Here is a 72,089-nt window from a genome sequence, read left to right as displayed (position 1 = left end):
GGTCTAAAGTGTTAAAGAAATAATGATGTCACACTTTCCCTTACTGATCTATTTTGTGCACTTCTAAGTAAAATGCAGAAATTCTCTACCATTATTGTTTTGTTGTATATGTCTCTGCTTGGTTATCCCATTGGTTCTTTCCCATACTTTAGAATTCTGAGATTTGGTGAATAGATACTCACAGCTCTTTTATTTTCCTGGTTACCAACTTTATGTTTGGAGTAGTTAAATCTTGCTGAGTCAAGTCTTCTAAAAGACATTGATTTCTTCTGCATTCTCATTCTCCTTTCTCTTTAACAGGGTCTCGTTATCCCAATTGAGCTACAATTGGTACTTCTCCAAAGGCCTCCCTCTTGCTCCTTCCAGGGCCTGTGGTATTTTATAATCTTCCAACTGGAGTGTTCTTTGGATACCTGCCCCAAGAGATTGGTTCTCCTTCAAATGGGCATCATGTCGTTTGTAATAAGCCTTGTTGGTGGTCTAGCTGCTTTGTTGTCTCAACCATTGTCATGATGTTTGCTGTTCTCTCACTGTGTTTCAGGTCATGATTTCTGCTGCTTCCTGGAATTCTGAATGAATTATTCCTGAGTTTCCTGTAGGTCTTGCCAACATCTTGTGTTTGAACAGGAAATGATTTTACTTCTGAGGGACACTGCAGTTTTCTCTCTGTTGCAGGATGTAAAGTCAACAAAAGGAATTCCCACTCCCCATCCACAGTGAAACCAGGGTCCTAGCCACAGAGCATTTCCCTCTCCCTTCAGTTTTTAAAATGTTTAAAATGCCTATATTTCTTCCATGTGATACCTGAATCTTAGTCACAAATGCCTATGGTGTTAAAAATATCAATATTGTAGGTGAGGAACTAAATATTTAATTTTAACTTCTATTTTTCTACTAGAATACTCTTAGAACTTACCATATTATAGCATTTTACATAATGATTATCCTTATCACTATGCCAAACAAGGTGTTAAATATGAGGCTGGGACCTGTCTCACAGCCACTACACCAAGCTAAGGAATGAACTGTATCTGTTATAGACACAGCAGCTACATCATTGGAAACTGTGCTTCCAGGATTTTTCACTGAAGATATGTGTATATTATAATATACATATATATGTAATATATATGTATATATATATATATATGATTGAAAGAATAGTAATAACAAAATGTCATCAAATTGACATGTCTGCATTCTAGATGTTGAAAAAGGTATGAACATAAATTCCTGAAAGAAGCTTTGTCTCCAAACACAGACTGACTGATTAGAATGACAGTGATGTGGAGAGGCTAGAATGTTGTTAGGACAATACTTAGTCACCAGGAACAGGCTTCCAATAAACGACTTCCTCATACTGGACTATGTTTTCCCCCATTCCACATCCTCCCAATGTTTTCTGTTTTTTTATTTTTTTTATTTTAAATCCCTCAATGTATGTGTTATATCAGAGCCTCCCACACCCATTATTAATAAAACTCTAGTCCTCCAAGCCCCACATAGAGATTCACTGTAGTAATTCCCTGTGAATTTCTCAATCCTATCAATGTAGGCTTTCATAGATCTGTACAGATCTTGTCTGCTGCACCTGGGATCTGAGGACCTCAAAGAATTGGGCAGACTACAGTCCAATGCTGTAGACACCCTTGCTTCAGGTTCAGTGTACTCTTGTAGAAGAATGAAACAAAGAAAGCAATGATCCAAGGAAGATTATTTAAGTTCAGAAAAAAACATGATCAAAAAATTTTAGTGGGTAGCCATTCCAGCTTTGGTCTAGAAGTTCCAACACCCATTGAAGCTTTGGTAACTATCACACACACAAGGCAGGGCCAAGGGAGGGCCTGAAGACCCAAGATCGGTACGTGCTGCACTCTCTTGCTGCTGGGAGCCCGGATGCTAGAGGTGGATGGAGGAGAGTTCTCCAGAGAACATCGTCGGACTACTGTTGCATCTTCCCCAGAACCCTCAACCTACCTATTCCTTTATTTGTAAGTTACGCCATTAAATAAATCTCCTTTTAACTATGTGGAGTGGCCATAATAATTTAACCAATATCTTGCGCCCAACGTGGGACAAATTCCAAAGTTCTGGGTGGCTCCCACCTTCAGCTCCTTCCCCAGCTGGTGGGTACCTAAACCCACCTGCAAAGTTCCATATAACCAGGGAACGCCTCCATTCCCAAAAAAGGGAGCAACTAGTCCTATCTCAGCTCCGAGACCAGCGAAAAAACCTCAGTGAGTGAGGCATTCCTCTGCTCCACGTCCCGGCTCCAGCTCCCTGCCCTCTGGATTCCTGCTTTCATCTGCGGTCGGCCAAGGTCACCAGAAGGCCCAGCTTTGGAGCTGTTACCAACACGACCTTCTGACTGAAAAGTCCTACACCCCCAGAACCGCGGAAAGGTAAGCTAGTGTCTTATTTCAAATAAAAGTGCTTGATAATTTTATATTTTAAAATTGACTAACAAATTTTGAGTAATTCTTATAATATGGCTGACAACATTGCCTCACAAGAATTTAAAAACCTTTTGCCTATATGATAAATGACATTCTCCTGGAAATATACACCCTTCCTCGGGCATATTTGGCCTGTACCATTTTGGCATTCATCGTAATAATTCACACAGTGTTCAAACACTGGTTTAATAATAACAAAGATGAGTCATTATTGGGACTGATACAGGCTTTCAAAGATAGCAATGAAGGCTTACAGAAAAAGAATCTCTTTCTGGAATCTGCTTTAAAAGATATTCTATTATAAGCATCATAGTTATTATGATGGCTACCACAAATCTTTCAAAATAGCTAAAGAATTAAAACAATGACTATGAACTAAGATGGAAACATTGGAAGAAGGAAAGGCTCATTCTGTGAGCCTTTGGTTGTTATGGTTTGGGACCACAGAGAGTGCACACAGTAAACAGAGGTGAAGTGATGTCAGCACTAAACCTCTGACACCATAAAGAAATTTTGATAATTTATTGAAAATGTCTTATAACAAAGATTTTTAAAGGATGTGTAAGGTGAGACAGGGATGTAGAGGAAAAGAACAAAGTTATTGCTATTTTAATGTTTCTTACTTCTCTTCCTCCTCCTAGCCTCTGCCTTTTCCTCCATGTCTTCATCTCCCATGATGCATTATAATCTAGTCAAATGTATTTCACAAGACAAAAGTAATTTTAACAAAGTATTGATATAGTCATCCTTCTGACAATTAAGAAGAAAAACTATACAATTATCTCTATAGTGTCTGCAAAATCATTTCTATTGGAGTCAATATTTATGATAAACTTCTAAGAAAACAAGGCATACTCACAAAAAATACCTTACTGTCATGTATTGTCTATAAAGGTCAGGCAAATATCTTAGTTATAATGAGGGAAAGAATATTGAGCATTTTTATCTCAGATAACAGAAATGATCAAAATGTCACTCTCACCACTTGTATATAAAATAATAGCACAGATACATCAATCCTATTGGTAAATGAGCAATGAAGGACATGAGATAAAATATTTGCTGATAAGATTAGTATACAATTTATAAATAAGGAGTCTCAAAATAAATATTTAGAAGTAAGTACAATAAAATCTATACATACACAAAGGGTAGTGGAATAGCTCCTGTATGTTAACAGGCATACAAGTTAATACAGACTTTATCTGTGTCATAACATGAACCACTTTTAAAAAAATATTTTTACATGCCTGAATGTTTTTCTTGCATGTTTATAAGAACATTGTTTGCCTGTCTGGTGCTCCTAGAGGCCAGAAGAGGGTGTTCTATCCCCTGGAACTGGAGTCAAAGATAGCTGTGGGTCACCATATGAGTGCTGAGAATCAAACCCAGGTCCTTTTCAAGAGCATCAGGTACTCTTAATCACTGGCCATTCTCTCCAGCTCCATTAAACCACTTTTAAATGTGTCTATTCTCCAATTTGCATATAAACTCAATGTAATGAAACTAATAATGATGAAGGAGTTTCTAAAGTTGATTAACTCAGTCCACAATTTATGTAGAAAATACAAAGACAATAAAACAGAAAATATGAAGTCCAGAAATGTGGGATTATATCTTGTGACTTGTTCTATTTTGTTCAAAATCATAGTAATTAAGTCTGTGGGTACGCTACATGCACAAATAGACACATATATGAATGAGACATCATTAAAGGACAGGAAATAGATCTTACCCACACACAATTTTAAAAAAATCAGAATTGAAGATAGATCACCATTATTGGGCTGGTGTTTTGTTTTGTTTCTAAAACTGTCCTATGGGATATAAATTCTTCAATAATACCACTTTTGGAGGCGTGTTCAAAACAGCCCTTTACTCTCTATAATTTCATGTCAACTAATCTACATTGCATTACACACAGTGTGATTGAAAGTCAGAGGAGGGAGGTTCTATTTTATTTCATACAGGAAGTGAATGGGCATATGAGCCAGAAGAATCCTATGTGAATTGCCACAGATAGCTGAGAGTATCAACACTTAGGGCTGAAATTTTAAGTCACAACAGAAGATCATGGTTAGGTAACTTCTCCTTTCTTTGACACAAGTGCTCTAGCTTTTGTGAGTAAAACAGGAATTCTTTTTTACTTTAGTTTCTCTCAATAATATTTTCCTGCCACTTAAATGCTGGTGCTTAGAAGCAAATTCATTGAATCTAAATGAGGAGTGGCTGAAATGTCCACAGAAGCTTTTACTCTTCTGTAGGAGTTCCAGATGGTGATACAACTCAGAATCCTCAAAGGAAATGACTGTGTCCTCTGCTAAAGCAGAAAAGGCATCGGTGCTCTGTGTGGCTGGAAATGAAGGGAGAGGAAGATAAAATACAGAAAGGACTGTTTAGCCTCCTCTGGAAAATCAAATGTCTCTCAGTGAGATTTTGTAAAAACCCTGTGACATCTCAGAAACAGTTTCAGTGAGTGAGTCATGAGGAGCAGCTGAGGCAGCCCAGCCTCTCACTTCTGCTTCCATGGAGGTTTATGTTATGACTTGTATCACTGTGGGAGGGGTATTATAAATTGTTGACAGTAATAAGTTGCAATGTCTTCAGACTCCAGGCTGTCAATGGTGAGGGAAAAATCTGTTCCAGATCCACTACCACTGAACCTCGATGGGATCCCTTCTTCCCTGTTGGATGCACCATAGATTAGGAGCTTAGGAGATTTTCCTGGTTTGTGCTGGTACCAGTTTAAATAATCGCTAATGCCCTGACTGGCCCGGCAAGTGAGAGTGACTCTGTCTCCCAGAGATGCAGACAAAGAGGATGGGGACTGGGTCATCTGGATGTCACATCGGGCACCTAGGAATGGAGACATAATAAATAGCCACATAGTTAAGCTGATAAGAGAGGACCTTCCCCAAATGCCAGTCAATAATAATTACAGTGTAACAGTGAAATTCTCACTATAGTCATTTTTTTTTACCTGGTAACCAGAGCAGCAGGAGCCCGAGGAGCTGAGCAGGGGCCCTCATGTCCATGCTGAGTCCTGACTGCAGTGACAACTGTACAGGGTGTCACTGGTATATGAAGAAGTCCTCAAGGCTGTGCAGTGAGTGCGTGCAAATCACTGGGAACCAGTTAGGGTGGGCACAGCTGCAAGGCTTGCTCATCTCAGCAACTGAACACAAGTCCTGTGTCCCCAGATGCCCGAGGTCAGACCACACATATGCCCACAGAGACTCCAATGTCAAAGACCACTTAAAATATTGAAAAACAAGTGATGTCGTTGAATGATTTACGTAGTGGCGAAAGCACTCTACTAGAGAATTTATGTGTGCTACAAGAAATCAGAAATAGAAACTGTAGAATATCCAGTATTGTGAACTAGTGAAATCTGCAGTCTTTCCTTTGTATTCAAAGTCTTGTTAATAAAATAATTTTAAAACATATTAGAAAGAAGTCTTGTTAGAATTGGAGACTCCATCAACAGTAAGTAAATTGTGTATCTCAATAGCTGACAAGAGAGAAATGGGAAAAAGGTGGAGAGGAAGCCAAGCCCTTCAAGTTCCCAGGGAGATCAGCTAGCAGCTATGTGGCAAAAGGAAGAAAGGAACTTCAGACAATAATGAGAAAAGCCAACGAGTAAATGGAGGCTAAGGAAAGAGATAGAAAGAGAAAAGGGCAATTTGTACTTTTCTTCTCCTCTAAGAGGAGATGGCAGGGACTCCATGGAGACCTCTGCAGAAGATTTTACAGTGGGCAGTCCGGGAAGGGTAAAAATACAATGACCCATTAAGGAGGAGTCCCTCCTTCTGTATTCTCCTTGGTCCTGTTTGCTGATTCTATCAACCATCTGAATATCAGCAGTCTCAGAAACAAGGCTGAATGCCTCAATCTTAATATTGAAACTGAGGAGCCATAGACGGTTAAGTCAAGTCTAAAGCTGAGCTTTGCTCTTAGCCTTGCATAGATGGGTCTCCCTAGGGGAAAATATAAGATGTTCAGAACTACATAGCTCCTTGAGAGAAGGTAGTGTGACATTTGTTAACAGGGACAAAACAAAATTTAAAGATAACTTGATAAAATTTCATTCATGCACATATTATCATTGAGGTTATTTCGTACTATGTCTCCTCCATATAACCTTTTCTCCCCATTCCCATTAGTCTCTTTTCTACAAACATGTGATGTTTGAATCCAGTGGCAGCTTTAGAGCAGCGCTCTAAACACTCATGGATATTGACAGGTGTTCTATAGGGATGTTGAAGATGGGAGCTCTCACCAGGGAAATGGGATAAAATAAAATGATGCTGGTCTTAAGGTATTGGCACCAGGCACATGCTGGTAGGCACTGTCCTCTCTACCTGTGAATCAGAGGTTGGCTGCAGGCTTTTGCTATAAACCTCCCCCAGTCTTTAGAAACAAGTCCCACTTCTCTCAGGTGGGCTCTGACTCCCTGCAGAGACCCTGCCATGCTGTTTGTCTCTGGTGCTGGGAACTAAATTCCCCCTGCAGCACCCCGCCACGCTATTTCGCTATTTCCCTTGGTTTGTCTGTCTGCAGCATGAATAACTAGCATAATAAATAACTTAGACCTTAGTTCTTCATCTCAGTTTACTCTGAAACCATAATGCCACACCCAAAACCTAAAAACTTGTTCATATAGAAAGTTTGATGTCTAATTTGTGTCATATGCACACGTGATGATATGTATCTATATAAAAATGGTAAACTCAAAGTAGAGCAACAATGTGAAGGTTTCCATTCTAGTATTCACTTAATTCAAGTAATTTGATTATCTTCATTTGCATTCAGTTTCCTGCAATCACGATAACTTCATTTTCTTTATTGTTAAAAATCAATTTCTTTATTTAGATACAAAGGAATGGAAAATTATAAAATTTCTAGGAAAATAGATACACCTGGAAAGATCATATTGTGTAAGGTAATCTTTAGAGTTGTGTGATTAATTTGAAGTACTGGAGAATCTGAGAAACCATTGTAGTGGGGAAGGGAAAGGAAGATGCTAAGTCGGGGAGAGAGTGCACAGGTGACATGAAAGGGGAAAAGAAATAATAGACAGGCAGTGTGAAGTGTGGAGATGCATGGGAGGATGAGGCTATTGAGGGAGTTAGGGAAGGGAAACTTATCATTAATCAAAATTATTTAAAAAGCCGTAAAATGCCTTGGCAGTGATGGCAAACTTCTCTAATACCAGCACTTGGGAGGCAGAACCAGGGGGATCTCTGTGAGTTCGAGGACAACCTGGTCTACAGAGTGAGGTCCAGGACAGGCACCAAAATTACACAGAGAAACCCTGTCTCGAAAAAACAAAAAACAAAAGCCATAAAATAATCTAATCTATTATTTGATAATTTACATATGTATCCTTACTAATATAAAAGGGTTTCAGTATATTTAGCCTACACTGGACATTATGCTCATCCCAGAAGCTGTAGATTGAAGAAAAAAAAACCCTGAGCCAAGTTTGGGATACTTCTCTTCAAGACATTGGCCAGAGATATACTGAAGAGCCCCAAAAGAGTGAGGGTAGTTTTTATTGTTCTTAGGTACTGCAGTAGTTTGAATGAGAATTTACTCCAGAAGTTCAAGTGTTTGAATACTTGGTCCCCACTTGCTCTCACTGTACACATTTGTCACTGTATTTACACAGGTAGCGAGGGTTCAAACAGACATAAAGTCAGCTTTTCTCTCTTCATGCTCAGCTGATCTGAAGGCCCTTGATCCCTCATCATGTTGCTGCTTCTTACATAATGAAAGAATGTGGGTATTGGCAGGTGGTTCCTAAGGAATAGTCACGTCTGTTCTGTCTACCAGTCTCAAGTTTAACCTACTCCCTGGATGTTTCAGTCTGATCCTCCTATACATACTTGGAAATCCTGCTGTACTGTTACCCAAACTAAAAACACATTAGGTACCTGAGCCATCTAAGGCAAGATTTTTGTTGAAGTTCGTATCACAGTGGTAGAAACAGACATAGTATGCATCTGACTATACACTTCCAAGTAACTCAGGCTCACTCAGCTGATTTGAAGTATGAAACTGGTCATTAACTTGCTGTCATGGAAGTGGTCTGTGATGCCAAGAAACTGGTTGGAAACTCTATACAGCTAGGGAGATTGGAATGGATTCAGCATGTACCAGTCTAAACTGTGTTTCCATTAATCTGTATAAGATCATGACTGACTTGATACACAGATATAGAAACAGCTTCTCCAGGGCAGAGTGAGCACAATCTGGGTTATCAAGATATTAGCCCTGGATATTAAAAGTATAATAAGAGAAAAATGTTATTTAATATGCAGACATAGAAAATATTTAGAAATTATTTGCTCTTATTCTTTATTTCCTACTGATTATGCTCAAAGCTTTAGTTCATATTCTAAAAAGTAGTTCATTCAAAAAGAAGAAAATACAGAGATTTACAAATTATAAAGCATGCTCCTGAATTAACATGTACCATAGTCTTCTATCCGTGGCAGATTTATGACCAGAACACAAATTCTGGTTCATTCTGTCTTCTCTCTCAGTCACATATGTAAACCCACAGAACCACACTGGAACACTAGCTGCCATTTCACACACTGACAGATCATGGATGAGCAGTGGTGGTGTCTCACAGCCAATTTTATGCCAAGCACCTATCTTAGTGTTTCTATTGCTGCAAAAAAAAAATGACCAAAAAAAAGTTTAGGGAGTAAGGTTTCATTTGGCTTATACTTCAACATTGTTACTCATCACTGAAGGAAGTCAGGACACAAACTCAAACAGCACAGGATCCTGGAGGCAGGAGCTGATGCAGAGATCATGGAAGGAAGCTGCTTACTGGCTTGCTTTTCCTGGATTGCTCATCCTGCTTTCTAATAGAACCCAGGACCATCAACCCAAAGATGGCAGCACCCACTATGGCCTGGGCCCTCTCCCATTGGTCACTAATTGAGAAAATGCTTTGTAGCTGGATCTCATATAGGCATTCCCACAACTAAGGCTCCTTTATCTCTGATGACTCTATCTTGTGTCAAGTTGACACACAAAACCAGTCAGTACTGCATCAATCTTGGCACCCATTAGTCATCTGTCCATGACCCCAGTTCCCGAAAGATAAGTTTCCAGTAACTTGAACACTTTTGCCAAGTTTGAAGATCTGAGTTTGATACCTGGAACTAAGTAAAAGGAGAGAACGGGCTCAGCTAGAAAGAGGAGTCCTCTGATACCCACATATGTGCTAGGGCATGTGCACCCTTCAATCACACAATAAGTTAATATAACTCATAAGTGAATGCATATGAGATGGAGAGATGGCTCAGTGGTTAAAAGTGCTTGTTTCCCTACATGAGTTCCTGCCTCCACTTCCCTCAATGATGAGCTGTAAACCCATCTGGACAAGCAACCTCAATAAACTCTTTCTTCTCCAAAATGGTTTTGGACAGTCAGTTTTTTATCATATGAACAGAAACATAACTGGAACAAGGCATTTTTCTCCTTTGGTTAAATATATGTCTAAGCCTCCCTCATCTACTCTTCTCCTCACCCCTTTGCCTCAATCTTATAGTTTGTTTATTATTATTTTTTATTTCTTTTCACTCCATCATTGCTGTCATGTAGCAATGCTCTGCGTATTTTTGGATGTTGAGTTATATTCTGAAATGTAGCCAAATTCTTTGCTTGTTGGTGAGTGCCTTTACATACAAACCAAATGCTCAGATGCTAGGTTGATGGGTTCTGTTGTCTTTAAGGTGTTAGATGTCCACTAATTAGTGGGATACGGGTGAGAGAATTATACCTTTCCCTTGCCCTGGTACGTCTGATATGTGATTGCACCAAAAAGGAAGTTTCTATTTTCATTCCTTAATGAGTCAACAATGCATTTTGGTTGCCCTCTGAGTTTTCTTTAATGTGTTAATGGACACATTTTGGTGCCTCCTGTGAGGAATATTTAATAAAATACTGACACAAATGATAAGGAATCACTTTGCAAACAATCATATCCTTAATGATGCAAATGAACAAAAACAGCCATGTTTTTGAGATTCATTCTATGGGCAAATGGATAGAAAGGAGCATAAGTGGAATACATATTAATATGCCCTCCAGATGTGCAAAAACATGACCAAAAGCACTTTAAAAATTTCAATCTACAATGGATTTGTAAATTTGGACATTCTGAGGCAGAACATTATGATGGTGTAAGCACCTGGTAGAGGCAATGAACTCCATGACACAAAAGAGGCTTTGAGCTCTCATCCTATCAAGACCAAGGATAAAACCCTAAGATAGGGAAATGATGTTCCAACCAGGTCCAGTTTTGTACTTTTCACCAGCTCTCCACAAGGCCTTCATATGATAAAATAACTAAGGGATTACTCCATTAATTACACTGGATGTCTCATGATCTGTTCATCTCTGGAAATGACCTCAGAATATTTCTGGAAGGGTGTTGTCTGCTAGTCTTTACTTTCTCTGATTTCCTGTAGAGTTGCTCAATAAAGATCGTTGCTGAAATATGAAATCAAAGGAAAGGATTTTCCCATCCATAGACACCTGTGGTAAACCACATGAGGCAAGGGTTGAGCCTCTCCTGTGTTATGTTACATGCAGACTAAAATATCTGCAGTGTCTCCTTGAACTTCTCAGACCTATCCAGGGACCACATGGTTAGGCAGGGGTTTTTTGCCTCTATTGTGTTAGGTGTACACTGGATGCTGGCAGAGGACCACAGAGAGAAGGATTACTATGTAGATATCTGGGCTCTTTCAAGCAAAACAATTTCTTGACATGTAAGCAGTCTGAGCACATAAAAAAACAAGGAGCAGCAGCTGGGGCAGCACAACTTCTACTTCCCTCCTTGGTTTATGTCATGGCTTATATCACTGTGGGAGGAGCACTGTAATGCTGCAGGCAATAATAAGTTCCAACATCTTCAGGCTCCACGCTACTGATGGTTAGTGTGAAACTTTTCCCAGAATATTGGCCACTGAACCTTGATGAGACACCAGATTGCAAATTAGTTGCATAATAAATCAAAAGTTTAGGAGCTTGTCCTGATTTCTGCTGGAACCAGTTTAGCTCATTGCTAATGCCCTGACTTGCCAGGCAATTGATTGTCACTCTTTCTCCTAGAGATGCTGACAGAAAGTTTGGAGATTGTGTCACTTGGATGTCACATCTGGCACCTGACAATAGAAAAACAAACAAACAAAAAATAACATAATTAATAATGTTATAGTAGGAATTACCTGATTAGAAGTATAGTGATGACTACTCTGGGCTGAATAAATTTTCTATGCTGTGTAACTTACCTGAGAGCCAGAGTAGCCAAATTACCAGGGCCTGAGCAGGAGCCTTCATTGCCATGCTGTGTCCTGACTGTCACTGACTACTGCAGGGACACTCAGCAGCCAGCTAAGAATCTGTCAGTTAAGGGAGATATGCTCTGGGCACATGCAAATCAGCAAATTTTGTCAGGCCTAGGGACAGCTGTAGGGTTTGCTCAGCTCAGTAACAGAGGAAGTCTCAGTCTATGGGGACCCTCCATCAGACCTGGGAGACACACACTTGCTGCTTCGAAAGTGTTTCCCATGGGGATTACAGGATATATTTAGTCCAAGGTCCTTTAAGTAGAGTGGTTTTGTTTTGTTTCATTTTGTTTTGCTTTGTTTTGCTTTGTTTTGCTTTGCTTTGCCTTGCCTTGCCTTGCCTTGCCTTGCCTTGCCTTGCCTTGCCTTGCTTTGCTTTGTTTTGTTTTGCACTGCACAGATGAAATATTTTTCTTTCTAATTTTGAATATAAGATGGATGGTTGGAGATTTAATTCCTTGGAAACTGCAAGCAATATAAGTTGAGGCCAAAGTGTTGTCTTTTTTTTCTCTGCAGTTTTATTTAATAAATCATCAGGACAAGTGATGGACAGAGACATAATTTTGACTGAAAGTTAGATGCATAAAGGCAACCAAGGGAGGTCAGTATATATACATGCATTCATAGCTAAATGGTAAAGTAACAAAATGTGAAAATACCCTTTGATAAACACAGTTTAATAATCTGTAGAAAAGGGCCTAGATATTGAGTGTCATAACTAAATTATGACCCTCACATAAGTGTTGTCCTCTATTTCTCAAGGACATTTTTCATTCAGCCAGTTTATGCAGTTCAGTGCAGAACATGTAAAGGCATCATAGAAGAACTAGGAACTGGGCACCAGGAGCATGAAGCCCCCTAACCAGAAGCTAAAGTAGTTATCTCTGCACATCTGGCAGAACTCCTCCATGGTCTGGCAGTAGGAACATTACCCAAGGCATGGTTGTGACTGACCAGCACCAATGCAATATCTTGGTCAACAGCCTTTAGTACTGGCTGCAGGTCCTTAGTCTGTACTTTCTGCCAGCGAGTTCTTGGCATGGTTGGAGGTGGTCACCACAGAGAACAAAGAATTTGGGGTTTTGGTTCAGCTTGCTAGTGGCCTCAAAAGCAGGAGATGGGTCTCCTGCTCCCACTCATCACTGACATTGTCTCAATCCCCAGTGGACCAGGCCTTCATCAACCCAAACTGGGTACCCTCACCTTGGATGAGATAGAATGGGCCTTTCCATTCCCCTCCTTTTCTGAGGAAAATGAATTCAGGGTCCTGCCCCAGGCTCTGTGAAAAACATTCCCCACCTCTATAGAGCAGTTGTGATGGCTAGCGACATTCTAGCCTTGCCTAGGCACATTGTGTGGGAGAACAGAGCTATTCCACAGCACCCTGTAGCACCGCCTGAACAGTGTCCATGAAAGCAATGTTTTTTAATGACTGAGGAGAATATTTTTATTGTATATTAATGAAAAATACATCAAGAGTCATCTGGAATATCCAGAATAAGGAGAGAAAGTAGTTGACTAAACAAGCCAGCAGACTGAACAAGGTCATGGGGTGGGGGTAACAAGAGAGGAATACAAAGAGAGTATATACAAAGGAAACCAAGAGACAGAGACAAGAGAAAGGATCACGGGAGAAGACAAAAGAGAAAGCATGACCAAAATAATAGGCTTATATGGGAATGAGAAATTGGGAGAGGGAGGCACATGAGCTGGAAAAGTTTAGGGTCCTGAAAGCAGTCCTTAAAGGCTGAATATTGAACATGCCATCCAAGAAAGTTCAGAAGCAATTCCAAGTAACTATGTACTTGGGAAGGTAAGCAGCCAGGGTACTGCATGAGCAATGGAGTATGGGGAAGAACATCACACTGTTGGGTACATGAGAAAGTGACAAAAGACTGTGTATGGTAGAATACTGTGAAGAGAATATTTCACTATGGGAGTTCAGGATGAATTACTGGCTACTGAAATACTGTCTTTGTCTTTAGTTGCGTATTCAACAGTGAGTCCACTAATCTCAAACAGATAATTACAAACTAAACTCAAAATCAAAGAGACATCCTAATTAAACTCAGTGGTCACAAAATAAAACAAATAAACAATAGATATGAATATTGAAAGTGGAATTGTGGGGTGAAGAGAAAAGACAAGATATGAGTGAGAACAATAACCATGCAATATATGCATGTATAAAATTGTCAAAGAACAAATTACATCAATAAAAAGTGCTGGGCATGCTATGAATGTGTTACTCTGATTGACGGATAAATAAAATGCTGATTGGCCAGTAGCCAGGTAGGAAGTATAGGCAGGACAACAGAAAAGAGAATTCTGGCAACAGGAAGGCTGAGTCAGGAAGACTCTGCCAGCCGCCACCACCATGAGAAGCAGGGTGTAAAGCACCAGTGAGCCATGAGCCACATGTCAAGGTATAGATTTATAGAAATGGGTTAATTTAAGATATAAGAACAGATAGCAAGCAGCCTGCCACAGTCATAGAGTTTATAAGTAATATAAGTCTCTGTGTGTTTGGGGGACTCCAGTGGGAGAGATTTGTCCTGACCGTGGGCCAGGCAGGACCAGGAAAATTTCAGCTACAAAAAAAAAAGAATAATATTTAAAGCATTGTAACACATGTTGCAGAAAATAAAAGCAATGAAATAGTTCAACTATAAGACCAATCTAAAAAACTTTAAGAGAAACCATTAAAAAGGGACTGGAATGATGGCTCAGCAGTTAAGAGCATGGACAGCCATTTTTATCCTACTGTAATTACACAAATTCTGTGGATAAATACAGACAGAACTCAGGAGAAAAGAGAATATGGCTGAGCTTTGAGGTTTCAGGGTCTTTCTTCACAGAGTTGATTGGAGCTAAGCCACAAGAGTGGGCAGCGTTTCTTCTTGGGACATTTTTATGAAGTCAGCATTAAGAAATCTTACTAAGGGGGTGGACTAGACATGAAGAGTAAAGCCTTCAAAATGCGGAGGTTTCACCACTGGGGTGCAGCAGTTAGTGTTTGAAGTTCCTCTCACTAGTGTTAGTTCTGTTCCCTGTATGCTAGCCCTGCCTTTCAGACATTGTATTGTTAGTCCAGGTCCAACATCTTGAGGTCTCTGTTGCAAACCAGGCTTCATTTTTACATCTTTATGATGGGCTCCTCAGGGCTTCATGACAGGGAATCTAACCCTGCCATAGGGATACCTGGCTTCTGAAGCTTTCTGAAGCTGCAGAGAAGAATCAATGTCCCTCCATTCCTGTATTTTCCTGGTTTCCACACTGTCATATGAATGATGCTGTCAAGTTTTCCTGTCAGCTAGGGATGAAGACTGCTCCTCTTGGATCACAGTTGCATTTCTTAAATAACGTTTGAAGTCCATGGTTGTCTAATCTTAATTAGAGTTGCCTTAAGGCTCAAATTGCTAAATACAAATGTAAGACCTTTCTCCTCCATCAGTAGCATCTAAATTACAAACATTCCACTTTCATGAAAAGTCCTGTGTTAGTGTTTCAATATAGATAGAGGAAAGAGTCCTGGAGGCTTCTCATGATTGCAAAAGTCATATAACATATCTTCTATGTCCTGGTGACAATAATAAAACAAAATGCAGGGCTTAATAGGAAAAAAACATGCTAAAATGTCAGTCTGTACTACAGTAGACATTCAATATGTGTTGCATTACAGAAACACTAGAAGGAGTGAAAATGAAGACATGTACGCAGTCATTCCCTATGAGCTGAATATTTATGCTTTTGTTCCTCTTTCATCAGTTTTAAAGAGAAATGCCTCTTTTTATTAATGGTAAATGTAGAAGTTAGGAGCTGTGTTTCCTGAAGTTTATTGAATTTGTCTCTGTAGGAGCACAAAATTAAATAAATATATGAGTAAGGCATAATTTCTGTTCATTTATCCACAGTTCTCAGTGATAAAAAATGTCAAAGATTCTTTATTCTATATTTTTAGGATCAGTTATATGTAATAACTGACTGTTGTTAACACACTGTTCAGGAGTTATGCAGTGCCTTTCTTCCTGTTAAACTGCAATCGAGTTGCTATTGATAAATCTTCATCCATTCTTCCCACCTCAGGAACCTGCTTTGATGACAAACATTACAAGGTTAACTTCTAGGAGACTACCTGTCTTAGTTTCCACGTCAGTTCCTATGGCATTTGTCTTTTGTTACCTCTTCATTTTCAGCTCTTGTCAAAAGTGGAAACTAAACTCAGAAGGGGAGGTGTACACTAAGAGAAAGTAGACGTGGTAGGAGTGCATTACAACAGCAAGAACTATGTTTTAACGTGTGACCGCACTACATAACCATGACTGATGTTTTCTAGTATCTTCTTACAGTTACTGATAAGTAAAAGGATGTTGGGTCACATGCAGAAAGATGTAAATATCAGACTTCTATTTTCCACAAATATGAGAAATAATTTATTAAGTAAAAATTTCTGTCTTTGACTGTAACATAATCCCCTAGGTGACCAAAGTGACTAAATAACCCTCAGCAAAATCTGTTCACAGCAAAATGGGTATTGACGTTGAGGGTTAACAAAGCAGCACAAGTGTGATCAACATTTGTCTCCATCTGGGCAATAGAAGTGCCAGAAATGGTTTTGACAACTGTGAGAATCCTCAAGTAGGAGGAAGATCTCACAGCTGAGGGACAAGCCAGTTTTCTCTCTGCTGCAGGATGTAAAGTCAGCAAAAAGAACTCTACACTTCCCCTCCATAGTGAAACCAGGGTCCTAGATAGAGAGCTTTTCCCTCTCCCTTCAGATTTTAAAATGTTAAAAATGCCTACACTTCTTCCATGTGTTATCTCAGTCTTAGTCACATATGTCTATGGTGTTAAAAATATAACCAGTGTAGGTGAAGACCTACATATTTATCTTCTATTTTTCTAGTACCATATTCTTAGCATTTACCATATGAAAGCTTTTGACAAAATGATGATCATTATCCTAATCACTATGCCAACCAAGGTGTGAAATATGAGCCTGGAGTCTGTCTCACATCCACTACACCAAACTATGGGGTAAACTATGTTAACTATGTCTGTTATAGACACAGCTGCTACATCCTCTGGAATATTGTGCCTCTGGGATTTTGACTTTGGAGACACATATATATAGGATATTAAAAAATAGTAATAACAAAATGCCATCAAATTGACATGTCTGCATGGTATGGACAAAAAGTCCTGAAAAGAAGCTTTGTCTACAAATACAGACAACTGATTAGAACTCCATTGATGTGGAGAAGTTAGAATGTTGTTAGGACAACATTTAGTCCCCATGAATATGCTTCCAATAAAGTACTTTCTCATAGTGGGATGTGTCTTTCACCATTTCACCACCTCCCATTTTTTTATTTGAACCCCTCAATGTATGTGCTATGTCAAAACCTCCCAACCAACGATTAAAAAAACTCTAATCCCCCCAACGCCCACATAGAAGTGTACTTTCTTGGGAATTCCTCAATCCCATCAATGTAGGCTTTTGTCTACCTGTACAGACGTTGTCTGCTAGACCTGGGATGTGAGGACCTCAAAGAATGAAGCAGACTACAATTCAATGCTATAGACAACCTTACTTCAGTTTCAGTGTGCTCTTATACAAGAATGAAACAAAGAAAGCAATGATCAAAGGAAGGTTGTTTGAGTTTAGGGGAAATATATGATCAGAAAAACACATAAATAAATGTCAGGAAGCACATACTAAATATTATCAAAGTGCTCTTTACCAGAACTTTCTCAAGACAGACCAATTTAAACACAATTGCCTGAAACATACAATAGGTTATATCTGGGAAAGCATAATAGAGAGGAAGAAGGCCATATCCAGATTAAGGGTACACTGACCAGATTGAGTTCTAAAGCTATGTTCTGACAGCCAACAAGAATAAACACATATTATAAATTGAATGTAAATGTTTGTTTCACAAGGAAGGAAATTACATCCAAGAACAATCCAGAGAACACAATGCACCTGAGATAAATGGAATTCTGCTTTTTTCATGGGTCCTTTCTCACCTTTCCCCAAGGGATCATCCACCATTCATCATTCTTTTGACCATGTTGTGACATGCAATGTTAACCATCATATTAATCAAATAATAAGATCACTAGAGGGCATGGTAGTTCTATTTTCAATGTTTTCAAGAATCCTTATGGTGATTTGCCTAATATTAATACCAACTTACATTATAATGAATTGTTTTCCCCTCCCTCTAGAGAGATATTTCATTATGATATTATTGGCATAACCTTCATGATTAGTAGCATTGAACATTATTGCTGTATACCTATTAGCCATTTGTATGTTTTCATAAAAGACTGTTTAATTCTGTTGCACAATTTTGAATTTGTTATTATGATTGAGTTTTTATTAAGGATATTGATCTATAATGTTCCCTTCTGTCCTTTTATTTTGTATAGTAGTCTGGGTTTTCTATCAGGGTTATATTAACAGTGTGAAATGTACTTGGGAGTATTCTTTGTCTTCGATGCTGTATTAAAATGAGGAATATTTATATTGGTTCTTCATATTTTTATTAGAAGTCAGCAATTTAAGTGAAAAGGAAAGCTAAAAAAATTCACCAACTTGTCTGTTTTATAGTATTTGCTTTTACCTCTGCAAACATTAACTTTAATATTTTAGTCACTCGCAAAAGAGGCAAAATGACATAATCAACTCTGCTGTGATTACCTCCACACAGACAGCAGTATATGGTCATACTGGAAGCCACATGCTCAAGTCTGCATCTCCGATCTTCCTTCTTCACAGTGATAGTGGATAATGACTCTCTCTGAAACTTATCACAAGGGAAGATGTTTGGACAAACTGACTTAGTTGGGTCCAATCTGTGGTCAGTGTCATATTATAGAAAGGAGCTAAATGTTCACTGTTTTCTCCTTTCCTTCAATTGTCAAAGGCAAGTTCATATTGTTCTCTGCAGTGAAATTGTACACATCACTAGTTTGTCACACTGTTGACAATGTTGAGTGGTATAGGACTGGAAAGGGGAAATAGATGAGATTTCCTGAGTAAACTGGGGGTAAAGGGATAACAGAGTGGAGGGAATGGGGGATGAGAACATGAGGGAATAGGATGGTCAAGCTGGGAGAGGGATGGAGTGGGAAAGCAATGAAAGAGATATCTTGATAGAGAGAGACATTATGGAATTAGGGAGAAAATTAGTGCTAGGTAAGTTCCCAGTAATCTACAAGGATGACCCCAGCTTAGACTACTAGCAATAGTGGAGAGGGAGGCTGAACAGGCCTTCCCCTGTATTCAGGTTGGTGAATACCCTAACTGTCATCATAGAGCCTTCATCCATGAACTGGTGGAAGCAGATGCAGAGATTCAAAGCCAAGCACCAGGCTGAGATCCAGGACTCCAATCTAAGAGAGGGGAAAGGTATTATATGAGTATGTGGGGGTGGTGGTGTCAAGATCATGATACAGAGGTCTACAGAGACAACTGAACCAAGCATGAAGAAACTCTTGAACTTTAGATGGACAGCTGTGGGGACTGCATGGGACCAGACTAGGCCCTCTGCATGCAGGAGACAGTTGTGTAGCTTGATCTGTTTGAGGGGCCCCTGCCCTGGCAGTGGAATCAGGATTTATCCCTGGTGTATGAGCTTGCTTTTCAGAGCCAGTTATCTATGGTGGGACATCTTTCTCAGCCTTGATGCATGGGGGAGGGGCTTGGACCTGCCTCAACTGAATGTACCAGGCTTTGCTGTCTCCCCATGGGAGGCCTTACCCTTTTGGAGAAGAGGATGGTGGGTGAGTTGGGGATGTTGCAGGGGTAGAGCAGGAGGAAGGATGGGAGGAGGGACTGTGGATAATATGTAAAATGAATAAAATTTTTCTTAAATAAAGAAAAACAACCCTGTGGTGATATTGTGTTCCCCAAAATACTGTGCACCCTAATAAACTTATCTGGGGTGAGAGAACAGAACAGCCACTAGACAGACATAGAGGCCAGAAAATGGTGGCACTCACACCTTTAATTCTAGCCTTCTGGACGCAGAGATCCAGCTGGATCTCTGTGAGTTCAAAGCCACACTGGAAACAGCCAGGCATAGTTACTCATGCCTTTAATCCCAGGAAGTGATGGCAGGAAGCAGAAAGGTATATAAGGCATGAAAACCAGGAACTAGAGCTGGTTAAGCTTTTAGGGTTTGAGCAGCAGTTCAGCTGAGATCCATTTGGAGAAGGACTCAAAGGCTTCCAGTCTGAGGAAGCAGGATCAGCTGAGGAATTGGGGAGGTGAGGAAGCTGTGGCTTGTTCTGTTTCTCTGACCATTCAGCGTTCATTCCAATACCTGGCTCTAGGTTTGTTTTTATTAATAAGACTCTTTAAGATTTGTGCTACACAACCCTTTACTCTCTATAATTTCATATAAACAAATGTACATTGCACTTCACATGGTGGGATTGAGAGTCATATGAGGGTGATTCAATTTTGTTTGATATTTGTAAGCAGAATAATGGACACCGGAGCCAGAAGAATCCTAGGTGAAATGCTGCAGACACCTGAGAGTATCAGCACCCATGCCTCCAATCTCAAAGCACAACAGAAGATCATGGTGAGCCAATTTCCCTTTCTCTGACACAGGTGCTCTAGCTTTTGTGAGAAAAGCAGGAATTCTTTTTACTCTCAGCTTCTCTCAATATTTCCCTGCCATTTAAATACTGATGCTTAGAAGCAAATTCATTGCATTTAAATAATGTATGCTTGGAATGTCCACAGAAGCTTCTACTCTTCTGTACAAGTTCCACCTGGAGATACAATTCAGACTCTTCACAGGGAATGACTGTGTCCTCTGGTATGGCAGAAAAGGCATTGTTATTCTGTTGTGCTGGAAATAAAAAGAAAGGATGATATGGTACAGAGAGGACTGTTTAGCCTCTTCTACAAAAACAAATGTCTCTCTGTGAGATTTTGTAACAATCCTGTGACATCTGAGAAACAGTTTCAGTGAGTCATGAAGTCCCAGCAGTTGAGGCAGTCCAGCCTCTCACTTCTGCTTCCATGGAGGTTTATGTTATGACTTGTATCACTGTGGGAGGGTCATTAGAAACTTGCAGACAGTAATAAGTTGCAATGTCTTCAGACTCCAGGCTGCTGATGGTGAGAGAATAATCTGTCCCAGACCCACTGCCACTGAACCTCGATGGGATCCCATCTGCCAAGCTATTTGGATAATGGATCAGGCACTTAGGAGCTTTTCCTGGTTTCTGCTGGTACCAGTTTAAATATTTGGTAATACTCTGACTGGCCCGACAAGTGATAGTGACTCTGTCTCCCAGAGATGCAGACAAGGAGGATGGAGACTGGGTCATCTGGATGTCACATCTGGCACCTATTAATGGAGACGTAATAAAGAGCCACATAGTTAAGCATATTATGAAAGGACTGCCCCCAAATGCCAATCAGCACTAATCACAGTGTAACAGTGAAATTCCCATTATACTAACGTTTTACCTGCTAACCAGAGCAGCAGGAGCCCGAGGAGCTGAGCAGGGGCCCTCATGACCATGCTGAGTCCTGACTGCAGTGACAACTGTACAGGGTGTGACTGGTATATGAAGAAGTCCTCAAGGCTGTGCAGTGAGTGCATGCAAATCACTGGGAACCAGTTAGCATGGTCACAGCTGCAAGATTTACTCATCTCAGTAACTGAGCACAAGTTCTGTGTCTCCAGATGCCCGAGGTCAGACCACACATATTCCTATGGAGAATTCATGTTTTTATTTTAAAATTATATTTTGGAGTTTTCTTTGAAAATTTCTATTATACATAAGCTCTTTTTGGAATAATATATTTCAAATATATATTAATGGTAATATAGACCAATATCTGACTGACAATGAATATACAACAGAGGAGGGACTATTAAATCTTTAACTCAGCCAAATAATTGATAATTAAAAATCTATGCATGGATTTAAATTAAAGGAACCATATGGCACGATTCCATTTTGGATTGTCACCATTTTTAGTCAGTTTCATGTCTGGCAGCCATCTTTGCTAGGAATAGAAAAGATAGAATTTAAAAACAATGCTTATTTAATAGGATTTTAAAGCTACACTGAGGTGGCAATTGAAAGAGATGGAAAGTTACTTGTTGGCTACCTAGGCAGTCATCCCAGGGAATTCCATGGTCATTGAAGGCAGAGGTCTCAGGGCAACAACATCAGTCTTCAGCTGCCAGCCCTAGGCCTGCCAGGCCTCAGCAGATCCAATAGTTGTGGGGTAGGAACTTGTGGGGAGGACCAGACTACCTTGTCTAGGCAAAGGTGAGGCAATGGATTCCCCAGAGTCCTGTTGTCCATGGTCTAAAGAGTGCCCTGGCAGCAGTTGAGGTGAAAGGCAATTTTTGCTCAGTAGCTGGTGTTGCCACTCTGGAGCAAGTTTCAGGTGCAGGTTTTTCTGTGCCCACTCATCTTCTTTGGAGGAAATAATGGAGCTACCAGGAGCCAACAAGTCTGTGTCTCATGAAAAGCTTTTTTATTAAACATTTTAAATGACATATTCTCAGATCTCTTGAGTATTTGAGGACTGTCTGTCTATTAGGTATGAATGACTATCAATTTGTGTTCCCTAACAGTTTTCAATGTTAGCACCTTTCACAAGACTAGGACTTTACAATTTATTTCTATCAAGTTGAGCCCTAAAATTAATGATTTTCAATTGAAGCTCTTCTAGTATCAAAATAGGCAAATAGAAATGAGTTTTCCTGCTCCTGGTACTAAACATACATCAACCATAAAAGAGTGGCCATGAGTGTAAAGAAAACTTTTACTTTCTAAGAAATTGTTTTCCATTGATTAAGGTATGAATAAATATTTGAATTTATTCTTTCAGCTCTTGAACAAGTTACAAAATTGCAATCATTAGTTACCTGCACTCTTTTATATACTTTCTTGGGAAGGCACTGTAACTAAGGAACAAGGTTTCTTTACTGCGGTGTTTGTTGTCTATTTTGTTCACTACTTTGCCCAAGTGTCTTCATTTACAATTCCTATCATAGGATCTATGACTTTTCTAGCTACAGGTTCTCGCCCCATGATTGTGTCAAGTATTGGTTTTGTCTTACCTAATTGGCCTTAATTCCAATCAGAAAGTATTTGGTTATTCCATGATTTTTTACACCACTATTGTTAAAGTTGGCATGCTTTATAAGACTGGTCATTATTATACCTCCTCAGGTGAAACAGAATGTAATGTTACTTTAGTTTTCCTATGTTTTTGAGACCTGCTTTGTATCTTTAAAAAAAAATTTCAATAAGTTTGTTAGAGTGGAGAGAATCAGAATCTTTAGGGGTTGGTCCCTGGTAGGTTAGTCTCACACCAATGTAAATAAGGGAAGTACAAACTGGATTCAGTGGGTTACATAAAAGGGGGGAGGGTTTATAAAGTCTGAAGAGAGTGAGGGTGAAGAATATGAGAAGGAGTGGGGGTGAATGCAATCAAAATACATTGTAGCATGCAAGAAATTCCAAAGGGTACTTTAAAAATTACATTAAAAATATATGACCATGGGAGACCTTGACTTGGGAAATGTGGGCATGAAGGGTGTTGGGTGGATGGCTGGGGTGTGAGAAGAGAGAAGGGGGGAATCTGTGGTTGGTATATAAAGTGAATAGAAAATTTCTTAATAATAATAAGAAGAAAAAATATATAAGCTGGGCAGTGGTGGCACATGCCTTTAATCCCAGTACTCAGGAAGCAAAGCCAGGCAGATCTCTGTGAGTTCAAGGCCAGCCTGGTCTACAGAGTAAGATCCAGGATAGGCATCAAAACAACACAGAGAAACCTTGTCTTGTAATATATATAAAGGAGCCAGGGATGGTGGCACAGGCTTTTAATTTAATTTTAATTTTTAAGCACTGGGAGGCAGAGGGAGGCAGAATGCTGAGTTCGGGGCCAGCCTGGTCTACAAAGTGAGTTCCATGATAGCCAGGGCTACACAGAGAAACCCTGTCAAAAAACCTATATAAAGATAATAGAATAACTTAGTTATTAATAAGATAAAAATATACTTTTAAATTTTGAATAGATAAAAATATGTGAACAAGTAATATATATAGAACTGTACTATACATTCCCAGTAGGGACCAGCCATAAGAACAAATACCATTGTCCACTTATTATTTTCTAATAACTACTGGTTATTGCCCTTCTTATTTAAATGTTCTTTCCCACTCCTTTTGGCTGAGGTAATCAGTATCAGGGATTTTCTGCCATTAGGCCTGAAAGATGTATAAGCTACTTTCTAGCTCTGTGGCCACAATGAATGTCCTGTCTTAATGACGCATGAGCTCTTATGGGGCTGTTCGTGATTCTTCCTGCTAACCACAATACCTTCTCCGAAGTTGATGTGCTCACGGCAAGGATTCAGCAATGCTAGAAAATATGTTGTTCAACAAAGCTGTGCATCACTCTGTGGCCCATGCCTTATAATAATACAAGCAGTTTTTAATGCCAGACTAAGGTGTGTGACTGACCCTCCAACAGTTCACAAAGTAGAATTTTGTAAAAATATATATAAAGCAGGGGAAACCCTGAGTTAGCAAGGTAATGAGTGACTGTATATTGTTGACAAGGCATGACAACAATATTGAGTATTCCAAGGCTTTGGTCTCAGAAAACTACAGCAAATCCAGTTCTTAACATCAGCCAGGCTCAAACAGCTTGGAAAAGATCTCTTTGGGAATCCAAGAAAGAGTATTTGATCAGTGTGTGAAGAGACATCCTCTGTGTGAGGTGGAGGGATAAACAGATCATAGAATGTGAAGCAGCAATGGACTGAGGAGAGTGTCCTTGCAAGGCAGTTGAGCATATGGGTGTGCTCTCCATTCAAAGTACAGGATTGAACCTTGAAGAAGGAGGAGCAGGGCTCTCAGATGAAACTAAGTATCCTTCTTTACCCTATAAGAACAAGAAAGTTACTCTCAGTGGACAGGAAAACCTTGCCTTGTGGGTGAGTAATATCCAGATACACCAGGGTCTGAAGTCATAGGGCTCATTAACAACAACTGCCACTGGAGAGAATCAATTCTTGATTTAAGGACCTGCCAGATCCTGTACCAAAACTGCCATTTCTATTAATATTATACAAGCTACTACTGAAACATCAATAGTTATTCATTGATTATCTATGCTTCATAAAAATAAAGTAATGATTATCCCTGGCTAGTCATGGGACAATTCGATGGAAATGTATATATATATATATATATATATATATATATATATATATATATATATGATGAACCTCTAGAAATAAATTTAAAAGTTTGAGTTCCGTAATAACAATCCTGTGCTAGAAATTTCTATTTTAATATCCCCAAGAAGATAAAATTTATCATTTTTTACCACTGACCTAAAAATGCAGCTTTGAAACTAAGCCTGGATTGTGATTAACAGGAAATCTCAGTTCAGAAATGCTCCCCTGAGACTTAGTTGTCTAAAAGGGCATTTAATATCAAAGCCATTTACTGAATGGCAGGATAGTGATTTGATTTGTAACAGGACATCAGGATATAGAACGTTACCAGTACCCAAATCCTCAAGTGCTGACCTCAAACATTTGTTGTATTGTGTGCACAGCCTAGATTAGGAAAGCTGGGCTTCTAGGCTTATACTCTGCCTTGTGTGTTAGTGATAAATCAAGTGCTATCTCTTAGGTAAGCAAGCCTAATTTGTTGTCTTTTAACTTCTGTATTTTAAATTTATTACTAATAGCTCCATTAAAAGGCAACATATTTTCCTTTAAGGAAGTATTGTGTGTCTCACAAAGAAAACTACACTGAGAAGTGCTTGCATAATATAAAAAAATATTGCTATGACAACTGAATGGATCATTATTAGCATCAATTTTGAACTGATTTTTATCTAAAAAATGTTTGCATATATGTTCAAAATCAATTTTCTTCTGCACTTACTGAATATCAAGTTCATGTTTATGTGAGAGTTGTGGCAGAGACAACTATTTGCACTTAAAGGTAAGAGAAAGATGACTTAATTATTTCAAATCTCAAATATTTCTGTGAATATTGTAAAAAAAATATTTTCACACCAAAGGAACATGATTATATAAAAATTTCCCCTGCATTTTCTATTACACCCTAGACTATGAATAGATTTATCTTAAATCATGATTTTTCCGTGGAAGTTTTTGTTTATGTTGCAGTGTGAGAAATGAAATGGAAATGTTTCCAATCTCATGACCAAAATATACTCACTTAAATCAATACGTATTCAAAAGGACACACAGACAATCCTCAACTTATATGTATATGCATTAAAGAGATTACTGACATAAAAGATAATTCCAGAGAGAAAGACTTCAAGAAAGCTAAATGCAAGTTGCTCTTTGTATTGCTGTGATTCAGTCCCTCCCCATGTGTACTGTGTCCTCCTTTGTGCTCACTGACAGATACATCTGCTGGAGAACCTTTAGCTGGTGTGTTCATGGCGACCCCTGCTGGAGAGATGGTCAAAGTGATGACAGAATGAGCCTTTATCCAAGCTTAACAGAAATCTGTCTCCTTAGTGCTAATTAGCAGCCCTTTTATTTTCATCCAGTGTGCACAACCATTTACCATGATATTTCTTATATCTACTAACAATATATCTTCTTACATCTTTTATCCTTTTCTAATTCCCCAGAACTATGCATAAAATGGATTCCAGAAGCCAGAGGATAAGCAGGTATAATCATGAAAAATGCAATTATTACTTCTTCCACCCGTTTGTAGACCTAAGCATACTCAAATGCTTAAGTGTACTGGTTATATTTTGTCATCTTGACACAAACATAGATATATATGAGAAGAGAGAAATTTGGTTAAGAATTACCTCCATTGGATTGTCCTATGAGCAACTTTGTTCTTCATTAATGATTGATGTGGGAGGGCTCAGCCCACTCTGGGTGGTGCCACTGCTGGAAAGGTGGTCTTAGGTAATAGTCCATTGTCCCTGCATCAGTTCCTGCCTACAGGTTTCTGCACTGAATTACTACCCTGACTTAATTCAGTGGTGGACTATAAACTGTAAGCTGAGTAAACCCACTCCTCTCCAAATTAATGGTCTGAGATTTATGATCCTCATGAAATGGCAAAGATGTGACTTTAGCAAATAGAGGAAGGTCTGAAGACACTATGGATGAGGTAGTGTGTAAGGAGAATTACTGAGTGCTCCCTGTACAAGTTGATTCAACCTCATCCTTCCCTTCCCAGGAACTCAGAGCTGACTCGTCCATTCTAGACATTGCCACCCCTCTGCCTCATTTACCCTTGTTTATCTGTGGTATGTGCAGGAAGGGAAATTTGGAAGCTGAATTCCCCCTTTTCTCGTACCATTTATTGTGGGACATTTGATCACACTGTGAAACTCCAAGACTGTGTTAATAAAATCAACCTTGGACCAGGGTTGGGGCCAGCAACTAGTTGACAGGAATTAGCATTAGAGAGTATGGAGGAGCCAGAAACAGGGTAGGGAGATGCCCAGGAAGGATTACAGATGGACTTAGAGTTTCACAGGCTTTTTTGGTTTGGGATGGCTGGAGTGATGCTTTCTTCTGGGCACTCTGGCCAAACAGGGAGGTCAGCTGGTTTCCTCTCAGCGTCTCTGATATAGCAGGTTTTTTACCCCAACATCAGACTCCTGAGTCTTTATTAATAAATAGAATGACTTAGTTAAAAACAACATTTGGTGTCCCAGATCAGGTACATATATCTAAGCATAGAGTAGCTGGCATGCTACCTGGAGGGAGTCTAAATGGAAATGCGTACCACAGCATGCCATCAGCAACTTCTCAGAGCTGGGGTGGGTAAATATGTTGCCAGGTTGTGCCTGAATATCATGTAAGAGGGAGTCAGGAAGACAGAGAGGGAGAGAGGAAGAGAGAGAGAGAGAGAGAGAGAGAGAGAGAGAGAGAGAGAGAGAGAGAGAGAGAGAGAGGGAGAGAGGGAGAGAGAGGAAGTAGATGGGAGGGACATCCTGTCAGTTGGAAGACTTTTGAACTGCCATAGGAGAAAGCTTTTTCTGTGATGGCAGGAGAGGAGAAAGCACCTGGGTGCTTGCTCTGCCCTGTTTGCTATCAGGCTTTCACCCCGGCACCTGGCTCCTGAGTCTTTATTGATAAAATCAAACGATTGAGATTTAATGAAAAACAACAATGGGCAAGTCTATGAAACATTTTCTTGATTGGTAATTGATGTGGGAGAGCCCTGTTCACTGGCAGCGGTACTGTCTCTGGTGAGGTGGCCCTGGAATGTACAAGAAAGAAACCTGAGCAAGCAATGAGGGACGGCTGTGAGCAGCATTCCTCCCTGGTCACAAATTTAATTCCTGTTTTATTTCAGTTTCTGTCTTGATTTTCTCCCTTACTTCCCTCAATGATGAGCCGTAAGCCCATCTAAACATATTTGTCAAATAAACACTTTCCTCTCGAAAATGATTTTGGTCAGTCAGTATTTTTATCACATGAACAGAATATAGCTGGAACAAGGCATTTTCTCCTTTGGTTAAATATATTTCTAAGCCTCCCTCTACTCTTCCCCTTGCCCCTTTTTTCTCAATCCTATAGTTTGTTTATTTGTGTTTTTATTTCTTTCATTCCATCATTGCTGTCATGTAGCAATGCTCTGCATATTTTTAGATATTGATTTTGTATTCTGAAATGTGGCCAAATTCTTTGCTTGCTGGTGAGTGCCTTTACACACAAACAAAATGCTCAGATGCTAGGTTGGTGGGTTCTGTTGTCTTTAAGGTGTTAGATGTTCACTCATTAGTGGGATACAGGTGAGAGAATTATACCTTTCCCTGGCCCTGGTACGTCTGATAAGTGATTGCACCAAAAAGGAAGTTTCTACTTTCATTCCTTAATGAGTCAACAATGCATTTTGGTTGCCCTCTGAGTTTTCTTTGATCTGTTAAGAGACACATTTTGGTGCCTCCTGTGAGGAATATTTAATAAATTACTAACACAAATAATAAATAAGGAATAAATTGGCAAACAATTATATCCTTAATGATGCAGATGAGCAAAAACAACCATGTTTTTGAGGTTCATTCTCTGAGCAAATGGATAGAAGACAGCACAAGTGGACTACATGTTAATATACCCTCCAGATGTGCAAAAACATGACCAAAAGCACTTTAAAATTTTCAACCTACAATGGATTTGTAAATTTGGACACATTCTGAGGCAGAATATTGTGATTGTGTAAGCACCTGGTAGAGGCAATAAACTCCATGACACAAAAGAGGCTGTGAGCTCTGATCCTAGTCAGGTCAACACACATCAATCAAGAATAAAACCCCAAAGTAGGGAAATGATGTTCCAACCAAGCCCAGTCCTGTACATTTCACCAGCTCTCCACAAGGCCTTCATATGATAAAACAACTAAGGGATTACTCCATTAATTACAATGGATGACTCATGACCTGTTCATCTCTGGAAATGACCTCAGAATAATTCTGGAGAGGTATTGTCTGTTAGTCTTTACTTCCTCTGGTTTCCTGTAGAGTTGCTCAATAAAGACCCTTGCTGAAATGTAAAGTCAAAGGAAAGGATTTTCCCATCCATAGGCACCTGTGATAAATCATATGAGACAAGGATTGAGCCTCTCCTGTGTTATGTCACATGCAGATTGAAGCATCAACAGTGTCTCCTTGAACTTCCCAGACCTATCCAAGGACCACATGGTTGGGCAGTTTATTCCCTGTTGTGGTAGATGCACAATGAGTGCTGGAAGAGGACCACAGAGAGAAGGATTACTATGCAGATATCTGGGCACTTTGAAGCAAACTCTTTCTTTCTTTCTTTCTTTCTTTCTTTCTTTCTTTCTTTCTTTCTTTCTTTTTTTTTTTTTTTTTGGTTTTTCGAGACAGGGTTTCTCTGTGTAGCTTTGTGCCTTTTTCCTGGAACTCACTTGGTAGCCCAGGCTGGCCTGGAACTCACAGAGATCTGCCTGGCTCTGCCTCCCAAGTTCTGGGATTACCACTGCTCGGCCAAATATTTCTTGATATGCAAGCAGTCTGAGCACTCAAACAAGGAGCAGCAGCTGGGGTAGCACAGCCTCCAACTTCTACTTCCCCCCATGGTTTATGTCATGGCTTGTATCACTGTGGGAGGAGCATTGTAATGCTGTAGACAATAATAGGTTGCAACATCTTCAGGCTCCAGGTTGCTGATGGTTAAAGTAAAACTTTTCCCAGAGTATTGGCCACTGAACCTTGATGGGACACCAGATTGCAAACTAGTTGCATAATAGATCAAAAGTGTAGGAGCTTGTCCTGATTTCTGCTGGTACCAGTTTAGGTTATTGCTAATGCCCTGACTTGCCAGACAAGTGATTGTCACTCTGTCTCCAATAGATGCTGACAGGGAGGATGGAGATTGTGTCACTTGAATGTCACATCTGGCACCTGACAATAAAAAAACAAACAAACAAACAAAATAACATAATTAACAATGTTATAGTAGGAATTCCTTGATTAGTAGGGAAGTGATGGCTACTCCAGGCTGAACAAATTTTCTATGCTGTGCAACTTACCTGAGAGCCAGAGTAGCAAAATTGCCAGGATCTGTTCAGGAGCCTTCATGGCCATGCTGTGTCCTGACTTGGACTGACTCCTTCAGACACTGAACAGCCAGCTAAGAGTCTGTCAGTTAAGTGGGATATGCTCTGGGCACATGCAAATCAGCAAAGTCTTTCAGGTCTAGGCACAGCTGCAGGCTTTGTTCAGCTCAGTAACACAGGAAGTTACAGTCTATAGGGACCCTCCACCAGACCTGGGAGACACATACTGGGTGCTGAGAAAGTGTTTCCCCATCGGGACTACAGGATATAATTAGTCCAGTGCCCTTAAATAGAGTGGTTTCGTTTTGTTTTGTTTTGTGTCTCACTACACAGATGAAATATTTTTCTTTTTTAATTTTGAATATAAGATGGACAGTTGGAGATTTAATTCTTTGGAAATTGCAACAAATTTAAGTTGAGGCCAAGTGTTGTCTTTTTTCTTCTCTGGGGTTTTATGTGATAAATCATCAGGACAAGTGATGGACAGAGATTTAATTTTGACTGAAAGTTAGATGTATAAAGGCAATAAAAGGAGGTCAGCATATATGCATACATTTATAGCTCTATGGTAAAGTAACACAATGTAAAAATACCCTTTGATAAACATAGTTTAATGATCTGCTGGGGAGAGCCTAGATACTGAGTGTCATAACTAAATTGTCACCCTCACATAAGCGTTGTCCTCTATTTCTTAAGAACCTTTTTCACTCAGCCAGTTTAGGGAACTTACTTGTCCTCTGCCTTTTGAAAGACTCTGTCATGTCTCTTTCTCTAAGAACACTAAATAATTCCCAAATCAGTGTTTTCTACACTCTGAGATAACCATTCATTATCTTTCTTATTCAAGCTTTTCCTTGTTAGAAGCAAAGGCATGTTATACACAACAAAGTCTATCCTTGTAGTAACTCTGATCTACAAACCTACAAATTCCCCATCAAATATCTCTTCTTGTTTTATTTCACACCATGGTGTTAGTTTTATGTCAACTTGACACAAGCTAAAGTCATCTGAGGGGAGAAAACCTCAATTGAGAATATGTCTCCATTAGATAATGCTATATACAATCCTATGGATATTTTTTTTTAGTAATTGATGGTGAAGGGCTTAGCTCACTGTAGGTAAGGCCATCCCTGGACTTGTGGTCCTGGTTTCTATAAGACAGCAGGCTGAGTAAGCCATAAGGAATAAAGGCCTCCCATGGCTACATTATCAGCTTTTCCCTTCAGGTTCCTGTCCTGATAGAGTCCCTGTCCTTTTTTCCTTCAATGGTATACAGTGATATGGAAGCATAGGTCAAATATACCCTTTCCTCCCCAACTTGGGCTTGGCCAGGGTCTTTCGTCACTGTAATAATAACACTAACTAACACACGTATTGAATGCAATCCTTTTTTTCTGTATTGAATAAATTAATTTTCTTGTGCTACTTAACAATGAGCTCTGGTGTGTCACCAATCTACAACATAACTAAATTATTATATGTTTGTTCCATATGAATTTACATGTCTAATCATCTTTTTATTTAATTTCTCATGGTTTTGTACATTGACTTAAACTTTTTATTTTTTGGTTTTTTGAAACAGGGTTTCTCTGTGTAGTTTTGGTGCCTGTCCTGGGTCTCGCTCTGTAGACCAGGCTGGGCTCAAACTCACAGAGATATGCCTGGCTCTGCCTCACAAGTGCTGGGATTAAAGGCATGCACTACCATGACCCAGCTTGACTTAAACATTTTAAGGAAAAAGTTTGGTAATTTAGTGGGCTTTGCAGTTCATTTGCAGCCAGTGAGTGTTTAAAATTGGTTTAGGATTCTCCTGTCCCACTTCAGGACACTGGTTACTTGAGCATCAGGCCAAAAGATTCATGGAGAAAGAACCATGGGGATCAGAGATCCAGGAGGAGGCAACAGAGCAGATTCCACAGCAAAAAAGAATTTAAGTAACTTCACACTGTTTTTTTTTTGTTTGTTTGTTTGTTTTTGTTTTTGTTTTTGTTTTTGTTTTGGTCCAGGAGTATTGTATGTCTGTTACAATTAACATGGTATAGTTTGCCCAGAGACAGTTCTGTTGTTTCTCAGAGAAGTCTACCTCAAGTCCAGTTTTCCTACCAGGGTCATTGAAATAGACATAGCATCTATTCGATTATAAACTTCCAAACAATTCAGACTCCATTCAGCAGATTTGCAGTATGAAATTGGCCAGAGACTTAATATCACTGAATTGGTCTGTGATGCCAAATAACTGGTTAGAAAGTCTATAGCTGGAGACTTCCCTTCTGGACCAGAGGTGAGTATCCAGCTCCAACCCGGACCCCATCCCTGGGCACCAGCCACTCCGAGAAGACCTGCCCAACTTGGCCACAGGCTCTGGCCACCGGGCGGGTCCCCTTCTAGCCCCACCAGGAAGGATCCCCTTTTCCAAGCCCGCTGGCAGCCCCTGCAATCTCCGCGCCCTACCCCCACGCCCATCTGCCTGAGACCCCAGCCACTGCCTGAGACTTAGAGACCGGCCCCCAGCTCCCATCCTGCCCCAGATTGCCCTTCTGGACTAGAGCCCCACCAGGAGGGATCCCCTTCACCAAGACCCTGGCAGCCCCTGCAATCCCCGTGCCCTGCCCCCACGCCCATCTACCCGAGACCCCAGCCACTTCCTGAGACTTAGAGACCGGCCCCCAGCTCCCATCATGCCCCCAACTTCCCTTCTGGACCTGAGGTCCCATCATGGCCCAGACTTCTCTTCTGGACCAGAGAGAGTTGGACAAGAGAACTCCCTTTTGGATGAGAGAGAGAGACTTCCTGAATCTGTCAGCTCTTTCTGAAACAAGTACACTGATAAGACCAAGAAGGAACCAAGAGGAGATGGGCAGACGTCAAGGCAGAAGTACATACAACAAAATGAAGAGCAATACAGCATCACCAGAAACTAGCCCCCCTCCAACATCTAGACCTGAACACCAAAAATTGGAAGAAGCAGAAGAAAGTAGCCTTATGAGTAACTTCATGAAGAAGGTAGAGGCTTGTGTAGAGGAAAAGACAAGAAAATTGGAAGAATGCTGTAAACAACTAGAGGAAAGGGCAAACAAATTAGAAGAAAACAATAAAGCCCTCCAAGAAAACAATAAATTCCTGGAAGAAAACAATAAAGTCCTGCAAGAAAACAATAAAGCACTGAAAGAAAATCATGAAAAAGTAATGAAACAAACAAAGGAAACAGTCCAAGAGCTGAAAAGGGAATGTGAAAAAATAAAGAAGACACAAACAGAGGGAATGCTGGAAATAGAAAACCTGAGTAAAAGATCGGGAACTTCAGATGCAAGTATAACCAACAGAATGCAAGAGATGGAAGAGAGGATTTCTGGCATTGAAGACACAGTAGAAGAAATAGTTTCATCAGTCGAAGGAAACACTAAAGCCAAGTCATGAACCAAAATGTCCAAGAAATTTGGGACACCATGAAAAGACCAAACCTACGAATTATAGGGATAGAAGAAGGTGAAGAATACCAACTCAAAGGCACAGAAAATATATTCAACAAAATTATAGAAGAAAACTTTCCCAACTTAAAGAAGGAAATGCCTATGAAGATACAAGAAGCCTATAGAACACCAAACAGACTAGTCCCCCAAAAAAAGTCCCCTCGACACATAATAATTAAACAACTAAATGTACAGAATAAAGAAAGAATATTAAGAGCAGCCAAGGAAAAAGGCCAAGTGACCTATAAAGGTAAACCCATCAGAATAACAACCGACTTCTCAATGGAGACTTTGAAAGCCAGAAGGACCTGGACAGATGTAATGCAGACACTAAGAGACTATGGATGTCAGCCCAGACTAATATACCCAGCAAAACTTTCAATCATCATAGACGGAAGGAACAAGACATTCGAAGACAAAGCCAGATTTAAACAATACCTATCCACAAACCCAGCCCTACAGAAAGCACTAGAAGGAAAATTCCAACCGAGGGAAATCAGATACACACTCGAAAACACAGGCAATAGATAAAGCCACAACAGTAAACCCCAAGAAGAGAAGTACACACACACTACCACCAAAAATAACAGGGATGAAGAATCACTGGTCATTAATATCCCTTAATATCAACGGACTTAATTAACCTATAAAAAGACATAGACTTACAGAATGGATACGAAAGCAGGACCCATCTTTCTGCTGCATACAAGAAACACATCTCAAATTCAAAGACAGACACTACCTAAGAATAAAAGGCTGGGAAAAGACTTTTCAATCAAATGGTCTTAAGAAACAAGCAGGGGTAGCCATCCTGATATCCAACAAAATAGACTTCAAACTAAAATCAATCAAAAGAGATAAAGAAGGACATTACATCCTCATCACAGGAAAGATCCACCAAGATGAAGTTTCAATTCTGAACATATATGCCCCAAACACAAGGGCATCCACATATGTAAAAGAAACACTACTAAAGCTTAAACCACATATAAAACCCCACACATTAATAGTGGGAGATCTCAACACCCCACTTTCACCACTGGACAGATCTCCCAAATCGAAACTTAACAGAGAAATAAAGGACTTAACTGATGACATGACCCAATTGGACCTAATAGATATCTGCAGAACATTCCATCCTAACAAGAAAGAATATACTTTCTTCTCAGCACCCCATGGACCTTTCTCTAAAATCGACCACATACTTGGCCACAAAGCAAATCTCAACAGATACAAAACAATCAGAATAACCTCCTGTGTTCTATCAGACCACCATGGTTTAAAGCTAGATTTCAACAACAACAAAAACTACAGAAAACCTACAATCTCATGGAAACTGAATAATGCTCAACTGAATCACCAATGGGTTAAGGAAGAAATAAAGAAAGAAATTAAAGACTTCCTAGAGATCAATGAAAATGAAGACACCACATACCAAAATTTATGGGACACTATGAAAGCAGTGTTAAGAGGGAAATTCATAGCACTAAACGCCCACATAAAGAAGTTGGAGAAATCCCACACTAGTGAATTAAGAGCACATCTGAAAGCTCTAGAACAAAAAGAAGCAAAGTCTCCCAGGAAGAATAGACGCCAGGAAATTATCAAAGTGAGAGGTGAAATTAATAAATTAGAAACTAAGAGAATAATAAAAAAAATAATGAAACAAAGAGTTGGTTCTTTGAGAAAATCAACAAGATAGACAAGCCCTTATCCAAACTAACCAAAAGACAGAGAGAGAGAGAATCCAAATCAACAAAATCAGAAATGAAAAGGGGGACATAACAAGAGACATTGAGGAAATCCAGAGAATTATAAGGTCATACTTCAAAAACCTCTACTCTACAAAACTGGAAAACCTAAAAGAAATGGACATTTTTCTGGATAGATACCACATACCTAAGTTAAATCAAGACCAGATAAACTATTTAAATAGCCCAATAACCCCTAAGGAAATAGAAACAGTCATTAAAGGTCTCCCAACCAATAAAAGCCCAGGACCAGATGGTTTCAGCGCAGAATTCTACCAGATCTTCAAAGAAGAGTTAATACCAATAATCTCTAAATTGTTCCACATAATAGAAACAGAAGGAACATTACCAAACTCCTTCTATGAGGCTACAATAACCCTGATTCCTAAACCAAACAAGGATGCAACAAAGAAAGAGAACTACAGACCGATCTCCCTCATGAACATTGATGCAAAAATACTCAATAAAATACTGGCAAACAGACTCCAAGAACACATCAGAACAATTATCCACCATGATCAAGTAGGCTTCATCCCAGGGATGCAAGGGTGGTTCAACATACGAAAGTCCATCAATGTAACACACCATATAAACAAACTCAAAGAAAAAAACCACATGATCATCTCACTAGATGCAGAAAAGGCATTTGACAAAATCCAACACCCCTTCATGATAAAAGTCTTGGAGCGATCAGGAATACAGGGAACATACCTAAACATAATAAAGGCAATATATAGCAAACCAACAGCCAACATCAAATTAAATGGAGAGAAACTCAAAGCAATTCCACTAAAATCAGGAACGAGACAAGGCTGTCCACTCTCCCCATACTTATTCAATATAGTACTTGAAGTTCTAGCCAGAGCAATAAGACAACATAAGGAGATTAAGGGGATTCAAATTGGAAAGGAAGAAGTCAAGCTTTCCCTATTTGCAGATGACATGATAGTATACTTGAGTGACCCCAAAGATTCCACCCAGGAATTGATAAAGCTTATAAACATCTTCAGCAACATAGCAGCATACAAGATCAACTCAAAAAAATCAGTAGCCCTCCTATATACAATGGACAAAGAAGCTGAGAAGGCAATTAGAGATACATCACCCTTTACAATAGCCATAAAATACCTTGGGGTAACACTAACCAAGCAAGTGAAGGACCTATATGACAAGAACTTTAAGTCCCTGAAAAAAGAAATTGAAGAAGATCTCAGAAAATGGAAAGATCTCCCATGCTCATGGATAGGCAGGGTTAACATAGTAAAAATGGCAATCTTACCAAAAGCAATTTACAGATTCAAAGCAATCCCCATCAAAATACCAACACAATTCTTCACAGACCTGGAAAGAACAATTCTCAACTTCATATGGAAAACCAAAAAAACCCAGGATAGCTAAAAGAAACTTGTACAATAAAACAACTTCTGGAGGCATCACAATCCCTGACTTTAAGCTCTACTATAGAGCTACAGTAATAAAAACAGCCTGATATTGGCATAAAAACCGACATGTGGACCAATGGAATCGAATTGAAGACCCTGACACTAACCCACACACCTATGGACATATAATTTTTGACAAAGAAGCCAAAAGTGTACAATGGAAAAAAGAAAGCATCTTCAACAAATGGTGCTGACATAACTGGATATCAGCGTGTAGAAGGCTGCAAATAGATCCATATCTGTCACCGTGCACAAAACTTAAGTCCAAGTGGATCAAAGACCTCAACATAAATCCAGCTACTCTGAACCTGCTAGAAGAGAAAGTAGGAAATAGTCTTGAACGCATTGGCATAGGAGATCACTTCCTAAATATAACACCAGTAGCGCAGACACTGAGACAAACAATCAATCAATGGGACCTCTTGAAACTGAGAAGCTTTTGTAGAGCAAAGGATATGGTCAACAAGGCAAAGCGACAGCCTACAGAATGGGAAAAGATCTTCACCAACCCCACATCTGACAGAGGACTGATATCCAGAATATATAAGGAACTCAAGAAATTAGACATCAAAAGGACCAACAGTCCAGTTGAGAAATGGGCTTTAGAACTAAACAGAGAATTCTCAACAGAGGAAACCCAAATGGCTGAAAGACATTTAAGGAATTGCTCAACTTCCCTAATCATCAGGGAAATGCAAATCAAGACAACTCTGAGATACCACCTTATGCCTGTCAGAGTGGCTAAGATCAAAAACACTGAAGACACTTTATGCTGGAGAGGATGTGGAACTAGGGGAACTCTCCTCCACTGCTGGTGGGAATGCAAGCTTGTACAACCACTTTGGAAATCAATATGGCGCTTTCTTAGAAAATTGGGAATCAATCTCCCCCAAGATCCAGATATACCACTCCTGGGCATATACCCAAGAAATGCTCAATCATACCACAAGAGCACTTGCTCAGCTATGTTCATATCAGCATTGTTTGTAATAGCCAAAACCTGGAAACAACCTAGATGCCCTTCAACTGAAGAATGGATAAATAAATTGTGGCACATATACACAATGGAATACTACTCAGCAGAGAAAAATAATGACATCATACGGTTTGCAGGCAAATGGATGGATCTAGAAAAAATCATCCTGAGTGAGGTAGCCCAGACTCAGAAAGACAAATATGGTATGTACTCACTCATAGGAAAATGCTAGATATGGAACAAGGATGATTGGACTGCTACTCACATCACCAGTGAGGCTACCTGGAAAACGGGACCCCAAAAAAAGACACGGAGAAATGGACGAGATCTACATGAACAGCCTGGTCATGAGTGGGAACAATGAAGGGTGATGGTCGAGGGAAAGAGAGTGGGAGATTCTAGCTGGATCAAGAAAAGAGAGGGAGAACAAGGAATAGGAGACCATGGTAAATGAAGACCACATGAGAAGGTGAGAAGGGGAGGAAGCAGAGAGCTAGGGAGGCCCACGGAGATCCACAAAGCTACCCCTGCAAAAGACTGCTGGCAATGGTCGCGAGATGGCAGGAACTGACCTACTCTGGTAATGGGATGGCCAGACACCCAGATAGTGGTGTCATAAACCCCATCCAAGGACTGAGGAATCTGAATGCATACATCCATGGCTGGGCCCCTGGTGGAGCACTGGGAGTCTAATTAGTGAGAAAGAAGAGGGTTTATATGAGCGAGAATTGTTGAAGCCAAGGTTGGATAAAGCACTGGGACAAATAACCAAATGAATGGAAGCACAGGATCTATGAACCAAAGGCTGAGGGGCCCCCAACTGGATCAGGCCCCCTGAATGCGTGAGACAGTCATTTGGCTTGATCTGTTTGGGAGGCAGCTGTGCATTGGTGCCAAGTCCTGGGCTCGTTGCATGAGTTGGCTGTTTGAATCCTGGGACTTACGCAGGGACACTTGGCTCAGCCTGGGAGGGGGCGAATGGACCTAGCTGGACTGAGTCTACCAGGTCGACCCCGGTCCTGGGGGGAGACTTTGATCTGGAGGAGGTGGGAATGGGGGGTGGCCTGGGGGGCAGGGTGGGCAAGAGGGGGAGAACAGGGGAATCTGTGGCTATTATGTTGAACTGAATGGTGTTGTAAAATAATAATAAAAAAAAGTAATAAAAAAAAAGAAAGTCTATAGCTGAAGAGATGGGGAAACTGGTCTGGCTTCAGCATGTACCAATCTAAACTGTGCTTTTATTCATCTATATGAGATCCTGACTTGATCTGAAGATAGTGCAACAGCTTCACCAGGGCCAGTTGGCAGAGTGAGCACAGTCTGGGTTATCATGATATTACCACTGGATACTAAAAGCATAATAAAAGAGAAAGGTTACTTAATATACAGGTATAGCAAAATATTTAAAGATTATTTCTGCTAATGCTTTGTTTCCTACTAATCATGTTCACAGCTTTGGTTCATATTCTAAAAGTTAGTTCATTCAAAAGGAAAGTATACAGAGATTTACAAAAAATAAGCATAGTCCAGAGTTAACCTGTACCACATTCTTCCACATTGGCAGATCTACAACCAGAACACAAATCCTTGTCCATTCTGGCATCTCTCTTAGTCACATATCTAAACCCACAGAACCATACTGGAACACTATCTGCCATCTCACACATTGACAGATCATGGATGAGCAGTGGTGGAGTCTCAGAGCCCATTTTATGCTAGGCATCTGTCTTAGTTAGTGCTTCTATTGCTGCAAAAAAATGAAAAAATGTTTAGAGAGTAAAGGGTTTATTTGGCTTATACTTCAACATTGTTACTCATCACTGAAGGAAGTCAGGACACAAACTCAAACAGCGCAGGATCCTGGAGGCAGGAGCTGATGCAGAGGTCATGGAAGGAAGCTGCTTACTGGCTTGCTTTTCCTGGATTGCTCATCCTGCTTTCTAATAGAACCCAGGACCACCAGCCCCAGGATTGCATCACCCCCATGTGCTCCAGCCCAATGGATTCCCCATTGGTCCCTAATTGAGAAAAAGTTTTATAGCTGGATCTCATGTAGGCATTTACTCAACTGAGTCTCTTTTCTCTCTGATGACTCTATCTTGTGTCAAGCTGACACATAAAAACAGTCAGTACAGCATCCATCTTGGCATCCATTAGTCATCTGTCTCTGACTCCAGTGCCCGAAAGATAAGGTACAAGTAATTCTGACTAAGTGACTCCCACCCAAAAATATGCAGCCATGAAATCTACTTGTTATAATATCACATATTCATTATCATAAGTGAATCCTAACTTTGAACTGTCATATTTGAATGATTAATCTGAAGTCTGTAAAGTTGAAAATAAAAAGGTCTGATTAGAGAATGATTGAGAAGAGAACATGAAGGGATAAAATTAATGTGTGTGATGTTAAAGTAGACAGTAAGAATAGTAGGGGCCAAGAAGTTTAAGTAAGAATAGAGCAGGGAATAGGGGAGAGGAGAAGATGTTGAGTAACCAAAATTAAGAGTGTAAAAAAATAACCATATGGAAACATACTATTTTCTTACTCTTTTTAAAAAGGAGAATCAATAATCAATGAAGCACACTACATGGTGAATGATGCTCCTCTAGAAACCATAGGTTATAAGGGCTGTCCCCTTCTCTCCAGTATTGTAGCCCCTATTGCCTTTAGCTATTAACAAGCTGCTCTGTTCCAGTACATAAAACCCAGCTCATGCTCATGCAAGCAAAGAAAAATTAACTCAATGACTCACAAAAGAATCTTTACTGTTGAAGGGGGTTGTTGAGAATAAGATTTTTCAGTGTTAGAGGAAAGGAGATAATTGGGAGTAAAAATTAAAATATAAAATAATCATTGTTTTTTTTTAATTTCCAAAGAATATAATAAATTAAAATAAACAAAATGAAAATGAACAACATTGTCAGTATATTGGACACCACTAAATGAATTCAAATGTATATTGCTGGCTTTATGCAAAGAGGAAAGGTGAACATGCACCAACCATTGTAAATGGAGTTCTATCTGACCATGAAGGTCACAGAAGCTCAAAGACTCTCAAATAAATTCAATGCAAAACACCCGTCCAAAATATCAATTCTCATGTTAAAAAAAAAACATAGAGGTAGAAAGCAGGGGCTAAGTTTTATTGAAGGGAATCCACTAGACTGACAGCAATTTCTTAATAAGAATGTAACATGTAGGAGATAATTGGGTAATACAGCCAAAGTTCTAGAAAGAAATAACAGCAAAAAGTTCCCTGCCCACCAAAAAATACAATTACCAGAAAATTTCAAAATTGAAAGAAAAATAAGCAGTCTCTGAAAACAAAAGAAAAGTAATTTAACCTGAAAATAGGTTTGCATTAAAGTCAACAAATTTACACAATAATATGTAAACTGAACTTATGGAGTCAATGAACAGACTTTACACAAAGAGAACAAAGGGGAGTAGAATGTGAAATATTTATATTAATAAAATGTAATTTAAGTCAAAAGAATAAAATGTGGCAAATGAAGTAGTTATATAGTAAAGGAGACAGTTTAATAAAGAAATCAATGTCTCAGTTTCCTTTCAGCTTAATTGGTAATTTTGAATGATGAAGGCAGACAAGACCTGTTGAATCAACATGGGTTTTCACTCAGCTTTAGCCCATCATTCATTGTTACTGAGAGAGCACCTGTTCACAATTCTCCTCAGCAGTTTCATTGTTATTGAAAATGAAGAGGACTGAGATCCACAGCTCTTGAGGTGTCACCAAGGCATAGCTCAGTAAAATTATATTTTATTTTTGTTCATTTATTTGTTTATTTTTATTTATTTATTATTTGTTATGTGTTTGTGTGTGTGTGTAGGTATATTGATTTCACAGCACACGGGGAAGACAGGAGACACATGTAGGAGTCAGTCCTCACCTGCCATGTTGGTCCAGGGAAAACTCAAGTTGTTTTCCTTGATTGCAAGATCTTTTATTTGTTGAGATATGTCACCAATTCTCTCAGTGAACTGATTTTAGCACCATATTTTGAGAGTAGAAAATTTTCTCCAGGGGTTAATAAATGGTTCAGCAGTTAAGAGTGCTTGTTGTTTTCCAGAGGATCTGAGGTTAGTAACTAGCACCTATGTTGAGCTGTTCACTATTGCCTATAAGTCCAGTCCATATCCTTTTGACCTATGTAGGCACCCACATGCATGTGTGCTTACATGCAGAAAAATACACCAACAAATACACATAATTTATTTAAACAGAAAAATCTCTTTCTCACAGATAGAATGGTAAAAGTTCTATGCAAATACAAGAGTAAAGGGAATGTTTTATGCTTCATGAATGGAATATGGAGTTCAGGACAGGCTGTTATTACAGTCTGATGAAAGCCCTTATCCTAATTGGTTTTTGTCAGCTTGATTCACGCTAGGGGAATCTGGACAGAGGGAACGTCATTGAGAAAATACTTCAATCTGATTGACCTCTAGACAATTCTCTGAATTATTGTCTTCATAAATGATGAATGTGAAAACATTCGCCCCAATAAAAACAGTGACACCCTTAGAAAGTTGATCCTGTGTAATATAAGAAATCAGGCTGGGAGCCTTCGCGGGGCCCTGGGGCGTCTGTGGCGCGGTTCAAGGTGGGGGGGCCGAGGTGCCCCAGGGGGAGTCCGCACGCGCGGCGGCTCTGAGCCTCGATTCGCCTTCATCTTCATCATCTCTCACCCGCGGAGAGAACATGGCTCCTGAGCAAAGGGAATCGAGGTCTCAGGTGTCCGTGACGTTTGAGGATGTGGCTGTGCTCTTTACTCGGGATGAGTGGAAGAAGCTGGATCACTCCCAGAGAAGCCTGTACCGTGAGGTGATGCTGGAGAACTACAACAACCTGGCCTCACTGGGATGCCCGTTTACCAAACCAAAGCTGATCTCCCTGCTGCAGCAAGGAGAGGATCCCTGGAAGGTGGAGAAAGAAGGTCCTGGAGACTCCTCTCTGGGATTGACGCGCAGTCATAGAACCACTAAGTCAACTCAAACACAAGACTCTTCATTTCAGGAACTGATGATGAAAAAATCTAAAAGAAATGAACCTTTGAACTTGAAATCAGAAAAACTGTTCATATATGAAGGCAAATTAGAGGAAAACCGGGATAAGAATATTTTGACTATAGAAAGAAACCATAAAAACAATGAATTTAGCCCAAAGTCACATAGAGAAAAAAGATCATCAGAATGTGAAAAACAAAACACTTTCAAGCAGATGTCATATTTATCTAATCAACCAAAAATCACACCAGATAAACGCTATAAATGTAGTATGTGTGAGAAAACTTTCATCAACACCTCATCTCTTCGTAAACATGAGAAAAACCATAGTGGAGAGAAATTATTTAAATGTAAAGAATGTTCAAAAGCCTTTAGCCAAAGCTCAGCTCTTATCCAACATCAAATAACTCACACTGGAGAGAAGCCTTATGTATGTAAAGAATGTGGGAAAGCCTTCACTCTCAGTACATCCCTGTATAAACACCTACGAACCCACACTGTAGAAAAATCCTACAGATGTAAGGAATGTGGTAAGTCCTTTGGCAGAAGGTCAGGTCTTTTTATACATCAGAAAGTCCATGCTAGAGAAAACCCTTATAAATATAACCCAGGTAGGAAGTCATCTAGTTGCAGCACATCCCTTCCTGGTCAACGAATTCATTCCAGAAAAAAGACCTACCTGTGTAATGAATGTGGCAACACCTTTAAGTCTAGCTCATCCCTTCATTATCATCAGAGAATCCACACCAGAGAGAAACCTTTCAAATGCAGCGAATGTGGCAGAGCCTTCAGTCAGAGCGCATCACTTATTCAACATGAAAGAATTCACACTGGAGAAAGGCCCTACAGATGTAATGAATGTGGGAAAGGCTTCACTTCTATTTCAAGACTCAATAGACACCGAATAATTCACACTGGGGAGAAGTTTTATAATTGTAATGAATGTGGCAAAGCCTTAAGTTCCCATTCAACTCTTATTATTCATGAGAGAATTCACACTGGAGAGAAACCATGTAAATGTAAAGTTTGTGGGAAAGCCTTCAGACAAAGTTCAGCTCTGATCCAACATCAGAGAATGCATACTGGAGAAAGACCTTATAAGTGTAATGAGTGTGGGAAAACATTCAGGTGTAACTCATCCCTCAGTAACCATTAACGAATTCATACTGGAGAGAAACCATATCGATGCCAGGAATGTGGAATGTCATTTGGTCAAAGTTCAGCTCTTATTCAGCACCGAAGGATTCATACTGGTGAGAAACCCTTTAAATGTAACACATGTGGGAAAACCTTTAGGCAAAGTTCTTCACATATTGCACATCAGCGAATTCATACTGGAGAGAAACCCTATGAATGTAACACATGTGGGAAACTTTTCAACCATAGGTCATCCCTTACCAATCATTACAAAATTCATGTGGATGAGGACTCTTAAAAAAATAAATTTGCTTGTGTAAAGCCTTAAACCAAAGCTCTTCAGAGAGTATGTGCTTGAGAGAGGTAATAAACATAATGAATATGGGGGGGAGCCTACAATCAACTAAATCCCATGGATAAATTTTGTGTAACAGGTAGGAGGAAAGTATTCAAGCCTAACACTTTAAAAAATGACTTGAGAGCCAGCCATAGTGTTTTATACACATAGTCATAGCTACTGAGGACCCTGAAGTATGAGGATTGCCTGAGACTGAGTTTGAGGCAGCCTGAGGAACCTAGGGAGACCCCTTCCCCAAAACTGAAGACCATGACTTAAGGCATTTGTAAAATGGTGCTTTTCTCTCATAAGCAGTGTGTGCTGGATGTAATTGTAATCATAGGCATCTGAGTGAACGGAGGGGTGTGCTGGACTAAACTACACTGGTGATATTTTTTATAAAATTTTAATAACATCCCAAAGGGATCAAAGAAATTACATTTTTAAGAAAAAGGGCCCCAAATAAGATTAAAATAAACTGTAATCTACCTCTTAGTCTCTGGAATTGATCAGTTTCTTTACCTGATTTCAAATGTTGTGTGTGGATTTTATTAAAAATGGAAAATAAAAAAGCTGGTCTCTTCTGGAAAAAAAAAAATCAGACTGAACAAACCATGATGCAGACTAATTCAGTAAGCATCACTCCTCCATTTCCTCTCCTTCCTGCCTCCTGGTTTATGATCTGTATGAGTTCACTCTCTTAGTTCCCTTCATGATGGACTGTGATGTCAAGTGTAAACTGACCTCCTTTCCTTCCCAAGTTGCTTTTGGTCATAGTGTTGATCACAATAGAAAACCGTCTCGGGCAGGCCTCCAGAGTTATCACATGGCTCCTATATCCAACTAGTAGGAAAGACTTGTTAGGAAAAAGGCTTGTAGAAAAACAGTTGGTGAATTTGTGCTCTGAAATGAGAATGACCAAAGTAAGCTTTTAAACTATCACTGCTCCATAGACTCTTCTTCAATGAAGGTGTTTGTGTACAAAATCTACAATACAATACACACTAATCAAAGAGTGTACATGGACACTGAACACTTGAAGTATAATGAGTGCAACTAGAGGTTTTGCATATACTTAAATCAAATTTAAATTTATATTGTCATGTGTGGCTAGTATTAACCTCATGGAACTACATTGTTTTAGCATTAATAGTCAGCAGTCTCATCAAGGCAGCCACCTGCCTTAATTGTTACATAGGGTTTACCTCATAGTCACTGCTATAGTAATCATCAGAGACAGCTTCAGGTTCCATGACACCCAGATCCATTGTCACTGAGCTATAAGGGATGCTGGTCTATCTCTTGGACAGTTGATAAATTTTTAAAACAGCTCATTCTGGTCTCTAATTGAAGCATTACAAGTGGACTCTTCTATCAGTGACCTTTTCCCTTATATTGGCCTTTCAGGTGATGGGAATGCTTTCAACAAGATTGACATCTCAGCATTTTACCAAGATGACAGTGTTTAGTTATATCTAAAAAGGTATCCAAATCAGAATCTCATTTAAGAATGTTGCACTGTTAATATAAGCTGCATAGCAGTCCTTTGCTTTCTTCATATCATAAAAGTTTTAATGTTTAGTCTTTCATTTTCATCTGTGTTACTCTATTTTATAGCTTCCTTGCTGATTTCTTCTTCAGGTCTATTTACTGGTGTGTGTGTGTGTGTGTGTGTGTGTGTGTGTGTGTGTGTGTGTGTGTGTGTTGGGTGGGTTCTGTTATTTTTATTAGTTTTTCAGGTATCTTTCTGATTTCCCTTGCAATTACATCCCATTTTTATCATTGATAAAAAGAAGATTTGATTAGCTCAGGTCATAAAATGCTTTCTGTACAACATGAGGACATGAGTTTGATCCCCAGAACACATCTAAAAATATTTCAAGGACAGTTGCAAATGGTCATAATACCAGCCTGTAGCATGGAAGAAACAGGAAGAGACAAACAGGAGGCTCCCTGGCCACCTCATCTAGCTTACTCAGCAAGCTCCAGGCAAGTGGAAGTCCCTATCTCAAAAACAGTACAAAATTAAAATAATGTAAAATACATCAGTGGATCAACCCAAAATGTGGGATTGGACTTCCAAATTTGCAGGTACACCCACATGTGTGCACACACATATTCACTAGTTGCACACCCCCATATGCACATGAAATGAATATGACTTGTGTTTTACAAATTTTTTAAATTGTTTAAGATTCTTTTGTGACTGATATATACTATATCTTAGAGAATATTCCATGTGCTCTTGAGAAAAATGTGCACCCTGCTCTTGCAGGCAGAGTGTTTGATGTAAGTCTATTAGGTCTAAATGGTCTAAAGTGTTAGAGAAATAATGATGTCACACTTTCCCTTTCTTACCTGTTCTGTGCACTTCTAAGTAAAATACTGAAATTTTCTACTATTATTGTATTTTTGTATATGTCTCTGCTTGGTTATCCCATTGTTTTTTCCCTATACATTCAAGTTCTGAGATTTGGTGAAAAGATACTCACAGCTCTTCTATTTTCCCCGTTACTAACTTTATGTTTGGAGTAGTTAAATCTTGCTGAGTTGCCGGGCGGTGGTGGCACACGCCTTTAATCCCAGCACTCGGGAGGCAGAGGCAGGTGGATCTCTGTGAGTTCGAGGCCAGCCTGGGCTACCAAGTGAGTTCCAGGAAAGGCGCAAAGCTACACAGAGAAACCCTGTCTCGAAAAACCAAAAAAAAAAAAAAAAAAAAAATCTTGCTGAGTTAAGTCTTCTAAAAAACATTGATTTCTTCTTCATTCTTTATCTCCTTTTTCTTTAACAGGGTTTCAGTATCCCAGTTGACCTAAAATTTGTAATTCTCCAAAGTCCTCTCCCCTGCTCCTTCCCAGGCCTTTGGTATTCTTAATCTTCCCACAGGACTGCTTTTTGGATACCTGCCCCAAGAGACTGGTTCTCCTTCAAATGAGCATCATGTCATGTCATTTGTAATAAGCCTTGTTTGTGGTCTAGCTGCTTTGTTGTTTCAACCCTTTTAATGATGTTTCTCTCCTTGTCATTCCAGCCATGATTTCTGCTACTTTCTGGAATTCTGAATGAATTATTCTTGAGTTTCCTATAGGTCTTGCCAGCATGTTGTGTTTGCAAAGGGAATGATTTCACTTCTGAGGGATACTGCAGTTTTCTCTCTGTTGCAGGATGTACAGTCAACAAAAGGAACTCACACTCCCCCTCCCTGTTTCACTGAGGATCCTAGCCAGAGAGCATTTCCCTTTTCCATATATTTTTAAAATTTTATAAATGCCTATACCTGTGCCATGTGATATCTTAATCTTAGCTACATATGCCTTAAAAATATAAATAGTGTAGGTGAGGAACTAAATATTTAATTTTATTTTTCTATGTTTTTTCTAATTCTATTTTTCTACTACCTTACTCTTAGTATTTACCAAATTACAGCATTTAACAAAATGATTAGCCTTATCACTATGCCAACCAAGGTGTTAAATATGAGGCCAGGGCCTGTCTCACAGCCACTACACCAAGCTAAGGAATGAACTGTTTCTGTTATAGACACCTTAAATAAATCACTGTAAACTGTGCTTCCAGGACTTTTTCCACTTTGAATACATGTGTATATTACGATAGATAGATAGATAGATAGATAGATAGATAGATAGATAGATAGATAGATAGATAGATAGATGTGTGTAGAAGATTGAAAGAATAGTAATAACAAAATGCCATCAAATTGACATGTCTGAATTCCAGATGTTGTAACAGTGTACAGACAAAAAATCCTGAGGAGAAGCTTTGTCCTGTACAAACACAGACTGACTGATTAAAAGGACAGTGATATGGAGAGGTTAGAATGTTGTTAGGACAATATTTAGTTCCCATGAACATACTTCAATAACCTATTTTCTCATACTGGGCTATGTCTTCCCCCACTTCCACTTCTCAATGTTTTATTTTTATTTTTTTTATTTTAAATCCCTCAATGTATGTGTTCTCTCAGAGCCTCCCACACCCACTATTAACAAAACTCTAATCCTCCAAACCCTACTTAGAGGTTCGCTGTAGTGTTCCTTCCTCCTTTTCCTTCCCTCCTCTTCCTCTTCCTAGCCTCTGCCTTTTCCTCCCTGTCTTCATCTTCCATGATCCATCATAATCTAGTTGAATGTATTTCACAAGACAAGTCATTTTAACAATGTATCGATGTTGTTTATCCTTCTGACAATTAAGAAGAAAAACTATACAAGTAACTCTATGGTTTCTTCAAAATCATTTCTATTGGAGTCAATCACTATGATAAACTTCTAAGGAAACAAGGCATACTCACAAAAGTATCTTAGTGTCATGTATTGTCTATAAAGGTCAGCCAAATATCATATTCATAATGAGTGAGAGAACATTGGATATTTTTATCTCAGATTACAGAAAAGATCAAAATGTCACTGTCATCACTTGTATCTAAAATAATAGCACAGATACAATTCTATTAATAAATGAAAATGAAGGACATGAGATAAAATATTGCTGATAAGATTAATATACAAATTCATAAATAAGGAATCTCTAAATATTTAGAAGAAATTACAATAAAATCTATACAAACACAAAGGATAGTGGAATAGCTCCTGTATGTTAACAGGCATACAAGTAAATGCAGACTTTATCTGTGTCATAACATGAACCACTTTTTAAGAAATATTTTTACATATATGAGTGTTTTACTTGCATGTTAATAAGAACATTGTGTGCCTGTCTGTTGCTCAGAAGCCAGAAGAAGGTGCTATATCCCCTGGAACTGAAGTCAAAGATAGCTGTGTGTCACCATGTGGGGACTGAGAATCAAACTCCAGTCCTCTTCAAGAGCATCAGGTGCTCTTAACCACTCGTCATTCCCTCCAGCTCCATGAACCACTTTTAAATGTATATTATCTCCAATTTGCACATAAACTCAATGTAATGGAACTAATATTCCTGAAAGAGTTTCTAAAGTTGATTAACTCAGTCCACAATTTATGTAGAAAATACAAAGACAGCAAAACTAAGAAAATGTGAAGCCCAGAAATGTGATATTAAATCTTGTGATTTGTTCTCTTTTATTCAATCATAGTAATTAAGTCTTTGTGTACTCCATATGCACAGGGAGACACATATATGAATGAGACATTATAAAAAGAAAACACAGGAAATAGATCTCACACACACACACACAATTTCAAAAAAATAAAACAGAATTGAAGATAGATCACTATTGTTGGACTGATGATTTGTTTTGTTTCTAAAACTGTGCTATGGAATATAAATTCTTCAATACTACTACTTCTGGAGGCATGTTCAGAACAGCCCTTTATTCTCCATAATTTCATATAAACAAATGTGCATTGCACTTCACACAGTGGGATTGAAAGTTGCATGTGTGTGGTTCTATTTTGTTTGATACTTGTAAGCAGATGAGTGGATGGACATAGGAGCCAGAAGAATCCCATGTGAAGTGCTGCAGACAGCTGAGAGTATCAGCACCCAGGGATGCAATCTCAAGGCACAACAGAAGATCATGGTTAGGCAACTTCCACATTCTCTGACACATGGGCTCTAGCTTTTGGGAGAAAAGCAGGAAATCATTTTACTGTCAGCTTGTCTCAAGAGTATTTCCCTGACATTTAAATGCTGGTGTTTAGTAGCTAATTCATTGCATTTAAATGTGTGCTCAGAATGTCCACAGAAACTTCTACTATTCTGTAGGAGTTCCAGATGTTGATACAACTCAGAATCTTCACAGGAAATGGCTGTATCCTCTGCTAAGGCAGAAAAGGCATTGATACTCTGTATGGCTGGAAATGAAGATAGTTAGGGTACCAAGAGGACTGTTTAGCCTCTTGTAGAAAAGTAAATGTCTCTCTGTGAGATTTTTTAAAGATCCTCAGACATCTCAGAAACAGATTTTGTGAGTGAGTCATGAGGAGCAGCTGGGGCAACCCAACTTCTCACTTCTGCTTCCATTGAGGTTTATGTTAGGACTTGTATCACTGTGAGAGGAGTATAATCTTGTTGACAGTAATAAGTTGCAGTGTCTAAAGACTCCAGGCTGCTGATGGTAAGAGAAAAATCTGTCCCAGACCCACTGCCACTGAACCTCGATGGGACCCCATCTGCCAAGTTATTTGTAATATTGATCAGGCACTTAAGAGATTTCCCTGGTTTCTGCTGGTACCAGTTTAAATAATTGCCAATGCCCTGGCTGGCCCGACAAGTGATAGTAACTCTGTCTCCCAATGATGCAGACAAGGAGGATGGGGACTGGGTCATCTGGATGTCACATCTAGCACCTAATTATGGAGACATAATAAATGTCCATATAGTTAGGCATGATAGAAAAGGACCTCCACCAATTGCCAGTCAACAATAATCACTATGTATTAGTGAAATACCCATTTTAGTCCTTTTTTTTTAACCTGGAAACAAGAGCAGCAGGAGCCCAAGGAGCTGAGCAGGGGCCCTCATGTCCATGCTGAGTCCTGACTGCAATGAAAACTGCACAGGGTGTGACTGGTATATGAAGAAGTCCTCAAGGCTGTGCAGTGAGTGCAAGCAAATCACTGGGAAAAAGTTAGGGTGGGGCAGAGCTGCAAATCTTACTTATCTCAGTAACTAAGCACAAACCCAGTGTCCTCAAATTCCCAAGGTAAGACCATACATATGCCTACAGAGAATGCATTTCTTCTTTAAGTTTTAAATTTAGGGTGTTTCTTTGAAAATTTCTATGTACATACACTCTTCTTTTATAATATAATTATAATATATGTTAATGATAATATACACAAATATCTGACTGTCAAAGAATATATAGCAAAGGAGGGACTATTAAATCTTTAACTCACTCAAATAATTCCTATGGGTTAAAAAAAATGCTGTGTCCTCCTTGTAAACTTGTGAACTTAAGCAGCATTCCTCTGTGGTCACTACTTTAATTACTGTTCCCAGGTTCCTGCTTGAGTTCCTGCCTCAACTTCCCTCAAAGGTGAGCTGTAGGCCCTCTGGATATCATATAAACTCAATAAACTCTTTCCCTTCCAAACTGGTTTTGGTCAGTCAGTATTTTACCACATGAGCAGAAACATAACTGGAACAAGGCATTTTTTTCTCCTTTGGTTAAATATATTTCTAAGCCTCCCTCATCAACTCTTCCCCTCACCCCTTTGTCTCAATCATATAGTTTGTTTATTTGTTTTTTTTATTTCTTTTCACTCCATCATTGCCGTCAAGTAGCAATGCTCTGCATATTTTTGGATGCTGATTTTGTATTCTGAAATATGGCCAAATTCTTTGATGTTGGTGAGTGCCTTTACACACAAACCAAATGCTCAGATGCTAGGCTGCTGGGTTCTGTCGTCTTTAAGGTGTTAGATGTTCACTCACTAGTGGGATGCAGATGAGAGAATTATACCTTTCCCTTGCCCTGGTATGTCTGATAAGCAATTGCACCAAAGAGGAAGTTTCTGTTTCCATCCTTTTAATGTACCAACAATGCATTTTGGTTGGGCTCTGAGTTTTCTTTAATGTGTTAATGGACACATTTTCGTACCTCCTGTGAGGAATATTTAATAAATTACTAACACAAATAATGAAGAAAGAATCACTTTGCAAAAAATTATACCCTTAATGATGCAAATGAGCACAAACAACCATGCTTTTGAGGTTCATTTTCTGAGCAAATGGATAGAAGGGATCACAAGTGGGCTACATGTTAATATACCCTCCAGATGTGCAAAAACATGACCAAAAGCACTTTAAAAATTTCACTCTGCAATGGCTTTGTAAATTTGGACACTTTCTAAGGCAGAAAATTATGAAGTTGTAAGCTCCTGGTAAAGGTGATCAATTCCATGACACAAAAGAGGCTGTGAGCTCTGATCCTAGTCAGGTCAACACACATCAATCAAGAATAAAACCCCAAAGTAGGGAAATGATGTTCCAACCAGGTCCAGTTTTGTACATTTCACCAGCTCTCCACAAGGCCTTCATATGATAAAACAACTAAGAGATTACTCCATTAATTACACTGGATGTCTCATGACCTGTTCATCTCTGGAAATGACCTCAGAATAATTCTGGACAGGTACTGTCTGTTAGTCATTACTTCCTCTGGTTTCCTGCAGAGTTGCTCAGTAAAGATCCTTGCTGAAATGTAAAGTCAAGGGAAAGGATTTTCCCAACCATAGGCACCTGTGATAAACCATATGAAACAAGGATTGAGCCTCTCCTGTGTTATGTCACATGCAGATTGAAGCATCAACAGTGTCTCCTTGAACTTCCCAGACCTATCCAAGGACCACATGGTTAGGCAGTTTATTTCCTCTGTTGTGGTAGATGCACACTGAGTGCTGGCAGAGGACCACAGAGAGAAGGATTACTATGCAGATATCTGGGCACTTTGAAGCAAAACTATTTCTTGACATGCAAGCAGTCTGAGCACATAAAAAAACCAAGGAGCAGCAGCTGGGGCAGCACAGCCTCCAACTTCTACTTCCCCTCGTGGTTTATGCCATGGTTTGTATCACTGTGGGAGGAGAACTGTGATACTGCAGACAAAAATAAGTTCCAACATCTTCAGGCTCCACGCTACTGATGGTTAGAGTGAAACTTTTCCCAGAGTTTTGGCCACTGAACCTTGATGGGACACCATACTGCAAACCAGTTGTATAATAGATCAAAAGTGTAGGAGCTTGTCCTGATTTCTGCTGGTACCAGTTTAGGTTATTGTTAATGTCCTGGCTTGCCAGGCAAGTGATTGTCACTCTGTCTCCAATAGATGCTGACAGGGAGGGTGGAGATTGTGTTACTTGAATGTCACATCTGGCACCTGACAATAGAAAAACAAACACACAAACAAAATACCATAATTAACAATGTTATAGTAGGAATTCCTTGATTAGTAGGGAAGTGATGGCTACCCCAGGCTGAATAAATTTTCTGTCCTGTGCAACTTACCTGAGAGCCAGAGTAGCCAAATTGCCAGGGCCTGAGCGGGAGCCTTCATGGTCATGCTGTGTCCTGACTGGGACTGACTCCTGCAGGGACTGTGACAAGCCAGCTAAGAATCTGTCAGTTAAGGGGGATATGCTCTGGGCACATGCAAATCAGCAAAGTCTTTCGGGCCTAGGCACAGCTGCAGGCTTTGCTCAGCAAAGTAACACAGGAAGTCTCAGTCTATAGGGACCCTCCACCAGACCTGGGAGACACACTTGCTGCTGAGAAAGTGTTTCCCCATGGGGACTACAGGATATAATTAGTCCAGTGTCCTTTAAATAGAGTGGTTTTGTTTTGTTTTGTTTTGTTTTTATCTCACTACATGGATGAAATATTTTTCTTTCTAATTTTGAATATAAAATGGACAGTTGGAGATTTAATTCTTTGGAAATTGCAAGAAATTTAAGTTGAGGACAAACTGTTGTCTTTTTTCTTCTCTGGGGTTTTATGTGATAAATCATCAGGACAAGTGATGGACAGAGATATAATTTTGACAGAAAGTTAGATGCATAAATGCAACAAAAGGAGGTCAGTATATATGCATACATTTATAGCTCTATGGTAAAGTAACAAAATCTAAAAACACACTTTGATAAACATAGTTTAATGATCTATAGGGAACAGTCTAGATACTGAGTGTCATAACTAAATTGTCACCCTCACGTAAGTGTTGTCCTCTATTTCTTAAAAACCTTTTTCGCTCAGCCAGTTTAGGGAACTTACTTGTCCTCTGCCTTTTGAGAGACTTTGGCATGTGTCTTTCTCCAAGAACACTAAATAATTCCCAAATCAGTGTTTTCTACACTCTGGGATAACCATTCATTATCTTTCTTATTCAAGCTTTTCCTTGTTAGAAGCAAAGGCATGTTATATACACAGTCTATCCTTGTAGTAACTCTGATCCACAAACCTCCAAATTCCCCATCAGATATCTCTTCTAGTTATATTTCACACCATGGTGTTACTTTTATGTCAACTTGACACAAGCTAAAGTCATCTGAGGGGAGAAAACATCAATTGAGAATATGTCTCCATAAGATAATGCTGTATATAATCATATGGATAATTTTTTAGTAATTGATGGTGAAGGGCTTAGCTCATTGTAGGCTTGTAGAAAAACAGTTGGTGAATTTGTGCTCTGAAATGAGAATGACCAAAGTAAGCTTTGAAACTATCACTGCTCCATTACTCTTCTTCAATGAAGGTGTTTGAGTACAAGATCTTCAATACAACATACACTAATCAGAAGTTGTAGGTGGACACCAAAACCTTGAAGTATAGTGAGTTCAACTAGAGTTTTTGTATATACTTTAATCAAATTTAAATTTATATTGTCATGTGTGGCTAGTATTAACCTCATGTAACTAATTGTCTTAGCATTAATAGTCAGCAGTCTCATCAAGGCAGCCAATTGTTACATAGGGTTTACCTTATAGTCAGTGATATAATAATCCTCAGAGACAGCTTTAGGTTCCATCACACCCAGATCCATTGTCAATGAGCTGTGAGGGATGCTGGTCCATCTCTTGGACAGTTGATAAAATTTTAAAATAGCTCATTCTGGTCTCTAATTGAAGCATTACAAGTGGACTCTTCTATCAGTGACCTTTTCCCTTACATCAGCCTTTTAGGTGATGGGGATTCTTTTAACAAGTTTGATATCTCAGCGTTTTACCAAGATGACAGTGTTTTGTTCTCTGAAGTATTACAAGTGGGCTCTTCTATCAGTGACCTTTTCCCTTACATCAGTCTTTCAGGTGATGGGGATTCTTTTAGCAAGATTTATATCTCAGCATTTTACAAAAATGACTGTGTTTTGTTCTAGCTAAAAAAAGGTATCCAAATCAGAATCTCATTTAAGAATGTTGCGCTGTGTTAATATAAGCTACATAGCAGCCCTTTGCTTATAGCATATCTGTGGGTGGCCATCATTCACCCCTACATTTCCCCCAGAGTACTCTTGAGTAAATGCATCAGGAAATATTAGTTAGAAGGATAGAGGAAAGAGAAAAAGATAGAAAAAAAGAGGATAGCCTCAGGAGGGCCTAGATCCTAATCCATAGGGCCCTGACTGTCTCTGCCCTATTTAAGGTAATGCCAAGGGGTGGAGAAAAAGACCTCACCTGAGCACAGCCAAGGGCAGACCACCTCAAACACCTGTACTCAGGCCCATGGTCCAATCATCCTCTTCATGCAGACTTGCTGGGTAAAGCCACTAGGAAATCTAAAAATGGGCTCCAACAGACATCACATGAGTTTTAATGTTTACTCCTTCCATTTTCATCTGTGTTTCAATATGTTTTAACTTCCTTGATTTCTTCTTCAGGTCAATTTACAAAATGACTATGTGTGTGTGTGTGTGTGTGTGTGTATGTGTGTGTGTGTGTGTGTGTGTGTGTGTGTGTGTGTGTGTGTGTTTCTGTTACATTTATTAGTTTTTCAGGTGTCTTTCTGATTTCTTTTGCAATTAATTCCCATTTTTATCATTGATAAAAAGAAGATTTGAGTATCTCAGGTCATAAAATACTTTCTGTACAACATGAAGACATGAGTTTAATCCCCATAACACATAGAAAAACATTCCAAGGACAGTTGCAAATGATCATAATACCAGCCTGTAGCATGGAAGAAACAGGAAGAGACAGACAGGGGGCTCACTGGCCACCCCATCTAGCTTACTCAGCAAGCTCCAGGCAAGTGGAAGTCCCTGTTTCAAAAACAATACAAAATGAAAATAATGTAAAATACATCAGTGGATCAACCCAAAATGTTGAACTTGACCTCCAAATTTGCAGGTACACCCACATGTGTGCACACATATATTCACTAGTTGCATTCCCATGTGCACATGAAATGAATATGATTTGTGTTTAAAACTTTTAAATGTTTGAGGTTCTTTTTGTGACAGATACATACTATATCTTAGAGAATATCAAATGTGCTCTTGAGAAAAATGTACACCCTGCTCTTGTAGGCAGAGTGTTTGATGTAAATCTGTTAGGTCTAAATGGTCTAACGTGTTAAAGAAATAATGATGTCATACTTTCCCTTTCTGACCTGTTCTGTGCCCTTCTAAGTAAAATACTGAAATTCTCTACCATTATTGTATTCCTGTATATGTCTCTCCTTAGCTATCCCATTTGTTCTTTCCCATATATTAGAGTTCGGAGATTTGGTGAATAGATCCTCACAGCTCTTCTATTTTCGTGGTAACTAATTTTATGTTTGGAGCAGTTAAATATTGCCAAGTCAGGTCTTTTATCAGGCATTGATTTTCTCTGCATTCTTTACCTCCTCTTTAGCAGGGTCTCAGTATCCCAGTTGAGCTACAATTGGCACTCCTCCAAAGGCCTCCCTCCTGCTCCTTCTGGAACCTGTGGTATTTTATAATCTTCCCACTGGACTGCTCTTTGGATACCTGCCCCAAGAGATTGGTTCCCCTTCAAATGGGCATCATGTCGTTTGTAATAAGCCTTGTTGGTGGTCTAACTGCCTTGTTGTCTCAACCATTGTCATGATGGTTGCTGTTCTCCCATTGCAATTCAGGTCATGATTTCTGCTGCTTCATGAAATTCTGAATGAATTATTCCTGAGTTTCCTGTAGGTCTTGCTAGCTTGTTGTGTTTGAACAGAAAAAGATTTCACTTCTGAGGGACACTGCAGTTTTCTCTCTGTTGCAGGATGTAAAGTCAACAAAAGGAACTCCCACTCCCCCTCCACAGTGAAACCAGGGTCCTAGCCATAGAGCATTTCCCTCTCCCTTCAGTTTTTAAAATTTTAAAAATGCCTACACTTGTTCCATGTGATACCATAATCTTAGCCACATATGCCTATGGTGTTAAAAATATAAATAGTGTAGGTGAGGAAGTAAATATTTAATTTTAACTTCTGTTTTTCTACTAACATACTCTTAGCATTTACCATATTACAGCATTTTGCACAATGATTAGCCTTATATCACTATGCCAACCAAGGTGTTAAATATGAGGCTGGGGTCTGTCTCACAGCCTGGACACCAAGTTAAGGAGTGACCTGTATCTGTTATAGACACCTTAAATACATCACTGGAAACTGTGAATCAAGGAATTTTCACTTCAAATATATGTGTGTTATACTCATATATATATGTATATATATATATATGATTGAAAGAATATTAATAAATAAATGACATCAAATTCACATATCTGAATTCCAGATGTTGAAACAAGGTATGGACAAAAAATTCCTGAAAAGAGGCTTTGTCTGCAAACACAGACTGACTGATTAAAATGACAGTGATGTGGAGAGGCTAGAATGTTGTTAGGACAATATTTAGTCCCCAGGAACAGGCTTCCAATGAACTACTTCCTCATACTGAGTTGTGTCTTCCCCCATTCCACCTCCCAATGATTTTTTTTATTTTTTTATTTTAAATCCCTCAATGTATATGTTATATCAGAGCCTCCCATACCCATTATTAATAAAACTCTAATCCTTCAAGCCCCACATAGAGGTTCGCTGTCGTAATTCCCTGTGAATTTCTCAATCCCATCAATGTAGGCTTTCATAGACTTGTACAGATCTTGTCTCCTGGACCTAGGATCTGAGGACCTCAAAGAATGGGGCTGACTACAGTCCAGTGCTGTAGACACCCTTGCTTCAATTTCAGTGTACTCTTATACAGGAATGAAACAAAGGAAGCAGCGATCCAAGGAAGGTTATTTAAGTTCAAAAAACACATGATCTGAATAACATGTAAATAAATGTCAGTAAGCATATACTACATATTAAAAGAGAAGTCCTTTCCCAGAATTTTCTCAGGACAGACCAATTTAAACACATTTGCCCAACATGTACAATAGGTTATATCTGAGAAAGCATAAAAGCAAGGCAGAAGGCCATATCCAGATTCAATGCACACTGACCAGATTGGGTTCTATATCCATGCTTTGACCTCCAACAAGAATAAACATGTATTATAAATTAAATGTAAATGTTTTTTGCAGGAGGCACAAAATCACATGCAAGAACAATCCGGGGAACAAAATTCACAGGAGATAAAATAATTTTTGCTTTTTTCCCAATGGGGCCTCTCAGTTCACCAAGGGATTGTCCACCATGCATCATTCTTTTGACCATGTTCTGACATCAATGTGACATTAAAGGTTAACCATCATATAGATTTAATAATAGGATCACTAGAGCACATGGTTGTGGTATTGTATTCCCCCAAATATTGTGCATGCTAATAAAGTTATCTGGGGTCAGAGACAGAGCAGCCACAATATTAAACAAAAAGGAGAGGCAGTGGTAGCACACACCTTTAATCCTAGCATTCCAGAGGCAGAAATCCATGTGTTCAAGGATACAGACAGGCATAGTGACTCATCACGTCTTTAATTCCAGAAAGCAAGCCTTTAATCCCAGGGAGTGGTGGTAGAAAGCAGAAAGGTATATAAGGTGTGAGGACCAGAAACTAGAAGCATTTTGGCTGGTTAAGCTTTTAGCTGGTTAAGCTTCAGGCTTTCGAGCAGCAGTTCAGCTGAGAGCCATTCGGATATGAGGACACAGAAGCATCCAGTCTGAGGAAACAAGACCAACTGAGAAATTGGCCAGGTGAGGTTAGCTGTGGCTTGTTCTATCTCTCTGATCTTCTAGTTCACCCCAATACCTGGCCCCGGGTTTGATTTTATTAATAAGACTATCTAAGATTCATGCTACACATAGTAGTTCTATTTTCAGTGTTTTGAAACTTCTTACAGTGATTTACCTAGTGGTCATACTGACTTATATTACAATGAATGGTTTATCTCTCAGAACAGAGAGATATTTCATTAAGATTTTTATTGGCATATACTTCATGATTAGTAGCATTGAACATTTTTGTCATATACCTATTAGTCATTTGTATGTTTTGAGAAATGGCTGTTTAATTCTATTGCATAGTTTTTAATTTATTTGTTGTGATTGAGTTTTGATTAAGGATATTGATCTATAATGTATCCTTTTGTCCTTTTACTTTGAATAGTTGTCTGAGTTTTCAATCAAGGTAAACAGTGTACAGTGTACTTGGGAGTGTTCTCTGTCTTTGATGCTGTATAATAAAATGAGGCATATTTGTAAGGTTCTTCAAATTTTTATTAGAATTCAGAATTTTTGGGTTTTTTTGTTTTTTTAAATAAATATTACTATTTTATAATTATTTTAATTTTACATACCAGCTACGGATTCCTCTGTCCTCCCTACTCCCACCCCCTCAGCCTTCCCCCTCAATTCACTCCCCATTCCCACCTCCTCCAAGGCAAAGTCTCCCCAGGTCATTCAGCCCAGCCTGGTAGATTCAGATGAGGCAGGTTCAGTCCCCTCCTTCCTGCACCAAGGCTGAGCAAAGTATCTCATCATAGGCCCCAGGCTCCAAAAGACAGCTCATACACCAAGGACAGGCCCCAGTCCCACTGCCTGTGGGCCTCCCAAATAGTCCAAGCTCATCAACTGTCTCACTTAACCAGAGGACCTGGTCAAGTTCCATGGAGGCTCCTCAGCCATTGGTTCACAGTTCATGTGTTTCTACTAGTTTGGCTATTTTTCCCTGTGCTTTTTCCATCATGGTCTCGATATCTCTTGCTCATATAAGCCCTCCTCTCTCGCGCAGGTTGGACTCCTGTAACGACTCTGAGATACCATCTTACACATGTCAGAATGGCTTAGATCAAAAACACTGAACATAGCTTATTCTGGAGAGGGTGTGGAACAAGGGGAACACTCCTACACTGTTGTGGGAATGTAAACTTGTACAGCCACTTTGGAAATCAATATGGCACTTTCTCAGAAAACTGGGAATCAACCTCCCTCAAGACCCAGCTATACCACTCTTGGTCATATACCCAAGGAATGCTCAATCATACCACAAGGACACATGCTTAACTATGTTGATAGCAGCATTATTTGTAATAGTCAGAACCTGGAAACAACCTAGATGCCCTTCAACTGAAGAATGGATAAATAAAATGTGGTACATATACACAATGGAGTACTACTCAGCAGAGAAGAACAATGTCATCATGAGGTTTGGAGGCAAATGGATGGAATTAGAAAATATCATCCTGAGTGAGGTAACCCAGACTCAGAAAGACAAACATGGCATGTACTCACTCATAAGTGAATACTAGATGTAAAGCAAAGGATAACCAGACTGCAACTCACAACTCCAGTGAGGCTAGCTAGTAAAGAGGACCCTAAGAAAGACACAGGGATCGCTCAGCAACAGAGAAATGGATGAGATCTACATGATCAAATTGGGGGTGGGGGTAATGGAGGGCAAGGGTAGGGGGAAAGAGAACTTAGGGGAGCAGGGGTCCCAGCTGGATCAGGAACAGAGTGGGAGAACAAGGAAAGAGACACCATGATAAATGAAGACCCTATGGGAATAAGAAGAAGCAGAGTGATAGAGAGTCCCCAGAAGTCCACAAAGATACCTCCGCTATAGACTACTGGCAATGGTCGAGAGAGTGCCCGAGCTGACCTACTCTGATGATCAGATGGCCAAACACCCTAACTGTCACAATAGAACTCCCATCCAGTGACTGGTGGAGGCAGATATAGAATTCAGAAATTTGAGTGAGTAGGAAACCTACAAAAAATTCACCAACTTGTTTGTTTTATAGTATTTACTTTTATCTGTGTAAATATTCACTTTAAAATTTAGTCCCATGCAAATGAGGCAAAAATGACATAATCAACACTGTTTGGATTAACTCGACTCAGACAATAGAAGGTGGTCATACTGGAAGCCACATGCTCAAGTCTGCATTTCTCATTTTCCCTCTGCACAGTGATATAGGATAATGACTCTCTCTGAAACTTTTATCACAAAGGAAGTCATTAGGACGAATTGATTTACTTGGGTCCATTCTGTGGTCACTGTCATATTACAGAAAGGGGCCAAATGTTCACCATTTTCTCCTTTCCTTCACTTGTCAAAGGCTACTTCATATTGTTCTCCGAAGTAAAATAATACCCATCATTCATTTGTCACACTGTTGACAGTGCTTTTGAATATCATAGGAATCTTGAATGATTCTACTTCTCCTAGAGGTTGGACGCGAAACAAATCCAAGAACACATTAAAATCATGTATCATGATCAAGTATGCTGCATCCCAGAGCATGTTAGTTTTCTTCTGAGAGGTAGAAAGGGCATGGATCCTGATGGAAGGGTAGGAGGAGAGGAAAAAGAAGAGAAATGGGAAACCATAATCAGGTTATATCATACGAGAAAAATCTATTTTCAATAAAAGAGGAAAATATATAATCTAAATTAAAAAATACAAAAATCTCTCTTGTCTCAAGACATCTTTTTTCTATTATGAGCATCATAGTTATTATGATGGCTACCACAAATCTTTGAAAATAGCTAAGGAATTAAAACAGTGATTATTCACTAAGATAGAAACATTGGAAGAAGGAAAGGCTCATTCTGTGATTCTCTTGTTGTTATGGTTAGGGACCACAGAGAATGCACACAGTAAACAGAAATGAGCAAATGTCAGCACTAATCTTCTGACACCATTGAGAAATTTTGATATTTTATTGAAAATGTTTTTTTCTAACAAATTTGTTTTGAAGGATGTGTAAATTGAGACAGACATATAGAGGAACAGAACAAAGTAAATTTTATATTAGTGTCTCTTCCTCTTCTTTCCCTCCCCTTCCTCTTCTACCCCTGCCTTTTCTTCCTGTCTTCATCTTCCATGATACATCATTATCAAGTTGAATGTATTTCACAAGACAAAAGTCATTTTAACAATAGTCATTTTAACAATCGATGTAGTTTGTCCTTCTGACAATTAAGAAAAAAACCTATAAAAGTAACTCTATAGTATCTTAAAAATAATTTTTATTGGAGTCAATAACTATTTATGATAAACTTCTAAGGAACCAAGGCATAATCACAAAAATATCTTACTGTCATGTATTGTCTATAAAGGTAAGGCAAATATCTTAGTCATAATAAATGAAAGAGCATTGGGCATTTTTATCTCAAATTACAGAAAAGATCAAAATGTCACTGTCATCACTTTTATCTAAAACAATAGCACAGATACACCAATTCTATTAATAAATAAGTAATGAAGGACATGAGATAAAATATTTGCTGATAAGATTAGTATACAAATTCATAAATAAAGAATCTCAAAATAAATATTTAGAAGTAATTTTAATAAAATCTGTACATACACAAAGGGTAATGGAATAGCTCCTGTATGTTAACAGGCGTATAAGTTAATACAGACTTTATCTGAGTGTGAGTATTTCGCGTGCATATATATAAGAACATTGTGTGCCTGTCTGGTGCCCTCTGAGGCCAGAAGAGTGTGCTCTATGGCCTGGAATTAAAGTCAAAGATAGCTGTGGTTCATCAAGTGGGTGCTGAGAATCAAACCCAGGTCCTCTTCAAGAGCATCAGGCATCATGAAACCACTTTTAAATGTATATTATCTCCAATTTGCACATAAACTCAATATAATGAAACTAATATTCCTGAAGGAGTTTCTAAAGTTGATTAACTAACTCAGTCCACAACTTACGTAGAAAATATAAAGGCAGCAAAACTAAGAAAATGTGAAGCCCAGAAATGTGGCATTATGTCTTGTGGCTTGTTCTCTTTTGTACAAAAATCATAGTAATTAAGTCTGTGGGTAATCTACATGCACAGATAGATACATATATGAATGAGACATATTAAAAATTACACAGGAAATAGAACTTCCCACACAGTATTTCAAAAAAAAAAAAACCAGACTTGAAGATAGATCAAAATTGTTGAGTTGGTATTTTGTTTTGTTACTAAAACTGTGCTATGGGATATAAATTCTTCAATAATACCACTTCTGGAGGCATGTTCAAAACAGACCTTTACTCTAATAACTTCGTATAAACAAATCTATTTGCACTTCACATAGTGGGATTGAAAGTTGCATGTGTGTGGTTCTATTTTGTTTGATACTTGTAAGCAGATGAGTGGATGGGGCATAGGAGCCAGAAGAGTCCCATGTGAAGTGTTGCAGAGAGCTGAGAGTATCAGCACACATGGCTGCAATCTCAAGGCACAAAGAAGATCACAGTGAGGCAACTTCCACTTTCTCTCATACATGTGCTCTAGCTTTTGTGAGAAAATCAGGAATTCTTTTTTATTTTCAGCTTCTCTCAATAATATTTCCCTGACATTTAAATGCGGGTGCTTAGAAGCAAATTCATTGCATTTAAATAATGTGTGCTTTGAATGTCCACAGAAAAACTCTTCTGTATGAGTTCCAGATGGTGATACAACTCAGAATCCTCAAGGGAAATGGCTGTGTCCTCTGCCAAGGCAGAAACGGCATTGGTACTCTATATGATAGAAAATGAAAGGGAAGGAAGATAGTAGCATAAAGAGAGGACTGTTTAGCCTCTTCTAGAAAAACTAATGTCTCTCTGTGAGATTTTTGTAAGAAGCCTATGACATCTCAGAAAGTTTCAGTGAATGAGTCATGAGGAGCAGCTTGGGCAACCCAGCCTCTCACTTCTGCTTCCATGAAGGTTTATGTTATGACTTGTATCACTGTGGGAGGGTTATAACCTTGTTGGCAGTAATAAGTTGCAATGTCTTCAGACTCCAGGCTGCCAATGGTGAGGGAATAATCTGTCCCAGACCCACTGCCACTGAACCTCGATGGGACCCCATCTGCCAGGTTGGATGCTCTGTAGATCAGGAGCTGAGGAGCTTTCCCTGGTTTCTGCTGGTACCAGTATAAATAACTATTAATGTTCTGACTGGCCCGACAAGTGATGCTGACTCTGTCTCCCAGAGATGCAGACAGGGAGGATGGAGACTGGGTCATCTGGATATCACATCTGGCACCTAGGAATGGAGACATAATAAATGCCCACATAGTTAGGCATGATAAGAGAGGACCTCCCCCAAATGCCAGTCAACAATAATCACAGTGTAACAGTGAAATTCCCATTTTAATCTTTTTACCTGGAAGCCAGAGTAGCAGGAGCCCGAGGAGCTGAGCAGGGGCCCTCATGTCCATGCTGAGTCCTGACTGCAGTGACAACTGTACAGGGTGTGACTGGTATATGAAGAAGTCCTCAAGGCTGTGCAGTGAGTGCATGCAAATCACTGGGAGCCAGTTAGCATGGGGACAGCTGCAAGACTTGCTCATCTCAGTAACTGAGCACAAGTGCTGTGTCCCCAGATGCCTGAGGTCAGACCACACATATGTCTACAGAGACTGTATTTCCTTTTTTAAGTTTTAAGTTTTGGAGGTTTCTTTGAAAATTTCTACTGTACATAACCTCTTTTTAAATAATATATTTCAAATATATGTTAATGGTAATATAGGCAAATATCTGACTGTCAATGAATATACAGCAAAGGAGGGACTATTAAATCTTTAACTCACTCAAATAATTCCAATGGATTAAAAAAAATACTGTGTCCTCTTTGTGAACTGTTCATTTGTTTGGAGTGGACATTTGTACAAATTAAAAGAATAATTTATCAAAACCATTTAGATTTCATTCTTCTCTCATATATTACATCACAAACACAGTTTCCCTTCCCTCCTCTACCCTCAGTCTCATCCCACCACCTCCCCTCTTTCCCAAGTCAACCCCTCAGAAAAGAGCAGACCTCCCAAGGTCATCAACCAAACACAGCATAATATTCTACAATAAGACTAGGCACGTACCACTGCCTAGATGCCTCCCAAACAGATCAAGCCAATCAACTGTCTCACCTATTCAGAGGGGTTGATCTCAGTCCTCAGGGGTGGCCTTGATCTGGAGGTGGTGGGAATGGGGAGTGGGCTGGGGGGAAGGGGAGGGAGGCAGGAAGGGGGAGAACAAGGAAACCTGTGGTTGTTATGTAGAACTGAATAGTATTGTAAAATAAAATAAAATAAAATAAAATAAAAAAGACTAGGCACGTACCATCACATCAAGGCTGGATGGGCAACCCAGTAGGAGAAAAAGTGTTCCACAGGGAGACAAAAGGGACAAAGTGATCTCTCTGAGCCCCCAAGAGTCCTGGTCAGTTGGTTCTGTGGGCCATGTTCTCATGATGTCCCTGAACCCTCTGGATTCTCTGATCTTTCCTCTCCCTCCTCCACAGGACTACCAGAGTTGGGAGTTGGGCCTAATGTTTGGCTTTGGGATTCTACATCTGCTTTATTAGTTGCTGAATGAGTTGCTGTGGTTTCTTTGATGACCTGTGAACTGCAATAATAGCACAGATGTTATGCATAAGCATAAAATGATAAATAGGAAATTCTCCCTAAAGTTCATTTAGAGGAAAATCATCCTTCTTGCACATACACTAACTAGAGATGAGCCAGACTAGCCTATCTACCTTGGCTTCTGGATGTATTCCTGGCCATGTATGAATAAACCATTGGTGCAATTAAGTGTTTTCTAAGGGTAATAATATAGTTCAGTATTTTGAAGCAGGTATATGTTTAGTCTGATACAAGTAGAGAGTCTCAGGTTAGAGGAAAGAATTAGAGAAACTTGAAAACTAGAAACTGGATATGTGTCTCACAGAGGACAAGGTGTTGGAGGAAGCAAGGAGTGGCAGCTTCAGTACACGTCCCAGCTTGTCTCTGACTCCTCGGCAATGAACAACTCCCCGGTCTGTCCATAGGGGAAAGGTAATGTTGTTGGAGTAAAGCTTTTATTCGGCTTATATTCAACATTGCTAGTCATCACCCAAAGAAGTCAGGCCAGGAGCTCAAACAGGGCAGGATCTTGGAGACAGGAGCTGATGCAGAGGTCATGGAAGGAAGCTGCTTATTGGCTTGCCTTTCCTGGCTTGCTCATTCTGCTTTCTTATAGAACCCAGGACTATCAGTCCCAGAATGGCAGCACCCCCATGTGCCCCAGCCCAATAGCTCCCCCATTGGTCACTAATTGAGAAAATGCCTTATAGCTGGATCTCATGGAAAAATTTCCTCAGCTGAGGCTCTTTTCTCTCTGTTAACTCTATCTTGTGTCAAGTTGTCACAGAAAACCAGCAAGTACAGCATCCATCTGTCTCTAACTCCAGTCCCTGAAAGATAAGGTTCCAGTAACTCTAACTCAGTGACTCACACACACACACAAAATGTGCAGCCATGAAAATCTACTTGCTATAATATCACATGTTTATTCCATAAGTGGATTCTAACTTTAGAAAATTGGGAATCAATCTCCCCCAAGATCCAGCTATACCACTCTTGGGCATATACCCAAGAAATGCTCAATCATACCACAAGAGCACTTGCTCAGCTATGTTCATATCAGCATTGTTTGTAATAGCCAAAACCTGGAAACAACCTAGATGCCCTTCAACTGAAGAATGGATAAATAAATTGTAGCACATATACACAATGGAATACTACTCAGCAGAGAAAAACAATGACATCATGAGGTTTGCAGGCAAATGGATGGATCTAGAAAAAATCATCCTGAGTGAGGTAACCCAGACTCAGAAAGACAAATATGGTATGTACTAACTCATAGGAAGATGCTAGATGTGGAACAAGGATGACTGGACTGCTACTCACATCACCAGTGAGGCTACCTGGAAAACGGGACCCCAAGAAAGACATGGAGAAATGGATGAGATCTACACGAACAGCCTGGACATGAGTGGGAGCAATGAAGGGCGAGGGTCAAGGGAAAGAGAGCAAGAGATCCTAGCTGGATCAAGAAAAGAGAGGGAGAACAAGGAATAGGAGACCATGGTAAATGAAGACCACATGAGAAAAGGAAGAAACAAAGAGCTAAAGAGGCCCACAGAAATCCACAAAGATACCCCCACAAAAGACTGCTGGTAATGGTAGAGAGACAGCCGGGACTGACCTACTCTGGTGATGGGATGGCCAAACACCCTAATCGTGTGCCATAAACCCCATTCAACGACTAAGGAATCTGGATGCAGACATCCACGGCTAGGCCCCGGGTGGAGCGCTGGGAGTCTAATTAGTGAGAAAGAGGAGGGTTTATATGAGCGAGAATTGTTGAAACCAAGGTTGGATAAAGCACAGGGACAAATAACCAAATGAATGGAAACACATGAACTATGAACCAAAGGCTGAGTGGCCTCCAACTGGATCAAGCCCTCTGAATAGGTGAGACAGTTGATTGACTTGATCTGTTTGGGAGGCATCTAGGCAGTGGTACCAGGTCCTGGGCTCATTGCATGAGTTAGCTGTTGAAACCTGGGACTTATGCAGGGACGCTTGGCTCAATCTGGGAGGAGGGGACAGAACCTGCCTGGACTGAGTCTATCAGGTCGATCCCAGTCCTGGGGGGAGACCTTAATCTGGAGGAGGTGGGAATGGGAGGTGTGCTGGGGGGAAGGGGAGGGGGGCAGGAAGGGAGAGAACAAGGGAATCTGTGGCTATTATGTAGAACTGAATAGTATTGTAAAATTAATAATAATAATAATAATAGTAATAATAATAATAATAATAAAGAGTGTTAAAAATATGGAAACACATTTTCTTACTCTTTTTTAAAAGGAGAATCAATAATCAGTGAAGCACACTGCATGGTGGGTAATGCTCCTCTAGAAACCACAGGTTATAAAACAAACATTTTAGTGTTATGTATAGGAACCTTCATTATGAGAGAGGCCCCAAACTACAAAACAATACACTACTGTCAGTTCTCTTGCTTGCTCATCAAACTAGGTCATAAACGTTATTGTTAGAGATGCTATAAATTTTGGTTGCAGAAGACAGAGAAATGGTACTACAATTCAGCTGTAAATCTCATCCTATTTGCTTCGTTTTTTCAGTTCTGGAAGTTTCTCTGCAAAGCTGTAGAAAAATGTAGAAAAAAAATGTTATCAAACGTCTTGCTCAGCTGTGTATTTCATCTACAATAATGGGCATCTGCTTTGCAGGATGTTAACTGCTGCAATGATCCCCATATGGATTACCTAGAGATTTCTTGTTAGATCTGTGACCTACTCATGGTAGAGAACTAGTGTCTGGTATTGCAAATCCATTCAAGTGTCCATGGCTAGAGATGTCATGCAAACTATGAGGTAGCATACAATTGGTGTTTTTCTGAATAGGCATGGTATCATATTGTTCCCCTAATTATTATATTATTATATTATTTATACCTATGGTTGTTGGTGGGTTTTACTTTTTTTTTTTTGATGGGGCACTACCCAGCTCCCAAATAAATCACACACAGAAGCTTGTACTTTATTATGGACACTCAGCCTTTGCTTGGTTTAGTTTCTAGCCAGATTTTCTTAACTTTAAATTATCCCATCTACTTTCTGCCTCTGGGCTTTTTCCATTCCCTTACTTCTGTAAATCTTACTGTTACTCCATGGCTTGCAATATAGCTAGGTGGCTGGCCCCTGGAGTCCTCCTCCTTCTCTGGCTGTTCACTCTTCAATCCCTCTTCCCAGATTTTACCTTCTATATATACACAGTCTGCCTGCCAGCCCTGCCTATTCTTTCTCCTGTCTTGCTATTGGTCAATTCTTTATTAAACCATTAGGTGTTTTACATAGGTATAGTAACACAGCTTCACAGAGTGAAATAAATGCAACATAAACAAAAGGAACACACCTTCACACCTTAAAATAATATTCTACAACATTTCCCCCTTTTGTCTAAATAAAAATAAAGGTTTAACTTTAACACAGTATAATTACATACAACAAAAACAGTTATCATGTAAGAATTAATTGACAATATTCACCCCATTTGTAGTTAGCATAGTGAGCATATTCATAGAAAACAATGCATTATCTATCCTATCTTAGTGAATCCAAAGTTTTAAACATAACTGACTTTCTATCATTACTAAGGAAAACAACAACTATAACTACTTAGTCTTCAACTCCATCAAAAACCCAGAAGGGTGCAATATTATCTAACAACAAAGACATTTCCCTGCCTGGACAGTCACCCAAAGTTCTTTTGCAATGTTGGGGCATCCATCTTTAGCCTACAGGCCCAGAATATCAGGTAGACTCTTCTATAAAGCAGGAATTTTGGACTGTCCTGCCTTGTTTGGGCAAAGTTCAACAGTCACTTTCCTCTGTGTCCTGAATGTCCAGTCTGCAAAGTACATTGTCAGGGGTCAAAGGCAAGAACAGTTTCTTTGACTAGTGGCTAACCTTGACACAATGAAAACAAACACCATAGGAATTTCTTCAATGCCCATCATCTTCTCTGAAGTAAACTGGTGCTGCCAGGAGCAGATATGTCTCATTGTCATGAAAAGCCCTAAGTTAACAAAACATTTTAAATGCCCTATTCTGTAGGTCTTTGAAAGGTTTGAAAACCATCTATCTAAAATATAGCTCTATATGATCTGGAAAGCATACCTAACATATCTACAATTTTGATTGTTATAAATGACTAATTTCTAACCTATGGTTCCTGATTATTCTATATAGTTTAGAATAACAGCTTTCAAAAACTAGAATTTTACCTTACATTTTTAAATAAACTGCATATGTATAATACCATAAACAATAATATAAACATATATACAATATGTTGTAACAAAAATATCTAGATTAGTTCACTTTAGCAGTCCAGTTCACAACCCCACGTGTCCTAGCAGCTCTCTTTTGCTTCTCAGCAGTCAACAAATTCAAAATCAGCACAGTAACAAACAGGATTCAAACTACCTGTGTATTCCCCATCTTATGTAATTTTTTTCTTTTACTCTCTTTAAAGAGTTTATTTTATAAATCATTCATTTTTTCTATGTCTATACCCTTTTTCTTTTCTTAAGCCTACACACACTGTTAAACACACTGTAACATGTTTAGAGGTTTTTCCATCTGGATCTCTTCTACTGAGTGTCTCTAGTCTTTTTTGATTGATAACATGCAACTGGATTCTCCACACATGGCTCTCAGCCCTCTCCTCCCCACTTCTCAGGTCTTGAGAACCAAGCCTAAAGCTCATGGTCCACTTTGAGGTTTGTGACCTTGAACTGCATTCATCCTTCCTAGCTATGGAAGCATGTACCTACACTGCATCAAGAAGTTTATACTTAGCTTGCTGGGTTTTTTACTTAGCTTGCTGTTTCTATTTAACACTGCCAGCCAAACAGCAGTGCCTCTTAAGAGAGCTGTATCCTCTTTAAAAAAAAATTTCTCAGGACCTACATAGAAATACTACCTACATTGGAATGCCAAATTGTTGTTGTCTGGTTTTTGCTCTTTATTAGGGGACCTGCCACCCAGCTTCCAAATAAATCACACATAAAGGCTTATACTAAATTTTGAATGCCTGGCCTTTGCTTGGCTTAGTTTCTAGCCAGCTTTTCTTAACTTCAAATTATCCCACCTATCTTTTGCCTCTGGGCTTTTCCTGTTCTCTTACCTCTGTAAATTTTACTCTTACTCAGTGACTTGCTATGGAGCTGGGTAGTTGGCTTCTGAATACCTTCTCCTTCTCTGGCTACTTACTCTTCAAACCATCTCCCAATCTCTCTCTCTCTCTCTCTCTCTCTCTCTCTATATATATATATATATATATATATATATATATATATATATATATATATATATATTTTATATATATAAATTCTCTGCCTGCCAAGCCTGCCTACCCTTTCTCCTGCCTTGCTATTGGCCAATTCTTTATTAGACCATCAAATGTTTTACAGAGGCATAGTAACATAGCTTCACAGAGTTAAACAAATGCAACATAAACAAAAGGAACACACCTTAAAATAATATTGTACTACAGCCTATAGATTAGTGATGTTATCCACCTTCATCAGAGAAACTCCTTTACATTATGGGCGGTACTTAGTGTAGAAGCTCAGAGTTCTCGAAAGTGATAAAAATAAATATGGCATGTTCAAACTTATCTTCAATAGGATCTGTATATCATCCCATCAGGCACAAGGGATATCTCAAACAGAATGTAGGAAGAATCTGAGAAGAAAAGGATAGCAGGAACTCTGTGAAACAGTGGGTTCCAGATGTGATCATTGTACTTATGAGCTCACTGCTGTGGCTACCTGCACAAGATGGATCCATCAAAACGTTGTCATGAATGAAGGAGAGCCTGACGAGTTCCTAATCTTCTCTAACAGACTATTAACACTTAATGGCTCAGGGGAAAGATGTGTCGTTCAGTGTTGTAGCCATTATTGCCTTTAGCTATTAACAAGCTGCTCTGTTCCAGTACATAAGACCCAGCTCATGTTCATGCAAGCAAAGAAAATTAACTCAATGACTTAAAAAAATCATTGCAGTTTGAGGAGGTTGTTGAGAATAAGAGTTTAAGTGTTAGAGGAAAGAAGATAATTGGAAGTAAAAATTAAAATATAAAATAATCATTGTTTATGTTTTTAAATTTCCAAAGAATATAATAAATTAAAATAAACAAAATGAAAATGAACAACACTGTCAGTATATTGGACACCACTAAATGAATTCAAATGTATATTGTTGACTTTATGCAAAGAGGAGAGAAAGGTGAACATGCACCAAT

At 39.3% G+C, this 72,089-nt stretch overlaps 2 pseudogenes; one reads left to right on the top strand and one right to left on the bottom strand.

Annotated features, from left to right (window-relative positions):
- Positions 1–12,587: 12,587 nt before the first annotated feature.
- Positions 12,588–17,888, bottom strand: LOC143272223 (serine/threonine-protein phosphatase CPPED1 pseudogene; annotated as a pseudogene).
- Positions 17,889–42,696: 24,808 nt separating this feature from the next.
- Positions 42,697–45,164, top strand: LOC143272377 (zinc finger protein 354A pseudogene; annotated as a pseudogene).
- The last annotated feature ends 26,925 nt before the right edge of the window (positions 45,165–72,089 follow it).

This window comes from Peromyscus maniculatus, chromosome 3 (assembly GCF_049852395.1).
Source record: "Peromyscus maniculatus bairdii isolate BWxNUB_F1_BW_parent chromosome 3, HU_Pman_BW_mat_3.1, whole genome shotgun sequence".
Classification (NCBI taxonomy): domain Eukaryota; kingdom Metazoa; phylum Chordata; class Mammalia; order Rodentia; family Cricetidae; genus Peromyscus; species Peromyscus maniculatus.
Note: the sequence above shows the minus strand (reverse complement) of the source record. Positions and strands in the feature narration are given on the sequence as shown.